This window comes from Colossoma macropomum, unplaced genomic scaffold (genome assembly GCF_904425465.1).
Source record: "Colossoma macropomum unplaced genomic scaffold, Colossoma_macropomum, whole genome shotgun sequence".
Taxonomy (NCBI): domain Eukaryota; kingdom Metazoa; phylum Chordata; class Actinopteri; order Characiformes; family Serrasalmidae; genus Colossoma; species Colossoma macropomum.
In genome coordinates, this window is record NW_023494784.1 from 40,136,832 (window position 1) to 40,195,014 (window position 58,183).

The window sequence follows — 58,183 nt, forward strand, 5'->3', positions numbered from 1 at the left end:
AGTATTGTGCAGCAGCATTGTTGACCGATGGTATATTCTTCTTCTTCTTCTTCTTGTTTTCTTTCTGTCAGATATGTGTCCAGTAACCTGTCTCACAGTTTTCAAGATATTGACACTGTTCTAACTCTGGAATATTCCGTCTGATTGGGAATGGTGTGCTCGTATAAATCTTTTTTAATTGCATGTATGTTTTTCATACAATCATCGTTAAATAACATTTTTTTTTTTTTCCCATAGGAATGAATGGGGTGCAAAAGTTTGTGCGCCCAACTTGTCATGTCAATACAATCCATTAGCAACACCCTAGCAACCACCTGGGATACCATAGCAACCATCTGGCAACACCTTGACAACCACCGGGGATACCACAGCAACCACTTATTAACACCTTTGCAGTCACTCTGCATTTTTTCAGGAAATGTCCTGTTTCTAGTTTTTGCATTGAGTTTAGCAGTTACTAAATATTTACTGTGAGGGGAAAGAAGTTCAGACACTATTGTGTTGTTATTCAATCTACTTTTAGTGCACATATTCACATCAAGTTTATACACCTTGGGCTTTACAACTGGAAGGTGTCTCAATATTTGCATGTCACAATGAGCATATTTTACCATATGTAAGTCAAACAAATATATTGTTAATGTGCATTCACACAACAGAAGAATGGCAATGCAAATGAGAAAAAATGATCAAAAACATTCTCTTTACATCTATATATATATATATATATATATATATATATATATATATATATATCACATAAGCAAACAGTATCTCTTTGTCTTTTGGAAATTAGGTTTTTAACCTATAGTTCTAAAAGTTGTCACTGCAAACAAATGTGTCTGTTAGATCCTGCTGGTGTTTGTTAATGGCTGTTTTTTTCTCTAAATGATGCACACTGAAGTGACTTGCGCAGTCAGAAATTTTCATTTTGGTACAGCATTAAGGAAAGCTCTTCTCATTGTTTCCAAAAGACTTGAACATATGTATTTATTATTTTGTTCAGCTTATATAAATCAAGTGAACAAACTCAACAAAGTAATTTGCATAATGCTTTATTAGTCTCTTATAAATTATTTGGTAAATATTGAAAATCTTTATAAAACTATAATTGAACGTTCCCTACATAAGGACTACATAACACATAAATAAGCACTGAATATTTTGCGCTCATGTTCCATTTATTACAATGTTATAAAGCATCAACTTATAAGGCAGTGGCTGAGTAAACAATTTGTTACTGATAGATAATGACTATATAATTATTACTTGTAGTCATCAGTGCTACCATTTAAATTATTGACCGTTTACTTGGTTGCATACAAAAACTGAAAGCACTATGGAAGTTTCTTTCAGAAATGTATTATTTTGAAAGTACCAAATAATACAATACATCCTTATAAATACATAATACAGTAGCACTTTTATAACAGGGTCTGAATTAATGATTATTAGCATTTATAAAAGTACACATTAACCATTCATTTGCCATTGAAGAAATGTTTATGCATCACAAAGTAGCAACATAGTAAATAACAACAGGACATTCATGAAAGTTATTGTTATTGTTATGAGACTAAATAAAAGCTCATTTGATGCTGTTTGTTGATCTATGATTTTAAAGTTATAATTTTGTAGTTACAATTAGTGAATATAAACAGCTAATTTATTATTACAAATCGTAATTCATACGCTATGATTTCTACAATTCAAAATAATTACTGATTATTTGTATGCCAGAAAATTGTTAATAATCCAAATAGTACAATTCTTTAATGGTATACATAAACAATATAATATGATATCATTTATATAATTCTATCTTTACTTATTGTATAATTATTTATCATCAATTAACAAAATATTAGCTAAGGGTTGTTTTGGTTTATTAAGGTCTGTTATTATTCACTGTTACCAATTGTTCTTTTGTAATTTAAATCAAATAGAAATATACAGAACTGATGTATGGTATGGAAACTAGGCTTCTGCCTTTATAAGTTCCATTACTTGAGAATGATGCTTTATAACCATGATATAAATGAAACAAATGTTTGTTACTAATACTAATGTGTGTTAATATTATATCAATTCAAATGCCTTTTATTTTATAAAACATCTTATATCATCTTGCCATTACTGGAATAATCTGTTCATAAATACTCAAGTATTTATAAGCATGTTATTCAATGCTTATGCATGCATTTTGAAAACCATGTGCAGGTATCTTCCATTAGGTAGCTTTTATGTTTACTAAACTCTTCATACAGTTGATTCAATAGGATAAAATGCATGGAACTCATTCACAATGAAGAGATGTGGAAATACATGCAGTTTCAGCTTGTGCTGTCATTGAATGTTGAAAATCAGTAAAATATTTTAAAAATGCAAAAAACTGTATGTGATAAAAGTGCATATTGTACAATGTTTTGCATGCAGTAAGAACACACTTTACCTCAGCTCATGTAAAGAAGAATTCAAGACTTTCAATAAAATTAAACTATTTTTGTTTTATTTTCCTGAACTACAGTTAATCTTAATACAACCAATATTAAACATAGGTTAAAGCTAAAGCATGCAGAATTTTTAGACCCCTCATTCAAAATCAGAACCAGGACCAGGAGACCAGCCTTGCAACTATAGTATTGATCTTTATTTATTTATTTTGCACAGTTCACAGACATCATGCTGACCCACTGAACATAGAAAAAGGGCGTTTATATAGGCTGGTTCAGGCACATTGTTGCCTGGACCATTGCCAAATAAGGTACAGAAACAATAGCTGTTCTTAACCTACACATAATAGGTTCACATAACTGAATAACTGTTCACAATATCCTCGCATTGTCCTCCTAGATACAGCTCACATTAAACATACGCAGATCACACAGATGACATACATATTATAATATTGTTGTATAACGTATAATTCTGAACAGTGTTACACATAAATACATACACATATAATACAGCAGATCGTTCAAGCAATAAACAGTTTATAACATCCCAGACAGGGCATCAAAACAAAATTTTATTGTAAACTACTAAAAAACCCTCCTTGTAGCTCTGCCCTGCTATTGTACAGAAAAGACACTAAAGATGGAGCCCACAGTTTGGGTTAGCCACCATCTAGACCTTCATGAATGGTCAGTTTGTTACCACAGAGCTGCTCTTGGCTGCATATTTTTGGGTTTTGGACCACTCTCAACTTAGCACTTACACCAACGCTGCACACAGTACCATGGCACTGCTGAGAATGGTCCACCACCCAAATAACATCTAGTCAACAGCGGTTTTGTGGTCAGAAAGTGACCAATAATGAATGGGGTAATGGAGCCTGACAATATGTCCATGCATATAGATGCTACAGCCTTAAATTGCACACCAGTTACTGGAAGTTGCTAGAGGGGAAGGGCAACATGCCTCAGAGGTACACCCCCTATGCTAAAATATAATCATTAAAATGAGATCAATATATTAGTAATTGTGTTAGAGATATGTGGGTGATTCCTGACTCACCATCTATATCCACGCTGAACTTCTTCATATAGCTTTTATATGAAGATGAAGCATTCTAGACATTTCTCTTTGCGTGAGAACTTTTTCACATAGTCATTAGCTGAATACACAGCCTGTGTGAAGGCCTCCAGCACCAGGCAGTTCAGCTTCTCATTCATCTTGATCTCCTCATGATAGTTCTTCAGAGGGAAGATGCAGTTCATAGGGACTCCCAGTCTAGTGCTGCACTCTTCCATCTGGAAACACACAGTAACAGTACTTAATCAGTTAAAACATTCTATGGAAGTCCATGTTTTTTTTTCTAGGAAAAGCAAAAAGAAATATCAGCACCGACAAGCAAAGTAAACTCACTTTCTCTTTGATCTTCTTGCTTTGGTAGATCTTGGTCAAATCCTTCTCTGTCACTGTGCACACCTTGTCCACTCTTGTCATGAAAACCAACTGAGGGATTCCTGCACAGACAGCAGAGATACATGGAGATCTAACAGGTCATGCATATGTGAGAAAGAACTTTCATATTTTTGTTATGAGTTTTACGCAAAAACTCATAAAACCATCATTCCACAATGTAGCCCATTGGGCTGTGGACTTGGGCAAAGCAACTTAAAAGCCACAAAAGACTTACAAAACCAATTCTGCCTGAGGGGCCAATTACTGGCCAGTAATCTGTGGTGATGTGAAAACTGATGTCATAACAGCAAACTAGAGCAGACATAGTAAAAATTAATGTGACATAAGCTGTCATGACACAACATGATTATGACATCAGCCATGACAATTTATGACAGCATATGACCTTCTCCAGTACATGTTTATGCCATGAATATGTCAATGTTATATAGCAGAATTCAAATTGTGTTACCATGACTTTTTATATATCTGCTAAATTTGACTGAAATACTGAAAGCTTCATCTATCATGATATATTAAGTGATTTTAAACTTGAAACGCTGAATAATAATATCAATGAATTATGTATAACTTTCTAAATACAATATGAACTATATTTTAGAAAAGCTCAGATTTTAGTCATTTTGTCAGTGGTGTTGTGGCCGGCGGTGTGAAAACTTTACTGATGTTCAACATATTCCCCCTGTGTTCCCCACTGCAATGATAGAATGACTCAGTTTTTAAATGTAAATAAGCAATTAAAAACCCTAAACAACAATTTTGGTGTACATTTCATTTTTTATATTTCACATCTTCTTCACTTGCTCTAACTACCTGAATCAAATAACAGATATAAAAGTTAACTCACCTAATTTACTGGCTTCTGCTCTGATGGTCTTCATTTTCTGGATGACTTTATCATCCATTAGGGTAACTTTGTCTGCTGCAATAACACTCACTAGACAATGAATCTTATCTTTCAGAGTGGGATCACTGATGTAATATTTACTGTCTTCACATATTGAGCATTCTTGTTTGAACTAAACACAAAAGAAAAAAAACAAGTTTTTACATAAGTAACATGACAAATATAGGATTTTGTGTGTGTGTGTGTGTGTGTGTGTGTGTGTGTGTGTGTGTGTGTGTGAAATACAAGGGGTCCTAAGGGGTCCAGGACTACCTAATTAACCTCTTTGTCCCTCTGAATTTCTCAAAATAAAACTTCTGGGGGGGTCCCTGAAACTAAACTTATTATGCTATTATTCTGTCCATTAGGGGAAAAATAGACACTCAATACAAATTCAGAGAAAGATTTTGGGTGTGTCTCAAAACCTAGTGAGCTCTCTTAGGAGCCACTGTCTACATGGCAGTTGTCTAAGCGTTCCAACCATCATCTGTCCTTATAAGACAGACAAATGAGATGCTCTAGTTAGACAGCAATGACATCACTGTTTGTTCCCGCCCACTACACGAGACTGGCGTTTACATACCTCAGCCTTCAGAATCACCTCAGAGTATTACCACCATGGATCCTGCTTTGGCGGTTTATATAGCGATTTTAATTGCATTTGCTCTAAATTAAATAAATTAGACAACAGTTGTGGTCAAAGTTAAGAATTTGAGCGCTATTTGCTGCTCTTGAACAGTTAAATGTAAACTTTCCTCTAAGCACTCTGAGGGGTCAACAGTAAACCCTTTCTCCACATCATACAAGGTTCATTAATCTCCTAGCTGCCAGTTTATTTTGGATATTTAAATAAGACATACACATCAATACGCACATCAAATTAAAGCCATACAACACACACAACAGCAGATAACTTGCATTAACAAACAGAACGATGATATACACAACTACACAATTTAATAAACAAACATACAGTTAAATACAGTCATTCATTAGCAATCATCATCATCATCATCATCATCATCATCATCATGATCATCATTAACTGCTTAATCCAGATAGGGTCACGGTAGCAGTTGGGAGAGCAGAGAATCCCAGATGACCCTGTCCCCCGCAACTTCCTCCGGCTCATTCCAGGGGAGATATAATCTCTGCAGCGGGTTCTAGGGCAAATCTGGTCTCTCATCCCAGTAGGCCGTGCCTGGTACACCCCCACCAGGAGGTGTCCAGGGGACATCCGGATCTGATGCCCGAACTACCTCAACTGACTCCTCTCAATGCGAAGGAGTAGCGGCTCTACTCCGAGCTCCTCCCGGATGACCGAGCTCCTCACCCTATCAAGTAGAGTGTAGCCCGCCACCCTGCATAGACTTACCCACAGCTCATGACCATAGGTGAGGGTTTGGATGTAGACTGACTGGTAAACAAAGAGCTTTGCCTTATGGCTCAGCTCCCTCTTCACCACTACAATCCGGTACAGTGACCTGCGGCCGATCTCACGATCCCTCTTCCCATCACTCGTGTACAAGAGCCCGAGATACTTAAACGCCTCCACCTGGGACAGGTCGTTTCCCCCTACCTGGAGTGGGCACGCTATCCTTTTCCAGGCTAGGACCATGGACTCAGACTTGGAGGTTCTGATCCACATACCAACCACTTCACATTATCTGCAAACAGCAGAGACGCCACCCTCCAGCCTCCACAAATAACATACACTCATATCACAAATAGGAATGGAGATAAGTGTTGGTGGAGTCTACTAACACTGAAAAAGCCTAACTTAATGCCGAGCATACGAACACAACTCTCACTCCGGGAGTACAGAGATTGAATGGCCCGGAGTAGTAGCCTCGGCACCCCATACTCCTGGAGGGCCTCCCTCACGATATCTCAGGGAACACGGTTGTAAGCCTTCTCCAAATCCACAAAACACATGTAGACTGGGTTGGCAAACTCCAAAGCCCCCTCAACAATCTGTGAGAGGGTAAAAAGCTGTTGTTCCACGGCCGGGAGGCTGAGCAGTGTGATACCCCGGTGGTTGGCACGCACCCTCCGGTCCCCTTTCTTAAAAATAGGGACCATCACCCCGGTCTGCCAGTCCAAGGGTACTGTTTCTGAGGTCCATGCAATATTGTAGAGGCATGTCAGCCATGACAGCCCCACAACATCCAGAGCCTTAGGCATGTCCATATTTATACAGCTATGTACATTATTACAGTAGTTATTTTGAAAATTAATTTACAATGGACTTTCATAAATATTCATATACATACACATGGACCAGCCACTTCATTAAACTCACTTCCTTATACCTTAGACTTATTGTCCATTTTATCAGCTCCACTTACTATATAGGTGCACTTTGTAGTTCTACAGTTACAGACTGTAGTCCATCTGTTTCTCTGCATACTTTGTTAGCCCCCTTTTACCCTGTTCTTCAATGGTCAGGACCCCTACAAGACCACCACAGAGCAGGTATTATTTAGGTTGTGGGTCATTCTCAGCACTGCAGTGACACTGATGTGGTGGTGATATGTTAGTGCATGTTGTGCTGGTAGAAGTGGATCAGATAGCAATGTTAACACATCACCTCCATGTGTTAAGAACCTGATGCACAATGTTACAGAAACTGGAAGCTCTACCCATCTGTGCAGCTGCAGGCTGTATGTGATCATCAGGCAAAGCTTTTGGACATTTTTATAGGCTTTCCTGGATCAGTGCATGAGGAAGGGTCCTTCACACAGAACTTTCTACCAGCAGGCAGCATGATCCTTGGTGATGGTTGTCAGTCCCACTCCTGGACAGTGGAGACTTCAGTTACTAAAACAAATGCAAACCTGTAATCTAAAATTCAAAATAGATAAATTCTTGATATTTCAATTACAGTACTAATCTAATATTAATCTTAAACTCTGCCTTGGAACTTACCTTGTATTTCTTTATGTTGCGCCACCTTTTCCTGTAGCCCCAATTCCAAAGGAATTTCCAGTGAAACCTACAGCTACAGCCTTTGTGGATAAAATTTGAAAAAGAGTTTTTCTCCCCAGTACACAGCTTCTCTATACATACAAGCCTATATGAATGCTTTGAGTGCTGATCTGGTCCCTGAAAAAGGGGAAACAACTCATGTATGTAAACACGGACAACTAAACAGCTAGCCATCGAACCATTAGCAGCTTACAGAAAAGCACCATTTGACCCTCGTTATTCTGCCAAATCATTCAAGACACACACAACTGGATCAACAATTAGATCGCGCTACCTCGTCATTAGTCAACGTTTGACAAAACCTAGTTAAGCTGGTTGGTCATTAGCCAGCAAGTTTGTTAACCAACTGGCTATTTAAAACAATAAGCCTAAGGCTTCAAAATGCATGCTAATGGATTGGTGTTCCAAAAACTGTAAAATGGTCACTGATGGACCTAAATTGCAAACTGTGGGCTATTTGTACACCTTTATGACAAGAAAACAGATAAAATACCACAGGAAATCAGAATAACTTACATTTGAAGATGACTTTGCTGCTTGCCGAACTGCTTTTGCCCCCCATCTTCAAACAAAAGTTCCGCCGTGTTGCATCGCAGGATTGCCTTAGCGGCTAAGGAAACATCCAATGCTCTATTGTTATTGGGCCAAAATGAGATTCCTTAGTAGACAGCATATTTGAGGTTTCTAAGAATTGGGACAGCCTTGTTGTCAGGAGCGTTCATATTATGCTGTAAAACGCTGTCAGTGTGGAGAGCTAACTAAGTTTTGAGACACACCCATTGTTTATCCTGCTTCACCCACAATCTGCGAGCTTCTGTCTTTGGTATTCTGAACTAACAAAACATTCTACACTGGTCTGCCTCAGGGTGGCGCTGTGGCAAATTGGTGCACCAACAGGTCCTTCATAGCCTAGCAATTGTAACTATGCCTGGGATAATAATGCATATTTGTCAATCTGAAAACTTGCCTACTTTCCCAAGAGTTTGGTAGAAAGAGTTCATTGTTGCTCATTTTTCAAACTGAAGACAGAAGAAGAGATGTAAGATTAATGTATGGAAGACGTAGATGTAAGATGTGTAAGATGTAGAATAATGTGTGGGAAAGTGATTAACAAACTAGAAAAGAGCATTTCCAGATGAAGAATTGTTGAAACAAACATTTTGTTGCAATGGAAGTGAGCATCAGCACTGCTATTTTGAGTTAGCAGTCAGCCAATGCTGGAGTCGCCAGCCAACACAGCACCCCTCAAACACTAGTGGATGTGCATTTGTATGTGTGTGTGTGTGTGTGTTTGTGTGTGTGTGTGTGGGTGCATGTGCATTTGGGTGTGTGTGTGTTTTGTTCTCACTTCATAGTCATTTGCTATGTGACCCATCAATGCCTTGATGATGTCATCAGAGCGCACCCCTTTTGATTGTCCATCTTCTTTGTCTTCTTCCAGGCCCATCACATCATAGAAGGCAAATGGTAAAGTTCCAATAGAGAACTTCTGGTACTGGAAATTCATGATAATAATAATAATAATAATAATAAGAAGAAGAAGAAGAAGAAGAAGAAGAAGAAGAAAAAGAAAAGAACATTTTAAAGTTAAATACCTAGAGCAATCACTTCCAACATCAAAAGATGGCATCTGGAAACATATTATTATTATTATTATTATTATTATTATTATTATTATTATTAACTTATACAGTTAATTGCTCAGAGAGCTCAATGTGAACACTATACTACTGGTGCTGGTAAGATATAGAAAGAAAAAAATAAAATAAAAATAAATAAATAAATAAAAATGCACTTGTGCAAACTTTATCAACACAGATTTGCTGACTGTCTGATTGGCAGCCTGTTTGATTTTGGCTCCATAATTACCTCACATGTATCAGAATATCTAATACCTTATACATTTATTCTAAAGAGATCACTGTATTGAGGATTATCCACACTTTCTACTCAAGAGGCCAATAAATTCACAAACATCAAATTCAATCATCACCAGACAAGCAAAACCAGTAAAAAAGCAGTGAAAAAAGCAACAGATTTACCAACCAAGCCCCTGTAGGGGGTAACTTTACTCACTTTTCTATCTGTTTCTCTACTTACTTTGTCAGCTTTTACTCTGTTCTTCAATAGTCAGGACCCTCACAGGACCACCACAAAGCAGGCATTATTTGGGTGGTGTTTTTAACACTGTGTCCACTCACTGTCCACTCTATTAGACACTCCTACCTTGTCAGTCCACATTGTAGATGGAAAGTCAGAGACGATAGCTCATCTGTCGCTGCACAGTTAGTGTTGGTCATCCTCATCAGTGGTCACAGGATGCTGCCCACAGGACGCTGTTGGCTGGATATTTTTGGTTGGTGGACTATTCTCAGTCCAGCAGTGACACTGAGGTGTTTAAAAACTCCAGCAGCACTGCTGTGTCTGATCCACTCAGACCATCACAACACACACTAACACACCAGCACCACGTCAGTGTTACTGCAGTGCTGAGAATGATCCACCACCCAAATAACACCTGCTCTGTGGTGGTCCTGTGGGGGTTCTGACCACTGAAGAACAGGGTAAAAGGGGGCTAACAAAGTATGCAGAGAAACAGATGGACTACAGTCTGTAATTGTAGAACTACAAAGTGCTCCTATATAGTAAGTGGAGCTGATAAAATGGACAATGAGTGTAGAAACAAGGAGATGGCCATAATGTTATGCCTGATTGGTGTATTTCTCCTGAGTGGACTCACCTTAGTTGTAAAACTCATGCCACTGTTTAAATCTGAAGCAGCCAGGCAGTTGATGAACTGATGTCCTTCAAAAATGCTTTTGATGGTGCTGATGGTGCTGGATTTTCCTGCTCCAACTGGTCCGTTCAGAAGAAAGCGAAGCTCTCTGAGTTTTGCATTACCAATTTTGAAGTTCTTTAGGGTTGTGATCGTTGGATCTTGTCTGGGAGGAAAAAGAAAATAATCAGTTTATAGTTCCAGAGATGGAAACAATTGATTGTGTTTCAAGTAACAAGTGAGTCCTCAGTCCCAGGTCAATACAGACAAGTCTCAAATCTTAAACCTGAAGTCCTAATCAAGTCAGAATGCATTGTTTGCCAGAGCTGGGCAGAATATTTTGGTAATGTTGTGATGGCTGAATACCTGGCATAGTGTCTAGGTGTATAATAGATGTGCTTGTGTACGTAGTGCAACTGGATGTGATTTTCGTTGGTTGCTTGGTGAAATAATAAACATGGCAGGCTAGCAGCTTAGCCTGCTAGTATTACAGTTTAGAGAGACTTTACTGCAGCATAGGCTCAAAAGCCAAACTTTTTTTTAAATCCAGTGACTATACTCTACTAGTGACTAGGTGGCATTTAGCATGGTAAGTCAAAGGTGAAACATCCCAAACCCAATTCCAAATGCAGTATTTGAAATGCTGGTAAAAACGTTACCAAACAAACATGTCATTCTAATGTAAAAAGATTCTACAAGTGAGGGGCTTTTGATGTGCGACCAAATTTTTCACATTACTGTATAAAAAAGATATTTTACAAGTTTGATATGCAGTAGCTACGCTAAAAGTGATTATGTAGACTCAATACACATCACTCCGGCTGAAGCTGAGAACATTAGTTCTAATATTACCTTAGCCTTTATTGTGGTTGTGTTAGCTAGCATTAATGGTTGAAATCAAAGTAGCTTTAGATCTACTAGTGTCAATGTACCCTACTATATCAGCTAGTGCAAACAGTAAAACTATAGCATATTTATCGTGCTGGCTTGAACAGTATTTTACAGACTTCAAATATTTGTTGGTATTTCCAAAGTTCTTAAATGTCCTATAAAAATCAAAATAATATTCAAAAATAATGATTTTTACGATGTCATGATTAATCATAATTGTAAGTATGTCTGTTATTACAGTTCAAAATTTACCCAGTAGGTGTATAATAAAAATATATTAATTGTCAGGCCTTTTTGGTTTTGTGTTTATGAGTTTTGATTTTTTATTCCTTTGTTGTTTTTATTAATTGCATTATTATATTTGTCTAGTTCACCTTTTTTATCATGGGAAGCAGCACTGAGAGCGACAAGCAGGCCATGTTGAGCTCAGTCATAGCTGGGTTGTGTTTAGTTATGCGGCCCTTGTTCCAAGTCATTGGCTAAAGTTAACATCACCCTGACACCCGAAACATCTGCATGAAAGCACTGGTGTTCCCCTCCTTCAGCACTGCCAGAACTCACCTTCCTTTCAACCCTTTTTCTCATTGCTCGCTAGCAGCTTAACATAGAGTAACAGCATATCATATGTGGAGAGCCCACAGTGTCCTAGTTAATCTGATAACAAGTATGTGAAGTATGTGAATGCATCAGGTATCTGTATGTGTGAACAATCAGAAGATTATTTTTATAATTTCTTGTTTTTGTTTTTGGTTTCTTTCAAGTGAAGTGAATGTGAACTGCAGACTGTGTAAATTAGCACTGTGCCCACTGAAATTGCATGTGCTGGTCTCTCCAGCATGTTGCTATTGCTTGTCTTTGATTCACATCATATCATTTTAAATAATGACTTTGGACTTACTCCCACTGGACAGTCCTCCATTCGTTGAGTTCTGAAAGAAATGCATGAGTTATTGTGAAGCAAGTAAAAAAAAACAAAAAAAAACTATGTACCCAAGAAAAACTTTAAGCAAAGAAACACATTCCCATGGTTAAATGTAAACAGGTAATGTTATGGGATTTTTTTTCTGTGGCTACATTTAGCAATATTTCAAAATCTATTCAGAAATATTTTGAATTCAGCATTAGTTTTAGGCAGTTAGCTTCTGTACTAAAGCCAAAAGTTTCATAATATTTTCTCATTAATATTAATGTTTTAATATTATTTTCCAAAAAAAAAAATATTTTCCAAAACCTTCATGATGAATCTCTGATGGTACAACCAATAATTAACAATGTTATTAAAAATCATTTTATGACTCATTGAGCTCAGCTCCATGTTGCCAAGAACTGGCAATAAAAGGTAAATTGTCATTAACAAATAATATTATTTGGGGTTATTCCCCATTACTATACAGATTCCTCTATTATGCAGTACTGATAATTCCATTTTATACACAAACACAATTTCAAGTTGTGACTTTAGATAAAATTCAAGTAAAACTAGAAAGTGCAAGATTTACACTGAACACATTTTGAAGCAACATAGGCTGCCTCCTAAATTATGTCTTTTTCAGGGATGTCCATGCCTATTTCAACGTGACAATACCAAACCACATTCTGCACACATTACAAAAGTATGGCTATTCAGCCATCAGAAAGTGCAGATGCTAGATTGGAATTTCTGCAAAATGTATGCAAAACAATGAAGGATTTGTATGATTGCATTGCTGAAGAATTGATTAACAGAAGACTAGCAAGAAAATTCAATTTCAAACCTTTTTGTACTGTTTTCAATTTAAAACAGGCAATATATATATAAATATATATATATATATAAATTTAAGCAGTCTTCTACTTTGAGCAGTCGGTTAGGGTGTGAATAAAGGCCTTAGTCTCTCAAGTGCAGAATTCATACATACCAACAATGACCATGGCAGAGCATGAGACGCTACCAGCCTTATACTCCAGGGTTAATGTGTAGTTCCCTTCATCTGCCTTTTCTGCATTTTTGATTATCAAGCTACATGTTGTTTCACTTTTTTCTGTTGTATGTTTGCCCTCCACACATTCCAAGCTATGTCCATTCTTCTTCCACTTTGCTGTTACTTCTCCTGGGTTTTTCGTACAGCAAAGAGTAACATCTTCTCCTTCTTTTACTTGTTTATCAGCCAAAACAGAGACAAATTCTGTTTGAAATTCCGAAACAGGAAGATGAGATTCTTAGAAAAAGATACTCTTCCAGCAGGAAATGTTTATCTACAGACAATGTATGGACAAAAGTATTGGGACACCTACACCTTACACTTACAGGAGCTTTTATGACGTCCCTTTCTAAATCCATAGGCATTAATATGAAGAGAGAAGTGTGATTCGTCACTCCACAGAATATGTTTCCACTATTCCAGAGTGCAGTGGTGGTGTGCTTTACACCATTCTATCTGATGCTTTGCACTGTGCATTTTGGTCTTAGGCTTGTGTGTAACTGCTCGGCCATGGAAACTCATTTCGTGAAGCTCCTGATGCACAGTTCTTTTGCTGTTGTGGCTTTCAGAGGCAATTCATAACTCTTTAGTGAGTGATTCAGCAGAGACTAGGCACTGTGTGCTTCAGCAGTCAGCAGCCCCACTCTGTGAGTTAGCGTGATATATCGCTTCGTGGCTGAGCTGTTGTTGCTCGTAGATGCTTCTGTTTCACAATAATAGTACTTACAGTTGACAGGTGCAGATCTAGCAGGACAGAAATTTTACAAACTGACTTGTGGCAAAGGTGGCATCCCATGACAGCGGCATGTTTAAAGCTACTGAGCTCATCAGTACGACCCATTTTACTGTCAGTATTTGTCTATGGAGACTCCAAGGCCATGTGCTTAATTTTATCCACTTGTTAGTGATGGGTGTGGCCAAAAAACCTGAACTCAATAATTAGGAGCGGTGTCTCAATACTTTTGTCCATATAGTGTATATCTATATTCAGCGTATCTGAACGTGCATTTGGAGTTATATTATATATGTAATTATATATTATTACATATTATTACATAAACCTCAATACACATTGTAAAAAGTGACACATTGTTGAGATAAGCACTTATAAATGTCTATACAGCTTTAAGTCAGTTGTCATGAAAGGTGTAGGTAGGTGTCATGTAGTCTAATGAATGCTGTCCTATTTGGATTAAATCATGTAAACTGACCAGATTTTGTTGAAGATCCTCCCATGTTTGAATCTCTGGAAGACAAAAATAATTGTATTATGAATAATATATTAAAACTCAGTGTTGCAAAAACACCCAGGAAGTACAGATGGTGACTATGAACAAGCTGAAGTTAAAAACCCTGCAAACAAAATGTACTGCTGGTGATTATCTATTGGAAGGCTAACGTCTGAAATGAGAAGGAGGGAAATACTGTTGGCAGTGTTTTTCAACTGTTTGAAGCCATCAATGCTAAGAGGAAAATATTGTCTTTTTTGTGTTAGAGATTTTCTGCAAATTTACACACAAAACTTCAACATTTAAAGAAATCAAAGAGAGAAATATCTCACATTAAGGATATTTATCTACTTACATAATAATATTTGTTAAGATCATTAAAAGCTTAATGTTTGGTCTTGCCCAGGAGTGTATATCACCCATGTGAAAAAGTAAACCTCAAACAAATCAAGCCTCACCTCTTACTCAAAGCCCTGATACCCTATTCTTATTTTAGATGTTTTTCAGAAGAACTGTTTCTTTGGAAAAGACCATTATGCTTAGAAGAGTTAAAAGTAAAAGACAAAGAGGATGGCCAACAACAAGTTGAATGTATACAATCAGAGGAATCATGAACCAGCCAATCAGAAGCATGAAGAGCCAAACAGAAGACAGTAGTTTTGGATAAACACTTTCTGTGTGGTTGGCAGGAGTTGGAAATGACTTGACACTTGGTACTTAATAAGCCTGTTTCCAAAAAAGTTGGGATGCTGTGCAAAACGTGAATAAAAACAAAATGCAATGATGTGTAAATCATTTAAACCCTACATTTAACACATGAAATATTAACACTGAGAAATCTTTTTTGATTGGAAACAGGTCAATGGCATGACTGGGTATAAAAATAACATCCTAGAGAGATGGAGTCTTTCAGAAGTAAAGATGGGGAGGGGTTCACCATTCTGTGAAAGACTGTGCGGGTAAATAGTGCAACAATTCAACAATAATGTTTCTTAATTTTGAAAAAGCAAAGAACTTGGGAATTTCATCATTTATGGTACAACATATCAGTAAAAGATATAGAGAAATCTCTGTATGCAAGGGATAAGTCTGAAAAACAGTATTGGGTGGCCAAGATTTTCGTGCCCTCAGGTGGCACTGCTTAAACAACAGCCATGATTCTGTAGTGGAAATCACTGCATCGGTTTAACAACATTCCCAAAAACCAATGACTGTGAACAAAGTTCATCGCTGCATCCACAAATGCAAGTTAAAACTCTACCATGCAAAGAAGAAGCCATAATGGTAAAACAAGAATGATAAAACATTTAATTTTCAAAACCACAGCAACTGGTCTCCTCAGTTCCCAAAAGTAAAGTGTTGCAAAAAGAAGAGGTGATGCAATACAGTGGTAAACATGCCCTTGTTCTAAATTTTTTTAAACATGTTGCTGACATCAAATTCAAAATTGGCATATATTCTGAAAAAACAATAAAAATGAAACATTTGATCTGTTGATTTTTCTACTATTTTCAAATAAATGCAGGTTTGATTGATTTGCAAATCATCACACTGTTTTTATTTACATAATAATAATAATAATAATAATAATAATAATTACTATAAGGATGGTAATAGAGAAATGGAATTACAATGGAAGGTATTGTTTTAACACACTGTTTGAAACAACATTCATCTTTAAGCCCTGTAAAAATTACTTCATAATTTTGCCTATGACTCAAATAAGTGCTAAAGGTTAACGTATGTAATAACGTTACATTTATATAACTTCGCTAGATTTTGTTCACAAAACAATCTGTTAATTTACTCAACTGTTTTTTTCATGTATTGTGGGTTTAAAGAATTTAGTTTGGACAACTGTAAACATAAGTGGTAAAGCTTATTTTTTCAGTTTTGATAACCATGCAGTAAGTTCTTTGATGGCATGATATGGCTCATTTTCTCAATTTACTAAGTTGTGTTTGATTGAGGTAAGTTCATGAAATATTTGCCTGAAAATTTTAAATACAAACTGTGGATTGGAACACAAACGTACAGCAGTCCAAAAATTCAGTTTCAGAGACAGAAAACTTAAAACTTGCCAGGTTGGAAAAATAAAAAATAAATAAAGACATGTTGCTCTTAAACACTTCAGGTTTCCTTTAACATACATTTCTCAATGCCTCGAAAAAAGCAAAAAAGTGAAGAGCATGGTTACCATTAGATGTGGGAGAGCATAGTTACCACTAGATACAGGAGAGTATAGTTACTGTTGGTTGCAGGAAAGCATGGTTACCATTAGATGTGGGAGAGCATGATTACCATAGGATGCAGAAGAGCATGGTTACTGTCGTATGTGGGACAGTATGGTTACCATCAGATGTAGAAGAGCATTGTTACTGTCAGATGTGGGAGAGCATGGTTACTGTCAGATGTGGGAGAGCATGGTTACTGCCAGATGTGGGAGAGCATGGTTACTGCCAGATGTGGGAGAGCATGGTTACCATTAGATGCAGTAGAGCATAGTTACCATTAGATGCAGGAGAGCATGGTTACTGTCAGATGTGGGAGAGCATGGTTACCATTAGATGCAGTAGAGCATAGTTACCATTAGATGCAGGAGAGCATGGTTACTGTCAGATGTGGGAGAGCATGGTTACTGTCAGATGTGGGAGAGCATGGTTGCTGTCAGATGCAGGAGAGCAAGGTTACCATTAGATGTGGGAGAGCATAGTTACCATTAGTTGCGGGACAGAATGGCTACTGTGGGATGTCGGAGAGAACGGTTACTGTTGGATGCGAGATAGCATGGTTTCCATCAGATTTAGTAGAGCATGGGTACTGCATGTGAACTGCAGAGGGTCCAGTGAAGGAAGTAGCTGGGTCTTGATGTGCCTCATTACAAGCCTCTTGAAGCACTTCATGGTGATGGGTGTGAGTGCAATGGGATGATGGTCATTGGGGCAAAACACTGGAGATTTCTTATGCAGAGGACTGCCGGGTGCGAGCAGGCCCCCACAAGCTTTGTTCTCTTAGCAAACTGAGCTCACGAAGGTTCTGCAACAGGTCATCTTTAAGGGTGGTTTTTGTCTGTTTCCTTATCTGTAGCAGGGTCTGGTGGTGGAAAACAAAAGTTGGAGTGGATTCCATGTACTTGGATTGGAAAGAACATGAAACATAAATAAATAAAACAGAAATAGCACCATCAGGTGGACCCAGAGAGGCCACTGCATGTGTTACTGCACCACCTTCTTGGTCTGTGCACCATCAGATGTGGTAGAGCATGGTTACTGTAGGATGTGGCAGAGCATGGTTACTGTCGGATGCGGGAGAGGATGGTTACCATTACATACAAGAGAGCATGGTTACTATCAGATGTAGTAGAGCATGATTACTGTCAAATGCGGTAAAGCATGGTCACTGTCAGATGTGTGAGAGCATGGTCACTGTCAGATGTGTGAGAGCATGGTCACTGTCAGATGCGTGAGAGCATGGTTACCATTAGATGCAGGAGAGCATGGTTACTGTCGGACGCGTGAGAGCATGGTTATCATCAGATGTCAGAGAGCATGGTTATTGTCGAATGCAGGAGAGCTTTGGTTATGCTTGAACAGAAGAGATCAGTAACTGTATGATGGGAGTAGATGATTACTGTAGGATGGGAGTGGACGAGCATTAAGTTACATGCACAGATCATGTTAAACCAATTTCAGTGTTTAAGAATTTAATTCTTCAGCTCATGATTGCCATCTGGTATTTAACACTTAGTACAAAAAGCACAAAAAGTTAGAGCTAGATAAAGCTAACATTTAAGTTATTTACTTCAGCACCATAGATAATCTTCAAACTAGTGCAAGGGGTGGCCTTTAAAAGATTCTACGGTGTTCAGCAGTTGATTACCGGGCAGCCTGGTTTTATAAAATCTCTGTCTTTCATCTTCAGTTCCAAAGACCCAGTGCTGACAGCAGAGGCTTGGCACATGGATCTTATTCAAAAAGTTGATTGGAAACCCTTTTTTCATTGATCAAACAAGTGATTTTAAGTTTTAATGTTCATATTCAAGTTTTGTATTTTGTTGCAATGGCCGGTCAGTTAACACAGCAACACCAGTTCAACTGGCTAAAATGCAGAATCACTTTTTACAGTGATTTATTATTTTTTTACATAATATACTGTTATATAATTTATCAGGTCCATAACACTATGCCTTGAAGTAATACAAATAATAAAAATAATGTACATGAGTAAAATAATGTTAATAGACAGAGAAAACAGACAGAGTTTTTTTACTATTATTCAAAGAAAAGTCAGGTAATTAACTGTAGTAAAACTGATGCTGGAAGGTCTAAGCCTGAAAACAAGCAGCGTAGCAGGCAGTTTAGCCCTATGGCACTCCCCTCTGTAAAAATGTCAGTGCGATTAGGTTGTAGTTCCCCTAGGTAGTTGGCACTAAAATATTAAAATGTTTGTGGAGATGGGAAAATCTGTGGAGATTGAAACTGTGAATTCTTACCATCACAACATGTCAAATTAGCACAACCATTTGCCACCAAGCTTGCAGAATGAATCTTTGGAGTGATGCCATAGAAGAATTACTTTTGGTCCCCTAAAGAACATTTTTTAAAAGAATCATTTTATTTTATTTTATCTATTTTTTCATTTTATATATAATTTATTTTATGTTTTTTTCCACTATGTGAAACTCAGTATATAAGTAGAAATTGTGCACTTGAATTTGCAGAAAAAAGTCAATGATTAAATTGTAAAGTTAAATTGCTAAATTGTTAAATAGTTTCATGCAAGTACATGCAAGCAAGCCATCAAACATAATACAGTGAACATTTACATTTCTTACACAAATATAGCAATAAATAAATGACTGCAAAGAATAAATAGAGAAAAAAAGAAAACTGACAATAAGTGCAGAAAACTACAGTGTGAGGTTTGGAAGGTGTCATAATAATTCACATTTAGGCTCTTTAATCTTAATAATTCCAATAGCAGATTACAGTATTTTAACTTACCTTTGTAAGAAGTGATGCTGAGGTCTGTGTCTCCTCCTCTGTCTGATGCTCTGTGTCTGTAGCTTCTCTTGTCTACATAAACTGCTCATTTTACTTTCACTTTTGAAGAAAGCTGGACAGGGTGGGGTGCTTATCAGATCATATCTTGTAAAGAGGCAGCTTCTGGGAAATTGAAACTATTAGGCCTATGTTTTTTTAGTTTTTGTTTCACCTAATTCCTAGACTTACAATGTGCAACTTTAAATCTTCATCTGAACAATGCTTTGAGGCTCATTATAAAGAAATCACTGCCACTATGTAGAAATGCATGGACATCATCCACTCTGTTAAAAATAAAAGTCAGCTCAACTTAAAATTATAACATAAACGTAATTTGAGGACAATAGAGTTTACCCAACTCAAACAGCTTAGTTAAGTCAAAAATTCTCTTAATGTTTTTCATTGTTAATTAGGTAAATAATATAGATATTGTTTTTTTTAACTCAATTTCCCCACTAGCTGGGATTCTTTCCATCACACAATCCAAACAGACATTTTCTTCTTTTGGGTACTCGCTTACAGATGTCTTTGGCATTACTGGGTTTAAACACACATCTGTTGGGGTGATAACTGAATGTGTTGGAACACTTGAGGATGCTCACATTTCACGCCCATAATAGATGAACACATTATGGACAATATTTGTTGTTTAAAAAGTAGCATAGCCGCATGTGGTGTAGTTGTCTAATAATTTACCCGAATATCAGGAGATTGTGAGTTAATTGATGCCACAGCTGTCCATAAGAGAAGCCAAAGAGAGTCTAGTTAAAAGCTAGTTCAACAAAGGGGAAGAAATACAATTGTAGGTTTTTATTTATTTTTTTTATTTATTTTAATTTTTTTATTATTATTCATAAAAACCAAAGAAAAAGAGGAAAAAAAGAAAGTTTTGGGGGGGGGGTGTTATTATGCCAAAAAAACAAAAATAGTTTTGCTGAAATGTTGTGCTCTAAATGTTATAAAATACTAATTAACTACTTATTTCTACTTTATATCTTTCCCATTATGACTTTAAATGATCAGGCACAGCATGATGACATTGTTACAGGCTATAATTACAGGGAAACTAAGTGGTGTTAAAACTAGATTTCCAAAGAAAATAAAAGTGAGCCAAGTACAGAACCTTGTGGTACAACAAAGTGAATATCTTGTTTATTCAAAATGTGCCTTTGTGCAGTTGCATTTTGTGTTCGTAAAAGGTCTACACCTACTATTCAGTTTACTATGACTAGATCTAAGCATGCAAACTGAGCATAACACCACCTACCAACTGCCCAAAGTTTAAAAGGCACAGTGAAACAGTGGACTTGTCTACAAGCTCGAGACAAAAGAGAAACTGAAACTTCAGCTATGACGTTTTCTCCCGCCAAAACATTCTACAGGGGTGTAATACTACTCCAGTCCATAATACAGTCTGGGAAGCAATAATGGATTTCAAGTACATTTTGTGGTCACATCAAGGCGGATTTGGCATCTTTTCATGTACCACATCTCGGTCTGAGAGCTGAAAAAGCATCTGTTTCAGCACTGTTCCTCCATCTAGCCATTGTGTCTGCTGCTGTTGTTAAAGCAAGCCCTTCAGTAACAAAACTTTTGAGTTATTAGTGTCAAGTTGTGCGTAGTTTCAAGAGGGAACTAGACACAAGAAAATTCAACGCAAAGGAACATGTAGTCAGTTGTGCTTCCAATATGCACAAATATTATTTTGTGTGATTCTCCCAGGACTGTATAATGTGACAGTATTTTTTCACTTGCTAGTACAAATGAATCTTGAGCGAAAACAAGAGAAAGTTTTGAATAATATTTCCCATCTGATAAGTCATCTCCTCAAGATAGTTAGTTTATGGTTTTCAGTAGTTGTAGTCCATCAGGTAATTTAAATGAATCACAATGTCTGTATACAAAGGACCTTGTGGACTAAAATATGTGCAAAGGCTATTGCCTTGTTGCCATAATGCCTTGGAAAGCCAGCCAATGAGTTTTTACCTGTGTTTGCCTGCTGAAAAAAATAGTCAGCCCAAAGGGACTGAGGCACCCTCTGTTGTGCCTACTGCCTTTGCTTATACATTAGCCTTTATCCTTTTCTGAGCTAAACTAGTCAAGTTGAAACCCACATATTAAATAAAGTCTAAATTTGAACATTTAGTTACTAAATTATTTTTTGTCCCTTTTTGAAATCTGTGACAGCAACCATAAGCAAAATCTTGCTGCTGTGGGTTCATGCTTGAATGTCTCTCTGTTAATCATGAAATGTTAATAGTGCCCCCTTGTTGGAATTCTGAATTATTATGGAGAAAATTAATTCTGTACATTTCACAAAAAGGACATGTTGTTGAATGTGTTGAACAGTACCATGAAGTTGTGTTAGGGGCAGTAATGGTAAAAAAGATATGGTGGAGTTTCATGTGCCTAGATCTCCTGGCTCCCAGGTGGTAGTATCATGTATTGGGAGACATGTATGTATTTGTTTATAACCCCCTGTGGATGCGTATCTTGCATTTAACTTATGTTCAACTAATTATCTATTCAACTTACCTAGATTTTCTCTCACCCTATACCCGGCCCTAAGCCAAACATTATCTTGAATCTCAACCCAAAGCCTAGATCACATGTGGCTCTTTTACTGCCTTGTTGCGGGTCCACAGCAGAATTTGTGTGTAAAAATGAAATAGTTCTTCTTTGCAGTAAAATAAAGCTTTGCTGATCATGCTAACAAACACGTTACTTCATTTAAATGTACTTAAAATGTTTTAGGCTCCCGACAGGTTTGATTTTTATTGAAAGGAAAAAATAGTTCTTCTTAACATTTGGTTTGCTGACCTAGACTTTACCCTCACCCTGGTCCTAATGCTATCCCTAATCCTAATACTGTTAAGAATTAACTGACTTTCGTCAAACATATATCTGGTTAATAATGTAGATATAATATATAGATCTACTGGGTGGTTATACAAATAGAGTGGGAACAAAAAAATATAAATACAACCCCATTTCCAAAAAAGTTGGGACGCTGTGAAAAATGTAAATAAAAACAAAATGTAATGATATGCAAATCATTTAAACCTTATATCTCATTGAAAATGCTTCAAAGACAACATATCAAATGTCAAAACAGTGAAATTTCTATTCATTTATTTATTTTTTTAAATTTTGAATTTGACTCCAACAACACTTTCCAAAAAAGTTGGGACTGGGGAAACAAAAGGCTGATACAGTTGCGAAATGCTTAAAAAACACTTGGTGGTTAATTGGCAACAGGTCAGTAACATGATTGGGTATAAAAGAGCATCCCAGAGAGGCTGAGTCTTTCAGAAGTAAAGATGTGGAGGGGTTCACCACTCTGTGAAAGACTGCACGATCAAATAGTGCAACAATTCAAGAATAACATTTCTCAATATGAAATAGCAAAGAACTTTAATCCACAGTACAAAATAACATTAAAAGATTCAGAGAATCTGGAGAAATCGCTGTATGCAAGGGACAAGGTCAAAAATCAGTATTTGCTGGCCATGATTTTTGGGCCCTCAGGTGGCACTGCATTAAAAACAGACATGATTCTGTAGTGGAAATCACTGCATGGGCTCAGGAACACTTCTGAAAACCACTGTCTGTGAAAACACAGTCGCTGCATCCACAAATGCTAATTAAAACTCTAAAATGCAAATAATAAACCATATATAAACAGGATCCAGGAATCCTGCCACCTTCTCTGGGCCTGAGCTCATCTAAAATGGACTAAGGGAAGGAGAAAAGTGTTCTGTGGTCCAACGAATTAACATTTGAATTTCTTTTTGGAAATCATGGACACTGAATCCTCCAGGCTAAAGACCATCAGAACACAGTTCAAAAGCCAGCATTCGTGATAGTATGGGAGTGCATAAGTGCACAAGGCATGGGTGACTGGCACATCTGTGAAGGCTCCATTAATGCTGAATGATATATACATGTTTTGGCAACATATTCTCCCATCCAGACAACATCTTTTTCAGGGAAGGCCTTGTTTATTTCAGCAAGACAATGTCAAACCACATGTCTGTTGTAAAACTGCATGTTTTATAGCAGCATTGCTCTATATTAAAAGAGTTCGGGTGCTAAACTGGCATGTCTGCAGTCCCGACCTGTCACCATTAAAAACGTTTGGCACAATATCAAATGAAAAATGTGACAAAGGAGACCCCGAACTGTTGAGCAGCTAAAATCCTATATTAAACAAAAATGGGAAAACATTTCACTTTTAAAACTACAGCAGTTAGTCACCTCAGTTCCAAAACGCTTACATAGTGTTGTTAAAAGAGGAGGTGATGAAACACAGTGGTGTTAATACCCCCGTCCCAACTTTTTTGGAACATGTTGTTAGCATCAAATTCAAAATGGGCATATATTTTCCAAAAAATTTGCACATCATTGAATTTTGTTTTTATTTGCATTTTCTACAGCGTCCCAACTTTTTTGGAAATGAGGTTGTATATATGTAATACATGTTCAGCATGGTTGTTTCGGTTTCTGTTGTTTGGTGTTGTAACATCCTGTCTGGATTTAAAGCTACGGGGTTTTGCTGGAGATGATCCCATGTTTCAATCAAAAGGAACTGAAGACAAAACCTGTCATTTATCCATGCAGCAGCGTTAAAAATAAGGAAGATAAAAGCAGGTAGATTCTAGGTAGATTCTTGGTCTTTCTTTAGTAGGTCCTTAACAATAATCTTAACAACATACAGCACATTAACATAACAATGGAATAGTTGGCAAACAAAATATATCCTGAATTCAAAAGTAGTTTGAGGTCTTTAATTAATGACTATACAAAACATTACACAGCACAAGTGTTTGTGGCTATGGTGGAAGGGATTGTGAAGAACAGTGTTTTCGAAGAATTCATTTCTTCAGAATTGAAGCTGAAGCTTTTTCTTGTTTCTGCTTACCTAACGCTAGAGTTGCAGGTGTTGAAGTGTAACTGGTTTAGCTTCAGTAGGCTAACACATTAGACTAACACACTGCAGATCATTTAATGTGGTGGCAATGCCACAGCTGTACGGTCAAACATGATATCAAAATTATTGTGTATAGTGCTTATAGTGTAAGTGTTTACTTTGTTCAGGTTGACACATTACTAAATCAAACTACTTTTAACATTGAGCTTATTATTAAATAAATATGGGCACCTAAACGTACAACTATTTTGTCATTGTGGGCTCGTTTCCCAGAGTTTTATTAAGAGAAAATGTAAACTAAACATCATTTTCACTTTCTAAATAACACTGTACAATGAGATTAGTGTTTTACTATCATATGTTTACTATCAAAAAACAATGTCTCATCAAAGGCATCTCTCTGCCTATATATATATATATATATATATATATATATATATATATATATATATATATATATATATATATACATATGTGTGTGTGTGTGTCTGTATATATATATATATATATATATATATATATATATATATATATATATATATATATATATGTATGTATGTATGTGTGTGTATGTGTACTCTAATTCTGCTTTCACCTTCTGTTGTATGCAGTGTGTATAGGCAGGACTTGAGGGTACATAAAAATTAGGGATGCATCAAAATTTCAGCCACTGACATTTCTGACTGAAATGGACCAAAAGAGAAAAAAAAGCTGAAAAATGCAAAAGGTTAAACTGATCTCCATTGAACTGTCAAAACGTAACAATTAACAAACGATTAATATGGCAATAATAATGAAATATAATTATCAAAATTTTCATTTTGCTCTCCTGTGCAGCACGCATGTCCAAAAAGTTTGAGTAGCAGTAGATCAACAGTAAAATGCTCAGCATGGTCCTCTGCAGCTGCATTCTTGACAATAAATGATTTAATAAAATGAAACAACTAAAATGACATAAAAAAACTCAATATCACATAAACAAACAACCAAGTAACTCAATGCCTTTTAGAAATGAAATTTTTAAACTATACTTCTGAAAGTTGTCACTGCAAACAAATGTGCTGGTGTTGGATCATGTCTTTTTCTTCTCTAAATGATGAACACTAAAGTCACTTGTGCAGCCTGAATGTGTCCAGAATTCAGACGGGCGCAGACCACACTTCAGTAAAATAGGTTTATTAACAAAGGCAGTGTGGAGGTTGGGAGGCAGAGACACCGGGAACAAAGGGAAGCATTGAATGTTGAAAATCAGGAAAATATTTGAATAATGCAAAAAGTGTTTCCACTTAAAAGTACTAGAGGTTCTCCCAAGATAAAAGTTCCTATGTGATAAAAGTGCATATTTTACAATGTTTTGCTCGCTGTTGGAACACACTTGATCTCATTTCATGTAAAGAAGCATTCAAGACTTTCAATGAAATGAAATTATTTGTATTTTATTTTCTAGACAAACAGTTAAACTACAGTTACTCTACAGTTAATCTGCAGTTAATCTTAAACACTCAAATATTAAACACACATTAAAGCTAAAGCATGTAAAAATGTTTAGACCCTTCTTCCTTATTCAGACACTGAAGATGTAGCCCACATTTTGGGATAGCCACCTTGTAAACCTTCATGAATGGTCAGTTTGTTACTGCAAAGCTGCTCTTGGCTGGATATTTTTGGGTTTTGGACCATTCCCAACCTAGCACTTATACCAGCCCTGCACTCATTACCATGCCACTGCTGAGAAAGGTCCACCACCCAAATAACATCTAGTCAACAGCAGTTTTGTGGTCAGAAAGTGACCAACAATAAATGGGATGATGGAGCCTGACAAAATGTCCATGTGTGCAAATAGATGCTACAGTCTTTAATTGTACACCAGTTACTGGAAGTTGCTAGAGGGGAAGGGCAACATGCATCAGAGGTATACCTTGCATTCTAACACATAGGAATAATAAGGAATTTAGGTAACACTTTCTATGAATGTCACCTTTGTAAACATCTATAAACGCATTCATAACATGTTATAATGCATTCATAAGACATTATAAACATAGCTATAAATATTTATAAAAATGCATTATACATTATAGCCATGTTTATTATGCATTATGAATTGTTAACATAATACATTATAAGTACTGATCATAACAAATTATAAGAGCTCATAAGTTGTATTTGTCTGCTCTAAGTAAAGTGAAGCGTACTGTACTAAAGCCTCCTCCAGTGTTAAGAGTGAGGCTTCAAGTTGAAGTATTTACTGAAGGATTTACTGAAACACTAAAACATACATAATAAAGCTCATTACAGGCTTCAAATGTCAGAGTTTAAACTAGTGCTGCCATCAGTGTTTTACCCAATGTGGGAAAGTTAATGTACACCACCGTTAGCTTGGTATTTGTCTTTACTTTATGCTCTCCAAGCTGGGACTGACTTCTTTGGCACTGACATTATAACATGTTATTAACACTATTTATAATGCATTCTATTAACAATTCATAATGTATAATAAACATGGCTATAAAGTGTAATTCAGTGTAATTCATTTTTATAAATATTTATAACCATATTTATAATGTCTTATGAATACATTATAACAAGTTATAAATGTGTTTGTAGATGTTTACAAAGGTGACATTTATAGAAAGTGTTACCGGAGTTTAATATATTATAACTGTCAGAGATGTTTGGGCGGTTCCTGATTCACCCTGTATATTCATGCTGATCTTCTTTATTCTTCTAAGGTTTACATAAAGATGAGTCATTCTGCATGTTTCTCTTTGCATGAAAACCTTTTCACGTATACATTAGCTGAGTACACAGCCTGTGTGAAGGCCTCCAGCACCAGGCAGTTCAGCTTCTCATTCATCTTGTTCTCCTCATGATAGTTCTTCAGAGGGAAGATGCAGTTCATAGGGACTCCCAGTTTAGTGCTGCACTCTTCCATCTGGAAACACACAGTGGCATTACTTTATCAGCTAAAACATTCCATGGAAGTCCATGTCCAGGATAAGGAAGAAGACATTCACTTTCTCCTTGATCTTCTTGCTTTGGTAGGTCTTGGTCAAATCCTCCTGTGTTAGTGTGCATGCCGTGTCCACTCTTGTCATGAAAACCAGCTGAGTGGGCTGACTGTGGGCATTGTTGTCTTGGGCAAACACACACAAATCTAACATTGACCCTGCATAGGCCATCCTGTATCTGACCCACATTACCATTCCAGATTGTGGCCCACTGATCTGTGGACATGGACAGTGGCACATAAAACCCACACTTAGTTAATGCTGTTTGCACAGGGCCAACATTGATGGGCCAATTACTGGCCAATGACTGGCAACATCTCATGGGCACTGGGCAGGTAACCTGTTACTGGGCTGCTACTAATGCCCTAAGTGGGCTTCTATGGGGTCTGTGAAAGCTTGCTTGCTGCATAAATGTGATTTAAATATTTAAAAATATTTTTGAATGGTTAACTTCAGTTGGTTGGATCACTTTGATTATATAGACATTTGTGTCAAGTGAGTTAGAATATCCTGTGTTACCATATGTTTGCTTTGGTAACACTTCTCTTTAGCCCTGCTAAATTTTGCCATAAATACGTAATGGCAGATGTTATATGCTGTCATGAATTGTCATGATAGATTGTGATGAATAATATAAGTGTAATTTTACCATTACAGGTAATTGTCATGATAGATGTCTTAACATTTGGCATCATGACAGCAAACTAGAGCAGATTTAGCAAAAATGCACATGTGACATAAGCATAATGACATCTGTTATGACAGTTTATGTAGCAGAATTCATGTTGTGTTACTGTAAAGTGGCAGTGAACTTTATTTCAGAAAAGCTCAGATTTTAATAATTTTGTCAGTGCTGTTGTGGTCAGTGGTGTGACAACTTTATTTGAGTTTAGTATGATGGACTATGTTTTACACTTGATGTTAACACTCATACCCATCTGCCACAGCAATGATAGAATGACTCATTTGTTAAAAGTAAATAAGCAATAAAAACTCTAAATAAAACTATTCTTGTTGAATTAAATTACCAATGTAAGAGTGAACTCACCTAATTTACTGGCCTCTGCTCTGATGGTCTTAATTTTCTGGATGACTTTATCATCCATTAGGGTAACTCTGTCTGCTGCAATAACACTCACTAGGCAGTGAATTTTATCATTCAGAGTGGGATCCCTGATGTAATATTTACTGTCTTCATACATTGGTACTTTAGGTTTGAACTAAGCAAAGAAACAAAAACAACACAAGCCTTTACCTAAACAACATTTAGGATTAATTATTTAATTTTGTTGTGTTTTTTGTTTGTATGTGTGTGTAAGTGTGTGTGTTGTTCTCACTTCATAGTTGTCTGATATGTGGCCCTTTAAAGCACTGATGATGTGATCAGAGTGCACACCTTCTGGCTCTCCATTTTTCTGGTCTTTTTCCAGGCCCATCATATCATAGAGGGCGAAAGGTAAAGTTCCAATAGAGAACTTCTGGTACTGGAAAATCACAATAATCAAATGAATAATAATAACAATAATAATAATAATAATAATAATAATAATAATAACCACTATTATCATCTTAAACTGCTTAATCCAGAGAGGATCACAGCCAACATGGAGGTATAATTCTTCCATCTGGTCCTCGGACGACCTCGGGGCATCGTCCCAGTGCCTAGTAAACCTCCACCAGGAAGAGGCCAGGAGGCAGACATCTGAACCACCTCAACTGGCTCCTCTCAATGTGGAGGAGTAGCGGCTCTACTTTGAGCCTGCATCCCTGTAAATAAAGCTCATTTCTGCTGCTTGTATTCACAGTCTCATTCTTTCGTTAATTACCCAAAGCCCATGACCATAGGTAAGGGTTTGAATGTAGACCAAGTGATAAACTGAGAGCTTTGCCTTATGGCTCAGCACCTTCTTCACCACTACAGCCTGGTACTGCTGCCACCTGTCCCAATCTCAAGTTTCCTCTTCCGATCATTTGTAATTCCAAGATACTTAAATTCCTCCACCTGGGGCAGGTCGTTTCCCCTTACCTGGAGTGGGAATGCTAACCTTTTCCAGGCTAGGACCATGGACTCAGACTTGGAGGTGCAGAGCTGCATATCAACCGCTTCACACTCAGCTGCAAATCACTCCAGTGAGCACCGGAGGCATCCATGCAATGGAGCCAAAAGGACATCATCCACAAACAGCAGAGACGCCACCCTCTGGCCTCCACACATAATGTCCTCCTGACCTCAGCTGTGCCTTGACACCCTGTCGATGAATATCATGAACAGGAGTGGAGACAAGGCACAACCTTAGCGGAGTCCAACACTAACACTGAATGAGCATGACTTAATGCCAAGTATATGGATACAACTCTCATTCCAGGAGTACCGAATGGCCCCAATACTCCCCAAGGGCCTCCCACAGGACATCTCGGGAAACACGGTCGTAAGCCTTCTCCAAGTCCTCAAAACACATGTAGACTGAGTTGGCAAACTCCAATGCCCCCTCAACAATCTGCATGATGGAGAAAAGCTGCTCCATTGTTCCACAGCCAGGATGAAATCCATATTGTTCCACCTCAATCCAAGGTTCATCTATCATTATTATTTTTATTATTATTATTATTATTATTATTATTAAATGAAAAGTAACTCCCTTTCACAAAAATTCATATAAACAGAAGACATTCTAAAAACTCTGTCCTTCATTTGTGTTCTATCTCCAAGAAGTCCCATACTGGATACAAAAGGCTTGAACCTCAATGGTTGCCACATGCAATGTAATTTGTAGATGGTTGCTTAGCTTTCAAAGCAGTTATAGTCCACAGAAATCAATGTGTTCCACATTAATTTCAGACAAAAAAGAAGTGTAACCTGACTTTCTTGGATTCAAATAACATTTATAGATGTTAATGTATTTGCACCCACCGTTCAAAAGCTATTGAGGACAGAAGTCTTATACACCAACCAACCACTCTATTAAGTACACCTCCTTATCGCTACACTCATTGCCCATTTTATCAGCTCCACTTACCACATAGGTGCACTACATAGTTCAACAATATTAGACTGTTAGTCCATTTACTTCTCAGCACACATTTTGTATAAGGTTAGCCCCCTTTCGTCCTGTTTTACAATCGTACAAAGACCTGATTAAATGGTCAGTATGTACTTAATGAAGTGGCCAGTCAGTTTGTGACAATGAAACCAAAATGAAACCAACTTCACTGCTTACAAAAATGTTTCATGTTTAGGTACCTTCCTGTTCCACATCAAATTCAAGTAAGTTTAGCTAAGTTAATGTTATCCAGCTCTAGCAGCACAAACCTTCCAGCTTCTAAGAACGTATAACATAAATTTGTAACAGTAAGACACTGTGGGCCAGGTGTGTGTACAAGTGTCGGAGCAGCGCAAAGATATGAGTTGACCTGTATTGACCTTATTAAGCAGGTACAACCAATTTATTAATTCAAATTAGTAAAATTTGGAATATATATTTTTGACCAAATAAGACATTTCTCATGAGTGTACTCACCTTAGTTGTAAAACTCTTGCCAGTTGAATCTGATGCAGCCAGACAGTCGATGAACTGATGCCCTTCAAAAATGCCTTTGATGGTATTGATGATGCTGGATTTTCCTGCTCCAATTGGTCCAAGCAGAAGGAAGAGAAGCTCTCTGACTTCCTCATTACTAACTTTGAAGTTCTTTAGGGTTGTGATCATTGGAACTTGTCTGGGAGGAAAAAAGAACCTAATCAGTTTTTAGTTCCAGAGATGGGAAAAATTCATTGGGTTGCAAGTAACAAGTGAGTCCTCAGTCCCAGGTCAATACAGGCAAGTGTCAAATCTTAAAAGTAATCAAGTCAGAATGCATTTTTCACCAGAGCTGGGCAGAATACTTTGGAAATGTAGTGATGGTTGAAACTCTAATTTAAAAAATCAGAGAGACTGGTAGGTTTTGTTTCTAAACATGGCCAAGAACTACCTACTTTGACAAGAAGGGGCCATTTCACTTACATATAAACTGACCAGTCACAGACTGTTGTTTTTGTGCACATATCAAAATTGTGCTACAGAAGAAACAGACACAAAAAAAGTCTGATAATATTTTAAATCAAATGTTTGTTTTTTTTTGTTTTTTTCCCATCAGGCTGATGAGGAACACTTAATGGAGTTTCACTTATTTGTGATTACACTTTGCTGTGGTAACACCTGCTGAATGTGACTTGGCATTGTCTTGTTGAAATAAGCATGGACACGCCTGAAATGTACAGTAGGCAGTGTATATTTTTTTCAAAATGTGTTCAGCAGTAATGGTGTCTTCACAGATGTTTAAGTTATCCACTAATCCACCCCCATCCATGACAGATGCTGTCTTTTGAGTTTTACCCTGGTATCAATCTGGATGGTCATTTTCTCTTTTGGCCTGGAGAACACAACATGCATTTTTACCAAAAATAATCTAAAGGTTTGACTCATCAAAGCTCTTCACATGTTTCCACTGAGGCTTTCGGTCCATTTAGATGAGCTCAAGTCCAGGGAAGTCTGTAGCATTTCTGGACAGTTTTGACATATGACCTGCTCTGTGCATAGTAAAGCCTTAACTTGCATTTGTGGATGCAGTGACAGGTGGTGTTATTGACAACAGTTTGTCAAAGTATTCCTGAGCCCTTGTGGTTCATATCAATCACAGAAACATGTCAATTTTTAATGCAGTGCTGACTGAGATCAAAGATCAATGTTCATGGGAATTCAATTATGGTTTTCAGCCTTTTTCTTTATGCACAGAGATTTTTCAGGATTCTCTGAAAAAAATCCTGAAAAAAAAAATCTTTTGATTTTACATTTCCCTGTAAAGGGTGAAATCCTTAAAATCTTTGCAATCATTTACTGAGAAACATTATTTTTAAACTGTTGGATTTTTGCTGATGAACTTTTGGCAAAGTGGTGAGCTTCGACCCCTCCTCACTCATAAAGGCCTTTTCTGGATGCTCCTATTATACCCTAGCATGACCGCATCGCCTGTTTGCATCACCTGATGATTTTTGAACATTTCTCAACCTTCCTAGAATGAATATTTGATTTAAAATAGTACAAAGACAACATATCAAATGTTGAAACTGGGAAATTTTATTGTTTTTTGAAAAATATATGCCCATTTTGAATTTGATACCAACAACATGTTCCAAAAAAGTTGGGATGACTGCATGTGTACTACTGTGTTTCATCACCTCTTCTTTTAACAACACCCTGTAAGCATTTGGGAAGTGAGCAGACCGACTGCTGTAGTTTTGAAAGTGAAATATTTTTCCATTCTTGTTTGATACAGGATTTCAGCTGCTCAACAGTTCAGGGTCTCCTTTGTCATATTTTTTATTTCATAATGCACCAAATGTTGTCAGTGGGTGACAGGTCTGGACTGCAGGTAGGTCAGTTTAGCACCCAGACTCTTTTAATACAGAGCAATGCTGTTGTAATACAGAATGCGGTTTGTCATTGTTTTGCTGAAATAAGCAAGTCCTTCCCTGAAAAAGACGTCATCTGGATGGCAGCATATGTTGCCAAACATGGATATATCATTCAGCATTAATGGTGCCTTCACAGATGTGCATGTCACCCATACCATGTGCACTACTGAACCCCTATATCATCATGAATACTGGCTTTTGAACTGTGCACTGATAACAAGCTGGGTGGTCTTTATCCTGGAGAACACAGTGTTCATGATTTCCATGAATTTCAAATGTTGATTTGTCAGACTACAGGACACTTTTTCACTTCCCCTCATTCGATTTTAAATGAGCCCAGGTCCCAGAGAAGGTGGCAGCATTTCTGGATCCTGTTTATGAACAGTTTCTTCTTTGTGTTTTGAATTGTTCCACTATTTGATCATGTAGTCTTTCACAGAGTGGTGAACCCCTCCTCATCTTTACTTCTGAAAGACTCAGCCTCTCTGATACTTGTTCACACCCAATCATGTTACTGACCTGTTGTCAAACAACCACCAGGCGTTTTTTTTAGCATTTCACAACTTTACCAGCCTTTTGTTGCCCCTGTCCCAACTTTTTTGGAATGTTGCTGGAATCAAATTCAAAATGGGCATATATTTTTCAAAAAACAATACAATTTCTCAGCTTTAACATTTGATATGTTGTGTTGGTACTATTTGCAATTAAATATAGGGTTTAAATGATTCGCACATCATTGCATTTTGATTTTTTTTATTTTGCACAGTGTCCCAACTTTTTTGGAAATGTGGTTCCTTTTCAATAGCTTACTTCATTGGCATATATGGTTGGATGCATAAGAGTAATATTCAGAGTGGATGAGAAAATTACAACACCATTAATAATTATAATTTGGCCATATAACGTGGTATTTTTTAATAACTATAATTCAATAATGCATAAGAACAACGATTTTTATGTTTTTAATTGTAATTAACCATAATTTTAGGCATGTTCAATATGCAGTTTAAAATATATTGGTTGTTTTTGAGTTTGGCATTTTTATTTATTTTATTTATTGTTTTTAATTTGGTTATTTAGCCCATTTTTCATGGAAAGCAGCACTGAGGGGGACACACAGGCCAAGTTGCTCAGTCATAGCTGGGTTGAGTTCAGTCATGCAGCACTGGGTCCAGGGTTTAAAAAAATGGCTAGACTGGCTAAAGTTAACTTCACTGAAGTGCCAGACATGTTTGCATGAAAGCACCCACAATGGCAGCAGCACTGGCATTCTCCTCCTTCAGCACTGTGAGAAATCACCTCTGTATTCACCCCTTTTCCTCATTGCTTGCTAGCAGCTCAACACACATTTCAGACACAGAGAGCCAACAGTGTCTTAGATAATCTGAGAACAAGTAAATAAAATGTGCAAATTCATGGCTTTTTAGGGCTTCCGAATGTGTTGACCATCATATGATTATTACTATTCTCTCTTGTTGAGGTTTGGATTTGTTCTTTTAAGCAAAGTGAATGTGAACTGCAAGATATAGAAATGTGCACTGTGTCAACCCATTGCCTGTGCTGGACTTTTCAACAAGTTGCTGTAGCTTATCTTTGATCACATGATATGATGTTAAAGAATGACTGTGGATTTACTTCCACTGGACAGTCCTCCATTCCATTCTTGCAGAACTCCATTGAGTTCTGCAAGAAATGCATGTATTATTGTATGAACAAATAAAACACTGTGTACCTCAAGAAGAACATTTGATTAAACAATACTTGATTTCATAGGCATCTTGTGGGATGTGCTTCTATGGCTACACTTGACAATATATATATAAGATCATTTCAGAAATGTCTTGAATTTAGCATCAGATTTTGGCAGGTAGCTTCTGTACTTATGCCAAAAGTTTAATAATATTTTCTTTAAAACCCTCATAACAGCTGTAATCAAATTCATCTTATGACTCCCTGGAATTGACCTCAGCTCCATGTTGCCAAAAATTAGCAATAAAATGTAAATGCAGCCTCCTAAGATACAACAACAGTGGCCTAGCAACACCTTAGCAACCACCTGGGATTTAAGCAACAGTTTTGTCAAGCCAACTTAAAGTTTGTTCACAAACTTTTCCCCTTCTTATTATTATTACCTTTTACAGATTTGTGTTCAATTTTCTCCCCAGTTAATCAGTTACTAAATTCACCTACTATACAAATAGAGCTAAACTCAAGAAAGTAAGACCCACAAGTCGCAGCACATTGCAGTGCACAGTATGTAAAATTGGAGACGGTGTTTCACAGCAACATGACAGCAATGTGCAAATAAAACATCTTTCTTTAGGGTCAAATCTGAGCATTTTTCCCCTTCTTTGGACTTTTTTACACTGAATGTGAAATTTGAGCAGTCTGTTACAGTAAGCAGTCTGATAGGGTGTGAATAAAGGCCTTAGCTACTCGAGTGCAGAAATAATACATACCAACAATGACCATGGCAGAGCATGAGGCACTACCAGACTTATTCCTCAGGTTTATTGTGAATTTCGCTTCATCTTCCTTTGCAGCGTTCCTGATTGTCAAGCTAAACGTTGTACCATTTTGTGTTATTGTGTGCTTTTTTGTCACATATGAAAGGGTTAATTATTGCAGTGAATAGTTGACAAGGCAATTTATATCATGTGACTTCAAAAATGAGACAAAAGCAGAGTATATCTTGCAAAACATGTTGCTTTATTGTAAATAAAGTCTTGATGATTCCATTTGCAAAACATTTACAAATTTGTCACATCAGAAAATGTAATTTCAACAAAACTTGTTCTATTTGGATGTCACGTCAGCATAAACATGAACTTTGACACTAATCTTTGTACAACAGTCTACAGCTACAAAATCCTGTCTTGTCCTGCTTTGTCTTTCCTTGTTTCTGTCTTCGTTTGCCATTACCTTCCCCTCTGCGTCTTGTTCCATGTGGTTTTGTTTACATCTGCCATGCGCTTTTGTTGTTTTGGTCTGTCTTCTCCCCAGTCATCTGTCCCACCTGTGTCTAGTCTGCAGCCCCACCCTCTCATGTTTCCCACGTGTTATTTTGTCTATTTATTCCCCTTGGTTTGATCTGTTCCTTGCTTTGTAGTGCTTTTTACTGATTCTTAGTTTGAGTAGTTATTCCTATGTATTGTGTTCTCTGTTCTTTGCTTTTGGTGGTTCTTTTCATTTCTTTAGTGCTTGCCTCATGTTGCTTTTCTTTTGTTTCTGGTTCTTTCTTTGCTACTTTCTCCATGGACAACAATAAAACTGGTAGCTCACACACGCATCCTGCCTTCTCATCTCCCAACACGTTCCAACAGCTATGACTGCTTTTACTTTTTAAGCATCTCTAGCTGGCTTTGTCAAGTCAACTCAAAATTTGACCACAATTTTCCCTCTTCTAGCTTTACATATTATTAAAAGTAGACTAGATCATATTATTAGTAAACTGCCTTTGGAGTGCACTTTGGGAAAGTGATGTCACATGGTTGCATTGGCCTCCTTCATTGATTGAGGAATGGCAAGCTAAACACCTGGACACAACTGAGAAGGCTGATTGGAAGAGATGTTTGCTGTTTCTCATTCAGTAAACAGGAACTGAGTGCAAGGTCCAGTGCAAGCACATAGAAATCACACTGCAACAATGGTGACTCACTATTAGAGTCATTTTGAATAAATGTTCTAGTTAATTTGAGTAATACAATATATTTTAATATTACTGGACTGGACTAAACTATATTAAAGCTTACAAGTTTCATCAGTCAGGGTTCCATGTGAAATGGGTGAGAATACCTAACCTTTGAATGAATTTCAGTGTGCAGCCGTATCACTTTGATACTGAGGATTGAAGCTGTATGTAGAAAATTTCTTTTAGCTTAAATCTTCATCTTAGCAGAACATTTTTTTAAGATGTTTTTACTGTGGGATTGCAGATTAAGTAGGATGGTCCATTTTGGCTTACATCAGTTGCCATGAAATCTACATAAACATTTGTAAAGGCTTATTCTAAAAAGCATCAGTTGTCATAAAGACAACGTTTGTCAATCGTCTTATCATTTTACCTCAGCAAGTGTTGTGAAAAATGATGCTTCTTGGAATAACTGTCTATATGTAGGTGTCGTGTTGCCTTATAAATGCTGATGATCCCATGTTTGAATTTCTGAAAGACAAAAATATATGTATTATTATTTGAATATTGAAACTATACCTGTTCCAAGTATTACACAAAACCCCGGAAGTAAAGATACTGACAGAAATGGAATTGGAATCAGACTGGAAGGTCTTCTTTGTACATGCTCTTTGAAACAATACATTCAGAGGAGGGTGCACTTATTTACATTTTTGGGGGGCAAAAGCACTATATAATTGAAATTGTGATTTCTTGACATAAAAAACTAATTAGCATTAGCAAACTAGCATACAATAAGGACTGCTGCCCCCCTAAATAACCTTTCAATTGAGTCCTTTGAAGAACCATGCACTGAAGGGTTCTATAGGAAACCAAAAATGGTTCTGGTATAGCTTCACTCTAGAGAATGTTTTTGGCACCCTTTTTATTTTAAGAACACTGTTGGCGACAATGACAGATAATGTTGGTCAAAAACCAAAACCTTTGGCCAAAAATAAAAAAATTAAATGTAAAGCATGGTGGTGGCAGCATTATGCTTTAAGTCTGTGCTTTTGTCAGCTTATTATTGTAGCCAAACATGAATTCTACATTGTACCAGACAGAACTTTAAAGAGAATATGAGTTAATTTGTCAACATTTATCAACAGTCTCCTTAAGTTCTTTCTGGTACACTGTAGAATTCATGGTTGGCAACAAGGACAAGCCAACAGAAACACAAAGCAAATCCACAAAAGAACGATATGAATGAAAGAAAAGATATTAAAGAAGAATGGCCAAGTCAAAGCACTGATCTTATAGAACCCTGTAGAAATGCTGTAGGGGGAATGTGAAGCAGTATTTACAGCCGTATGCAAATTTCAAATTATAATTTGTTGATTTAAGTTGCAATATCCTGCTCTGCACATTTTAATGCACATTTACTGCTTACTTGCTAGATTTAACATATTTAGTATAACATTAATGTAGCCTGTGCAAAAGTTATGGTGCATTTTATATTTTATGTTTCATATTTTTCCAATATGTAAAACTCAGCAAATAAATAGAAATTATGCACTAGAATTTGCAGAAAATTTGCATATTTAAGCTTTAGAGAATAGGTTAACTTCCTTTCTGGCTGTACATGCAAGCAAGTCATCACACATCATACAGTGAACATTTGCATTTCTTGCTTTTTGTTGAAAACATGATTGCAAAAAATAACTACACAAAAATTAGAAAATTGGTAATGAATGCAAAATTACACAAAACCTCATTATGAGGTTTGGAAGTGTGTCAGGTTTAGCCATGACTAACACAGTACATGTGCTGTTAAATTAATTCACGTTTAAACTCTTCAATCTTAAGATCTCACACAGCAGCTTAACTTACCTTTACAAGAAGTGATGCTGAGGTCTGTGTCTCCTTCTCTGTCTGATGCTCTGTGTCTGCAGCTCTTTTTCTATATATACTGCCAATTTCACGTTCACTTTCAAGTCTCTGAGCATGATGGAGGTGATGGGAACAGGGTGCCTATAACAGTATATCTGGTAAAGCACCAATTTCTGAGAAATTGAAACTGAAAGCATCTTTGAGGTCACTGGTCAGCAAATCATCCTTGCTTACTCTTCTACAGATTTTGTTTGTCTTCACAGACATACACCCAGACATGCAATTTTAATGTGAATAATGCTTTGAGGCTGACTATGAAGAATTTTCTCTCATTATGTATTAATGCATGGACACCTTTCACTTGTAGACACTGCTAAAAATAAAATTTGGCTTAATCTAAGATTATAAAGTCACTGATTACACAGCTTTTCATGAGTTTACTCAACTTGAGGATGCGAGAGTGTATCCAACTCAAACATCTTAGTTGAGTCTAAATTCTTAAAATTTTTTCAGTTCTGCATCTTAGTGGGTACATAATATAGAATTTGTTGTTGTAACTCAATTTCTCTACTAGTTGGGACACTTTCCATCACACAATCCAACGCTTTATATTCTCCTCTTGCTCACTTATGGATGCCTATGGCATTACAGGGGTTCAAATCTCCTGTTGGGGTGAGAGCCTAGTCTGTTGCACCACACGAGAACACCTGAAGTTGCACATATTTTGTGAACATTTATGATTAATACCCTGTAGACAGTTTTTGTTTTAACTTTGAAAAGTAGCCTGGTTAAATGCAGTGCAACTGTCTAACAATTTACCCCAACATCAGGAGGTTGTAAGTTTGAAGCCCATTGATGCCACAGCTGTCCATATCTGGAAGCCTGAGAGGAAAAATGCTTGTTGGGATTATATGTTGGAAAGAGTCCCAGCTAGTGAGGAAACTGAGATGCAGAACTAGGAAAAGGGACTTGAGAGAACTCAAGAAAAGCTGTGTAATCAGTTACTTTGTTACTTTGTGTGCTCCCAACACATCTGAAATTGAAATTTGATTTGCTAAGGCTCTGCAAAGGATCCATAACTACTGTAGAAAAGCAGGAGAGAATATGTAAATACATATATATATATATATATATATATATATATATATATATATATATATATATATATATATATGATCCTGAGGGTTGCAATAATGCTATTCTGTTGGTAAATCAGAATTATTAAAGGAAGCCTCCTTGGCTTACAGGTGGCTCAGCGGTCTAAGCATTGGCCCCTTTGTCAGGCAATCACAAGTTTGACCCCCAGTGATGCCACATACTGGTTCTGCTGTTCTTATACTGAGGAGTCCAAGTGAGCATGGGGCGGTCCTCCCTCTTCCCAACATGCTTTAAAAAGATGGTTCGTTTTAAGGGTTGTTTAGTAAAGGGAATGGTTTTATTTGAGTCTTATATATGTTCATGCTTAAATGGTTCTTTGCATGGTGAAATGGTTATTTAGATTGATGGAAAATGTACTGTAAGTGGTTCTACAAGAACTGTTCTAAAATTTCTTTTTCTAGTTATGCTTCTCTTTTGTTTCTGTTTTTTTTATTGCCATTTACATCATGGACACCAATAAAAAACCCAGCTCACATTTACATCCTGCCTTCTCATCTCCTTTGTCTCCAAATATGTTTCCGTCATCTAAATTCAATTCAAACTAGTGGTTGTTTTTAGTTTGCTGAGCTAGTTTTAGTGCTAAGCTAGGTTTTATTTTAATCCCCCCAATGCTAGTCATCAAAAAATAATCTTCAACTGTAAAGTTTTTCTTATGTAGTTCAACAGGACTTTGAACACTCTTTTCATGTGTAGTTGCACTACCCTTTGTATATATCCTTATATCTGTGTCTCAGGTAAGTCCAAGTCGAGTTGGATTTAGTCAACGTGCAACTTGAGTGCAATTTGAATCTGAATCTGACCAGACTGAGCTCTAACCCAAGTGGTTGGGTTTATTTGCCATACCTTAATGCCCCTAAAACTGGTTTTACATGGTAAAACTCTCATGCAACATCTCCTAGGTACTTGAAACCTACATGAAACTGAATAGCACTTGTGTTCATGATCTAAAATTTTAATCACTGCAAACACATTTTCAGATCTTGCCAAGATATAAATGATATTCTCTAAATGACTAACACTAAAGCAACTTGCATGCTCATAACAAGGTGTTCGATGATCTTTTTAGTTGAGACACTTTGCAAGTTGGCTTTAGATGCCTTCGGGAAACCATGACATATTATATTACCATAATACTTCACAGTATTTAACAAGCTGTTTAACATGAAATCAGTCTTATTACTTTAATAATTAATACTATGTGTGACTTGAGGAAAACCATGAACATGTTTTATTTTTATAATAATGTTTATTTATTTGAAAACAAAAAATTGAAGCGTAAAAGTTTATAGGGGTGTCCAAGTGCAAAGACTAGTTTACACATGTTTGCAGTTGATAAAAAAATGAATTTGTACCATTAGAACAGCTATGAAACAAACATCAATTCACTCAATAGATTCTGGCAGATAAAAGAAATGCACATCATATCCTTTATAATCAGATTTTTTTTATTTGTCATTGCCTAATTTACAAAAAGAAAAGTGGAGGTGTCAAATTGCTTGCGTTAGTTAATTTAATGCATATTTTTGATCAAGGCTATTAATAATGGACATTTAGAAGAAAACTATTTGAAGACTGCCTATACATGAGCTGGCCACTTTATCAGAAACACCTCCCTTTTAGCTGTACCTTGCTGGTGTACAGTTTGACAAGTTTTATATGAGGAAGAATCATTCCACATTTTTCTTTTTGTGTGAAACATTTTTCACATATTCATGAGCTGAGTGCACAGCCTGTGTGAAGGCCTCCAGCATCAGGCAGTTCAGCTTCTCATTCATGTTGGTCTCTTCATGATAGTTCTTCAGAGGGAAGATGCAGTTCATAGGGACACCCAGTCTAATGCTGCACTCTTCCATCTGGAAAAAACAGAGTAGCATTACTTTATCAGCTAAAACATTCCATGGAATTTTTTCTAGCACAATATCACTATGAACTAGCAATAACTCACTTTCTCCTTGATCTTCTTGCTTTGGTAGATCTTGGTCAAATCATTCTGTGTCATCTTGCACACCTTGTCCACTCTTGTCATGAAAACCAACTGAGGGATTCCTGCAGCACAGACAGCAGATGTACATGGAGATTCAACAGATTATGCATATATGAAAAAAGAATCATATTGTTAGATGGTCTTCAGTGGAAGACCATCTAGCAAATATGCCCCTATTAGCCCACTGTGGGCTGACTGTGGGCAGTGTTGGCTTGGGCAAACACACACACATCTAATATTGGCCCTGCATAGGTTATCCTGTAGCTGACCCACACCATTATTCCAGACTGAGGCCCACTGAGCTAGTAGGGGCAAGCTTTCACAGACCCCATAGGAGCCCACTTTGAGCATTAGTAGTAACCCACAACATATTACCTGCCCAGGACCCATGAGATGTTGCCAGTCATTGACCAATAATTGGCCCCTCAATTTTGGCCCTGTGCAGGCAGCCTTAACTATGTTGGGTGCCACACAGTGGGCTCCTATTGTGTCTGTGAAAGCTTGCTTGTCAGACAAAGTACACAGAAATGCAATTTTAATTAATAAAAATGGTTTTGAGTGGTTAACTTTTGTAGGATGGGTTACTATGATCATACAGATTGGCATTTGTGTCAAGTGAGTCACAATATCCTGTGTGTTCATGTCTTTGCTTGTAACACTTCTCATTAACCATGCTAAATATTGGCATAAATATGTCATGGCAGATGTCACAATATTTGACATCATGGCAGTGAACTACAGCAGATTTAGCAAAAATGAACATGAGACATAAGTATAATGACATCTGTTATGACAGTTTATGATAGCATACGACATTCTCCCAGACATGTTTATAAAATGGTTATGTCCATGTTATGTAGCAGAATTTGTGTTACTGAGACTTTTTATATTATATTATAAATTATATATACATTTTATATTTTATTATAAATACAGTGTTTACACTTTGTTTACTCAAGTACTGTGTATATCCTACCTCAGGAAAAACGATATTTTAGAAAAGCTCAGATTTTAGTAATTTGGTCAGTGGTCTGACAAATTTACTGATATTCAGTATAATAGAGTACATTTTACATTGCAATTACATATCAATATTCATACCCCATCTGCCTAAATCAATTGTTAAATGTATAAATAACACTTTTTATTTATATTTCCTATTTTTGTTTCTCATACGTTTTTATTAATTTTACTTGTTGAATCAAATGACAGATGTAAGAGTGAACTCACCTAATTTACTGGCTCCTGCTCTGATGGTCTTCATTTTCTGGATGACGTCATCCTCCATAAGGGTAACTTTGTCTGCAGCGATAACGCTCACTAGGCAGTGAATCTTATCATTCAGGGTGGGATCACTGATGTAATTTACATTGTCTTCAGACATTGGTTGTTCAGGTATGAACTAAACGCGAGAGAAAAAAAACAACAGGTTTTTACTGACAACAACACGACCAATTTAGGATTGTTTTTTGTGCCTTTGTGTGTGTGTGTGTGTGTGTGTGTGTGTGTGTGTGTGTGTGTGTGTGTGTGTGGTTCTCACTTCATAGTCGTTTGGTATGTGGCCCTTTAAAGCATTGATGATGTCATCAGAGTGCACCCCTTTTGGTTGTTTTCTTTTGTCTTGTTTCTGGTCTTTTTCTAGACCCATCACATCATAGAAGGCGAATGGTGAAGATCCAACAGACAACCTCTGGTACTGGAAATGCATAATAATAATAATAATAATAAAAAGAAGAAGAAAAAGAAGAAGAAGTAGAAGAAGAAGAAGGAAGAAAGAAAGAGAGAAAGAAAGAAACGAAGAAGAAGAAGAGAGAGAAGGAAAAGCAGAACAAAAGGAAGAAGAAGAAGAAGATTATTTTATGTTTAAAAAACTACTCCCAAAACAATTCATATAAGCAGAAGACATTCTAAAACTCATCATTTGTGTTCTATCTGCTAGAAGGCTGATATTGGAAACAAAAGGCACATAGTGCTTGGACCCCAATGGTTGCCTATGGTTGCTTAGCTTTCATAGCAGTTACAGTCCACAGAAAAATTCATGTGCTCAACTCATTTCAGACAAAAAAGAAGTGGAATCTGCCTGTCCTGGATGTAAACAACAATTATTTACAGATACTAACTTTTTGCACCCATCCTTTTAAAGCTATTTAGAAAAGATGTCATATACACTGACCAGCCACTCTATTGAGTACATCTGCTTGTTTCTACACTCACTGTCCATTTTATCAGCTTGACTATATAGGTGCACTTTGTAGTTCTACAGTTACAGACTGTAGTCCATCTGTTTCTCTGCATACTTTGTTAGCCCCCTTTTACCGTGTTCTTCAGTGGTCAAGACCCACATGGTACCACCGCAGGGCAGGTATTATTTGGATGGTGGATCATTCTCTGCACTCCAGTCACACTGACGTGGTAACAGTATGTTAATGTGTTTCGCTGGTATAAGTGGATCAGACACAGCAGTCCTCTTGGGGTCCTGACCACAGAAGAACAGGGTAAAAAGGGGCTAACAAAGTATGCAGAGAAACAGATGGACTACAGTCTGTAATTGTAGAACTACAAATATTACCACCACATTAAGCAGGTATGACCAATTTCTTAAGTCAAAAATTAGTAAAATTTGGATTTTTTGACCAAATCACATATTTCTCATGACTGGACTCACCTTAGTTGTAAAACTCTCTCCACTTAAATCTGAAGCAGCCAGACAGTTGATGAACTGATGTCCATCAAAAATGGTTTTGATGGTGTTGATGGTGCTGGATTTTCCTGCTCCAACTGGTCCATGCAGAAGGAAGCGAAGCTCTCTGACTTCACTATTACTGATGTCGAAGTTCTTTAGGGTTTTGATCATTGGATCTTGTCTGGGGGCGGAATGAAAATGAATGATCAGTGTATAGTATCAGATATGGGAACACTTTATTGTTATATTAACAATTTATCCTCAGACTTCATATTGAAGTCCCAAGTCAATACAGGAAACCCTCAAATCCTAAACTTAGTCCTAATCAAGTCCGAATGCGTTCAGAGATTCACATACTTTTTCTACTTTTTTGAAATTGAGTTTGTATAATGTCAAATTATTTATTCAGAATTTTAGATTTTAATAGCTTACTTTATCTGCATGTATGGTTGGATGCATACATGTAATGTTCAGAGTGGACGAGGGAGGACCAACACCTTAATAATTGCAGCCAATGTAACTTGTTGGTAGTTCTGAACAAGTACTCGAATATTCATTCCAAAAATAATGCTTAAATTAATAAAACTTATATTAACTTTTCATAATTAACCACAATTTTAAGTGTGTTCTTTACTGCAGTTCAAAATATATCCAGTAGGAGTCAGTATATTGATTGTTTGGCCAAAGCCCATGTTTCATGATTCATGATTGATGCCTTTACAGCTGTAATAAGTCACTTATATCACTTGTATATTGTTTATGCGTTGTTTGTTTTTGAGTTTGAGCCCTTGTTTTTATTAATTTTATTGAGTTATTTTATTTGGCTAGTTTATTTTTTACAATGGAAAGGGGCACTGAGGGTGAGCCAAGTTGAGCTCAGTCATAGCTGGGTGATGTGTTCAGTCATGCAGCTCTTTGTCCAGGGCCTAAAAAGTGGCTACAGTGGCTGAAGGTAACATCATCCCAGCATCAGACGCATATGCATGCAAGTGCCCCCCCCAGCAGCAGTAGCACTGGTGTTTCCCTCCTTCAGCACTGCCAGAACCCACCACATTGCTCCCTAGCAACTCAACACAGTCACAAAATTTCAGACACAGAGAGCCAACAGTGTCTTAGTTAATCTGATAACAAGTAAATAAAATATGTAAACTCATGGCTTTTTAGGGCTTCTGAATGTGTCGACCATCATATGGTTATTATTATTCTCTCTTGTTGTGGTTTGTTTTTTAAGCAAAGTGAATGTGAATTGCAAGCTATAGAAATGAGCACTGTGTCAACTCTTATTGTCTGTGCTGGCCAGGGTTGGTACTGAAAAATTAGTGGTTAGCTACTTTGTAGCTACTTTGCCACAGTTTGTAGCTAGCTACAATTTAGCTACTTTTCCAGAAAAAGTAATGGCTACTTTTTAGCTACTTTTTGAAAAGTAATGTGCTACTTTTTAATTTTTAGCTACTTTCAAAGCGTGATTGTCAGAATGTTTGTGAATCTCCACCTGACACACCAAACAAGCCCAACTGGTAGTGTGAACAAGACACTGCATTTAATCATGAGCCAGAAAGAAACATACAATTGAAAATTTGCAAATATACAAAAAGTTCACCAAAAAGTAAGGTTAAGTGTAACCAACAACCAAACCTACACAACTAAAGGCGTGATATCCAACACAAATCTAGACTAAGTAGCAAAGTCAATCATTTCAGGCATTTCCTAACAAAAATCAACAAAAATAACAATTTTGTGGAAAGCATTGTTAGCTGTGTTATGGAAATTGTATTAATTCAATGTATTTGTACTGCTGTACTATTTGTAGGCGCTACAGCTATTAGCTACATTTCATAAAACTGTAGCGGCTACAGCTATTAGCTACAAAAAAATTGTAGTTAACTACAAAAAGTAGCGTGCTACTTAGCTACTCCCCCTTTGATCGCATGATCTGATGTTAAAAGAATGACTTACGTCCTTTGGGCAGTCCTCCATTCATTGAGTTCTGCAAGAAATGCAAGAATTATTGTAGGAACAAGTGAAATGCTCTGCACCTCAAGAAGAACATTTGATTAAACAGCATTTGATTTTACAGAAAATCTTATGGGATGTGCTTCTGTGGCTACATATGGTAATATTTCACAGTAATTTCAGAAACTCCAAAATTTAGCATTACATTTAGGCAGGTAGCTTCCGTGCTTATGCCAAAAGTTTATTAATATTTTCTTCAAAACCTTCATAACAGCTGTAATCGAATTCATCTTATGACTCCCTGGAATTGACCTCAGCTCCATGTTGCCAAGAACTGGCAATAACATGTAAATGCAACCACCTAAGATACAACAGCAGTGGCCTAGCAATACCTTAGCAACCACCTGGGATTTTAGCAACAGCTTTTCAAGCTAACGGATTTGTGTCCAGTTTTCTCCCCAGTTAATCAGTTGCTAATTCCACCTACTAGCCAGGTATCGCAATACTGCCAACCGAAGTTAACAGGAACCCACATTAGCATCACGCTGAGTGATGGCACCCTACCCATCCAGAGAGAGCGAGGTAAATAGGAGAACGATGGATAATGAACAACAAACTAACAAAAGCAGAGACAAAAAAGCTCTAGTTCCCCTCAAGAGGTAAACTCAAGAAAGTAAGCCCCACAAAAGTCACAGCACAAGACAGTTTACAGTATGTAAAATTAGAGATGGTGTTTCACAGCAACACGACAACAATGAGAAGATGGAAGATCTTTCTATAGGGTCAAGGTTTGAGCAATTGTTTTCCTTCTTTTGACTTTTTACTGTAAAAAATGAAATTTGAGGAGCCTGTTACAGTAAGTAGTCTGTTAGGGAGTGACTAAAGGGCAGAATTCATACATACCCACAATGACCATGGCAGAGCATGAGGCACTACCAGAGTCATTCTGCAGGTTTATTGTGTAGTTCCCTTCATCTTCCTTTGCAGTGTTCTTGATTGTCAAGCTGAACGCTGTACCACTTTGACTTCTTGTGTGCTTGCCTTCCACACATTCCAATCTGTGTCCATTCTTCTCCCACTTTGCTGTTACTTCTCCTGTGTTTGCCTCACATTGAAGAGTAACACCTTGTCCTTCTTTCACTTGTTTATCAGCCAAAACAGAGACACATTCTGTTGGAAACAGAAAGATGAAAGTATTAAGTATTAGGTATTAAGAAAGTATTAAGATTAACATCCAACACAGAGTGTTCATGTCAGTATTCAGTATATATATATATATATATATATATATATATATATATATATATATATATATATATATATATGTGTGTGTGTGTGTGTGTGTAAACATATCTATAAGGATTTTGTTAACCCATCAATCAAACCAAACCATAATAACTGAAGTTTTCACTCAATTTTGCTTCTCATTGCATTCTGTAAAATTTGCTCATTTTCAGTTTTTGTTTTCAGTCTCTGTAAATTTCCTAAATTTCGAGTTTAGAACCATCATGCATGGTATCCGTGGACGTCAGTCATAATCAGTAAACCAGGAAGCACTCGTCCCAGTGACCCTAATTTTTATGTTTATTTTATTAAAATAAATGATCAAACATTCCATTTTGTCACTAACAAAACAATCATAACTACTGAACGTTTAACAAATGTTTCTGAAGTGACTGTTTTCATACTGAAATGTTTAGCTGCTTATGAATGCTTAAACTCACCTGGTTTTGGTGGAGTTGATGGAGTTGGTGAAGTTGATGGAGTTGATGGAGTTGATCCCATGTTTATATTTCTGAAAGACAAAAGTAATAGTATTGCATTTATATATATATATATATATATATATATATATATATATATATATATATATATATATATTCTTTGGAAAAGAAATCAGGCTATTCTGTTTAGACACTCATTGAAACAACATGTTCAGAGGTGGAGTGCACTCAATTATATTTTTGATGGATTTATATCTGTATAAACACAAAAAGTATAAATAATCAAGTGATTAATTATTAAAAATTTATGTTAGAAGGTGTAATATAGACTTGATAACGGATGGCATGGCGGCAAGTTTAACCTGAAATATTTCAGGTGTTTTCCCCTCTGTCAAAACATTGTGAGGGGCTTATAATTCCCATTGTAATTATATATATATATATATATATATATATATATATATATATATATATATATATATATATATATATATATATATATATTTGAAGTTGTAATTTCTTGATATTAAAAAAACAAATTAGCATGTGAATTTGCCACCAGTTTCATGATCATGTAGGAGTGATACCATACAATAACCACTATTGCCCCCCTTAAGAACCTGTCAAATGAGTTTTTTTTTTTTAAAGAACTATTCACAGAAACATTCTTTAGGAAAGTGGTTCTGCTGTAGCATCACTCCAGAGAATGCATTTTGGCACCTTTTTGAATTTTACGAACATGGTAGGCCATAGTGACAGACAATGCTAGACAACAAAACAAACTAAAATAAAAAAAAAACATATCAAATCCATGAGTCAGAGCACTGAGCTTATAGAACCCTGTAGAAATGTTGATATATGTTGACATATCCTGCTCTGCACATGTTAATGCACATTTATTGTTTACTTGCTGAATTTAACATACTAGGAAACTTTAAAGATGGCCTGTGTAAAAGTTATAGCACATTTTATATATTAGGTTTTATTTGTATGTTTTCCAATATGTTAAACTCAGCAAATAAATAGAAATTGTGCGCTTGGATTTGCAGGAAAATGTCATTTATAAGTTTTAGAGGATATTTTTTACTGACTGGATATGCAAGCAAGCCATCATACAGTGATGCATTTCTTACTTTTTGTTGAATTCATGATTGCAAAGAATAACTAGACAAAAAACAGAAAATTAAAGATGAATGCAAAATTACACAAAACTACATTATAAGGTTGGGAAGTGTGGTAGGTTTAGCCATGACTAACACAGTACATGTGCTGCTACAGTCATTCACATTTGAACTCTTTTTGAAATCTTAAGAACTCCCTGCTTTCAAATGTAGCTTAACTTACCTTTATAAGAAGTGATGCTGAGGTCTGTGTCTCCTTCTCCTTCTCTGTGTGATGCTCTGTGTCTGCAGCTCTTCTTGTCTATATATACACATCCATTTCACTTTCACTTTCAACTCCATCAGGAGATTGTGGGGGAGGGTGAAGGGTGCTTGTAACGGTTTATCATGTGAAGCATCAGTTTCTGAGAAATTGAAACTAAAAGCACCTTTGAGGTTACTGGTCAGCATGTTATGCTGTCTTATGCCTTTTATTTTACAGATTGTGTTTGTTTTCACACAATTCTTATAGACTTACAGCAAACGTAAGATGTGCAACTTAAAATTGTAAGGTGAGCATTGCTTTAAGGCTTACTAGAAAGAAATCTTTCTCACTTTATAGAAATGCATGGATCTTTCACTTTTAGACACTGTTAAAAATGAAAGTCAGCTCCAACTAAAGTTCTAAATTAGTAGATTACACAGCTATATCTATCCCATAATATATTTAATTTAATGTACTATAGATAATGTACTATAGATAGATAGATAGATAGATAGATTGATAGATAGATAGATTCTCTTTAGCCCAGAGAGGTGGCTTAACAGTAAAAACCATAAATAACACTTTTTTTTGGCGTACATTTAAATTTTAGATGTTATACTTTCTTTACTTATTCTACTTGTTGAATGAAATAAAAGATAAATAGGTCAATAGGTCTTTTTACATTACTTTGTTGTCTATTAGGGTAATGTTGGATGCTGCGATCATGCTTTGCTAGCCAGTGAATCTTATCATTCAGATTAGGATTGCTGCTGATGTAATGCTTATTGTCCTCAAACACTGGGACTTCATGTTGGAACTGGAGTGATTTTTACTACAACAATATAAGGACGTTTTTGTTCTTTTATAATGTGATTTCTTTGTTTATAATGTGATTTCTTTGTTTGTGTGTTTGCTTTTGTGTTTTTTGTTTGTGTGCTATTTTTGAAGCTGACAATAATACTTGACAATTGATATCTGATACCTGATAACTGATATCTGATACCTGATACCTGACAACTGACCACTGATACTTGATACCGACAACTGAAGACTGATATCCGATACCTGACTGCTGATGGCTGATACCTGACAACTAATATCTGACACCTGACAACAGATGACTGATATCTGATACCTAATACCTTGCAACTGACAACTGATACTTGAAAAACTGATGACTGATACCTGATGACTGATATTTGATACCTGACAAATGATATCTGATACCTTATACCTGGTAACTGACAACTGATACCTGAAAAGTTTATAACTAATACCTGACAACTGATGACTAGTACCTGTTGACTGATACCTGATACCTGACAACTGACCACTGATGCTTGATACTGCCAACTGAAGACCGATATCTGATACCTGACTACTGATGACTGATACCTGACAACTGATATCTGGTACCTGACTACTGACAACTGATATCTAATACCTGATACCTGACAACTGATGACTGATACCCAAAACTGATGAATAATATCTGATACCTGATAACTGACAACTGACACCTGATACCTGACTACTGACACCTGATACCTGACTGCTGATACCTGATATCTGACAACTAAGAACTGATATCTGACACCTGACAACTGATGGCTGATATCTGATACCTTATTCCTGGTAACTGACAATTGAGACCTGAAAAGTTGGACTGATGCTTGACACCTGACAACTAATACCTGACAACTGATGACTAGTACCTGATGACTGATGACTGATGTCTGATACCTGATACCTGACAACTGACCACTGATACTTGATACTGGCAACTGATACCTGACAACTGAAGACTGATACCTAGCTAATGATGAATGATGATCTGATTCCTGGCTACTTATATCTGACAATTGATGACTGACATCTGACAACTGACAACTGTTACCTGATACCTGATACCTGATTCCTGACAACTGATATTTGGTACCTGACAACTGAAGATGGATATATGATACCTGACAACTGATGACTGATATCTGATACCTGATAACTGACAACTGATGACTGATACCTGACAGATGATATCTGATACCTGAAAAGGATACCAGAATTCCTCAAAAGTGATACCTGTCATACCTCATACCTTATAAGTGATGACTGATACCTGACAACTGAGGACTGGTACCTGACAGCTGATAGATGGCAATAACTGAAGCAGTGTTTTATAATACTAGGAGGAGGCATGACTCAATTCAGTTTGAAACACGATTCTTTTTATTCTGATACAAGATGGCTTAATAGAGGCTTGAAGACTTAAAGTGGATGACTATCCATGTCAGTTATAGTGAGCAGCCTGTTAATGTTTAAATAAAGTCCTTAGCCCTGGGAAGCAGACTTCCTAAGTACCTACAGTGACCATAGCAGAGCATGAGGTAGAGCCAGAGACATTCCTCAGGTGTACTGTGTATCTCCCTCCATCCTCTTGTTGAGCATTCTTGATTGTCAAGGTAAATGATGTACCACTTTGTCTTATCAAGTGTTTGCCCTCCACACATTCCAAGCTGCGTCCGTTCTTCTCCCACGTTGCTGTTACTTCTCGTGTGTTCACCTCATAGTGAAGAGTAACATCCTGTCCAACTTTCACTTGTTTATCAGCCATAACACAGAGAAATTCTGTTCAAAACAGGAGGATGGAATTATTAGGAAAGTACACTAATATGCGAGGAAATGTTTATCTGCATTTGAACAGGCTGAGAGAGGTTTTAGGGGTGTATTTTTGGAAAATATTTGGGTGCCTGTTTACTCAACGTGTTTGTTGGCAATGTTAGCCTCATAGCTCCAGTGCTACACTAAATGTGCAAAATTTGGATACCAAGCATGGCTTGGCTGGGATGAGTGGATAGTTGTATACAATTCACATTTATTATTAACCAGATAATAAGATTATTATTTTGTTCTAGTTAAACTTTCATTAAATAAATGCAACAGTGATTGATGATGTTATCGTTATTTGAAAAGGCCTAATACTCACATAGTGTGCCATGTAAGAATGGAATTAACCATTCTTTTATTTTATTCTAATCAGTTACCAGCTGGAGAGGAGATGTGGAATGCTGGGACAGGAATGACAACATAAATAACAAATCAAAATGAAAAATATTGTATTTCTAATCCCTTATTCTGTGAAAAGATCTTTTTGATTTGATGAAGTTGAAGTTAATTTAGAAATATCAAGATTTTAATTTCTACATGAAAAAAACTTTATTCAAAAATTGCTGTGTGGATTATCATGTCACTACCAAAACATAAAAGTTTTAATTCATAGACAGAGCCTTATTTTAGCCACACCTCTGCATTTTAGAGCAGGAAGGGAGACTGCATCCCTGTCCCTCATGGCCAAATGGTGAGCAGTTATATCCCATTATTTTCAAGTAAATGTGTCCCAAATCTGAAAATCAGTGTGAAACATTAAGAACAGTCAGTACTGAAACACATTTTCTACAGTTACATAAACTATTTTGTGTTTTAATGAAAAATATTCCACTTATTCTTATTAAAGAATTCAGATGTAGGGGTTCTGTAGCCTTATGAATGCTGTCTTATTTGGATTGGTTCATTCAAACTTACCGGGTCTGCCTTGAAATGCTCCCATGTTTGAATCTCTGGAACTGAAGAAAAAATGATGTTATTATTTATTATATATTGAATCTCTTTCCAATTTTAAATAATTGATGGAAGCATAGATGGTAACAGAACTGGAAATGGAATTAGATTGGAAGGTCTTGCTTCTACACACACTTTGAACTTTAGTACATTTTTAAGTACATTTTTTTTATTTTTCTAGGTGTTTTATTTTTTACTTCTTTTCAATGATATTAATGTCATTATCATCTAGTTGCTTTTGTTTTGCTGTTGGTAACAGTATCTGGACTGGATTCCAATTGATTACACTTTTGAGTTTTGAGCTTTAGCATTTTGTTTTAGACCAAAGGATCCCAAAAAGAAGAATAGCACCACAAACAAAATTCAGTTTGAATGCTGACAGATGCTGGATGTGCTATGTAGGTCCACTGCAAGTTATTCAGTTCTAAAGTAGCTTTTTGAGGTTCTAGTAGTTTTGGATGTCTACTCATGTTGTTTTCTGGAAAGGTACTTTTTCTTTTACCGCAGCCAATAATTCTCTAATGTAGCAAAACTTTTTACTGGAGTATGGGTTTGTTCTAATTTGGTTGTCCATGGTTCAATTATATGTTTTGTTGATTTTCTCAGTGAAAATAAGTCAACATATCTTCTACAGAGAACACAATTAAATGTGACAATTTTCTGCCAATTTTAATGCATGATTTCTATTTATTTGGAGGGTTTAACATATTGGAAAAAAAGAAATAAATCTTTTCTTGGTTCTTAATCTTCAAGATTAAGTTTAGTAGGTGACATTACATCACATCCCATTACATCCTCTAAGAAATAGCACCCTGGTTATAGCCAGAGGTGCAGACTCAAATCATATGATATACATCAAAGTGATGTTGTCAAATGTTGTTATTATGCTTATGCTTGATTTTTTCTAGTTTAAAGAGTTTAAAGAGGTTTAAAGAGGTAAACTTCTTACACTCCACTTATCTTCTAAATAAAATTAATAGCATCAATTAGTCATCACTGAGCACTTACATTCTAGTCTTTTTGGAGAAACTTGCCAGGTGAATGTACCATTTTCCTGTACAATTTTCATGTACAGCTTTTAGGCACCTTTATTTTATCATATTAGAACCCAAAAAAATTAAAAGTATGGTGGTGGCAGCATTATTCTTTATGGTTATGTTTCTGGCAGTTTCCCATTGTAGCCAACTTTAGCCAACTTTTAATAGTACTTTTGGAGAATGTGACACCCTTTGTCCATTTGTACATAAGTGGATACAAAACAATTTTTTGTTGACAAATTCAGTAAATAAATAAAAATTGTGCACCATTTTTTTTTAATGTTATTTAAGTTTACTTGTAGAGGATGCCTTAACTAATACAACATGACCATGGGTGTTTAAACTTTTGTATGTGACTCTTATATAGTGGAAATTTGCAATTCTTACTTTATGACTGCAGACTGCAGAAAATAACTAGACAAAAATTAGAAAATTGGTAAATGCAGAATTACACAAAACTACATTATGAGGTTTGGAAAATGTGTCAGGTTTAGCCATGGCTAACACAGTACATGTGCTGTTATAGTAATTCAAATTTCTTCGATCTTAAAAATTCTAATATAGGGTTACAGAAGCTCTTACCTTTACAAGAAATGATGCTGAGGTCTCTTTCTGTCTGATGCTCTGTGTCTGCAGTTCCTCTCTGCATATATACAGACTCATTTCACTTTCACTTTCAACTCAATGAGGATAACGGAGGGGAGGGGGGCAGAGTGGGGTCCTCATGACATCTTGCAAAGAGCTGATTTCTGAGAAATTGCAACTGCAAACCTCTTCACTGTTAAGCACATCATCCTTGTTTATGTTTTATTACTCTTTCAATTAAATTCTTTCAATTACTGTTTATTTAATGTATTGAATTTAACTATTTAAAATGTGGCCTGTGCAAAATGTGTTGCACATTTAATATTTTATGTTTATTTTTACCAACATGTTAAACTCAGCAAATAAATTAGATGTCTTCTCTAGTTCTGCATCACTTGGGTAAAAAATAAAAAAGTGAATGTTTCTCTACTCAGTTTCTCCAGTAGCTGAGATTCTTTCCATTCACCTTAGACATTTTCTTCTCTTGAGCTTCCATGGATAACTGAGCTTTTGCTGTGCTTTAAACTCACAATCTCCCAAAGTCGGGATGAATTATTAGGTACTTAGACCACAGCACTACATACAATCATCAAGCAGCTTTTCAAAGTTAAGCAATAAATCTTTTCTATAGTTTATTAAACATTTGTGATCATGGAATCTGAGTAGCTTCAGGTGTTTCAATGTGGTGCAATGGACTAAGAAATCACCCCAACAGGTGAGTGAGTTTGAACCCCAGCAATGCCACAGCCATCCAAAAATTAGTACCCAAGAACAGAAAATGTCTGATGGGATTGTGTGATAGAAAGAGTCCCAGCTTGTGAGGAAACTGAATTATACTTGTTATTTGCCTGAGACGAAAAACAAAAGACCAAGAGGTTTGACTTGGGTGAACACTAGTGTTCTTAAGTTGAGTAATGTCAAGAAATGTAATGTTACTTCATAATTTTAAGTTGAGCTGATTTTCATTTTTAACAGTGCTGTCTCTATGTTCTAAGTTTTCATAAAGTTTGAGGCTTTAATAAGATTTAGTTTTTATCAAGCCAATTTTGTTGGACAGAAAAGTTAACTACTTATCTAGAGTAGTGACATCATCTAGCACTAGAGATGTGTATAATTACCTATTTCCAAACTGTCCAAGCCATCTCCTCAGTGTAGTTGTTATATGGTTTATGGTAGTTGTAGTTTATCAGGTAATATTACAAATTCAAATGGCTGTGAAAATGGGTCTTACGAACTATGAAACATGCAAAAGTTGTTTACTTTGTAGCTGTAATCACCATCTAGCTCTAGAGATGTGTATTTAAGCAATAAAACACAAGAGGGAGTGTGTTATCACAAACTAACATCACGGCTGTGATTTGTTCGCAGGCACAAGCCGAAGGCAAGCCATGATGTCATTCGTGAAAACAAACAACATTAACACATTTTAGTTTTATACAACAGTTAAATAAATGAAGTAAGAAATAAATAAATTGGTCCTTGAATGTGGCGGTTAATATGTTGTAATGTTAGCAGTTCCTTCCGCCAAATTATAGTTCCTTAACAAGCAGCTTGTTGCTACGTCAGAGTAACGAGCTCTGCTTACTCGCTGCACAGCAGGCAGTTTGTTCTCCTTACACTAAATTCTGAAACTGTCATCACCACTGAGCAAGTGTTTCAGTCGGCAGCTGAGACAGAACAAACAAAACAACCTCAAAACAACGTCATCACCTAAACAACCTGAAATTAACTAGAATTTAAGCGAATACCATTCGCCAAACATGTAGTCTCGTCTTCAGAGTCTGACCAAATCGCACTGAGCCATAAAACTGCCACAATATCAAGTTTAGCTCAGTTTTGTCAATTTTTGCCAGCTCATTATTAATGTTGTTTTGTTCCAGCCAGTCTGTAAAGCATCTTACAGCCCATTTAGTTTGGAAAATGATATTAGGTACATTTCTGGCTGATTCCAGGTTGTTTAGCTGTTCTTCTGTCACAGCTGCCGACTGAAAAGCTGCTCAGTGGTGATGACAGTTTGGGAATTTAGTGTGATCTTAAAACTATCCATTTTCTGTTTGTGGCAAAGTACGAAGTAAAAACATTCTAATGCCTTGAGCGTCTCCTACAGCCGTCAAAGTCGTTGCTTAGTAACATTCTCTCAGAGGACTGATACAGTGTTTGTTAAAACGCTTCTCAACCAATCAGCTTGCGTGGCCAGAACTAACTGTTGTATAAAACTGCATATCATCTGCATAACTGGAAGGATTCAGTTGGAAATGGTGTGCATGTAACAGGTTATCTGAACATCCTGTACTGGCAGAATGGAATAAGCACACACATTTCAAAGATAGGAAATGCAGAAGTAAACCACATGAATTCAGGAAGGTTAACTAAAGAGAATAGAGAATGTGTGAGTTCAACTTGAGACCAGCACCTGTAACGTCCTGAGCCATTTAACATATCTAATATATATATATATATATATCCACACAGCAACAGGGACGTCTCAAACTTTTAACTTAGAGTTTAGCTTTGGACAGCAAGTTGGGCATACTGGTTTGTATTGCTCACTTCAGGTGCTATGTTGTTTAATGACAACTTCAAATTGCTGTAAAATGAAAAAAAAAACTTCTATTATCATATGTGTTGCTAATTATCATTACTAATAAGATCCTGCTTATTTTAGGTTGGAGAGTAACATTTTCTCTATTATCAATGACGGTAAAAATTGACTGCATGCATCTTAATTAAAAGTGAGCCGAGTACAGAGCCTTGCGGTACACCACAGCAAATACCATGCTAATTCACATTGTGCCTTTGTGTGATTGTATTATGTGTTTGTAAGTCATCTAAAATCACCAATCTGTTTACTAAGACTGTATCTAAGCATGAAAACTGAGCACAGAACCACTTTTTAAATGCACTGCGCCTGTGAGGCACCACACAATGAAACAATAGAGCTGTCTCCACACTGTAAAAAGTGGCTCGTCAGATCTACCTTAAAAATTTACTTCATGAGGTAACAAGTAATTTAACTAGTTTTATTCAACCTAAATGAATACTTTGAATGAATGATTCTTTCAACCAAGGTAGTTTTTTTAAGTTGAATAAAACTAGTTCAATTGCTTGCTACCATTTGTAAATGTTAGGTAGATTAGATGAGCCACTTTTTACAGTGCAAGCCTGAGACAAAATAGAAACTGGAAGTTCAGTGATGAGGATATTATTTCCCACTAAAATGTTCTGTAAAGGGTGTAATTCTACTCCAGCCAGAGAAATCCAATAACATAAAATGTAAGTGCATATTGTGGTCTTATCAAGGCAGATTTTACATCTCTTCATGTATGTACATCTGGCTCTGTGAGCTATAATTGTGTTACTTGGTTGCTAAATATTCATATTCATCACTGTGTTTAAGGCCTTTTTCTCTGTCTAGCTGCTGTGTCTCCTCTTGTCATTAAAAGAAGTTTCCCGACAACAAATCTTTGAGATATTAGCATTAATTTG

General features: G+C 36.5%; 3 protein-coding genes and 1 long non-coding RNA gene across 4 annotated transcripts; all 4 read right to left on the reverse strand.

Annotated features, from left to right (window-relative positions):
- Nucleotides 1-3,130: 3,130 nt before the first annotated feature.
- On the reverse strand, nt 3,131-19,684 carry LOC118810522 (interferon-induced protein 44-like). Its single transcript, XM_036574345.1, has 9 exons — nt 19,662-19,684; nt 14,641-14,675; nt 13,367-13,633; nt 12,367-12,397; nt 10,542-10,743; nt 9,150-9,296; nt 4,775-4,946; nt 3,868-3,968; nt 3,131-3,752 (listed from the first exon to the last, which is right to left on the reverse strand). Exons 2-9 carry the CDS (start codon nt 14,663-14,665, stop codon nt 3,552-3,554), a joined length of 1,146 nt encoding a protein of 381 aa, XP_036430238.1. The 5' UTR covers nt 14,666-14,675; nt 19,662-19,684; the 3' UTR covers nt 3,131-3,551.
- Nucleotides 19,685-27,379: 7,695 nt separating this feature from the next.
- Nucleotides 27,380-36,039, reverse strand: LOC118810888 (interferon-induced protein 44-like). The gene is made up of 8 exons (XM_036575026.1): nt 36,016-36,039; nt 35,549-35,685; nt 34,729-34,755; nt 31,160-31,358; nt 28,979-29,125; nt 28,686-28,861; nt 27,648-27,750; nt 27,380-27,565 (listed from the first exon to the last, which is right to left on the reverse strand). Exons 1-8 carry the CDS (start codon nt 36,037-36,039, stop codon nt 27,380-27,382), a joined length of 999 nt encoding a protein of 332 aa, XP_036430919.1.
- A 4,989-nt stretch (nt 36,040-41,028) lies between these two features.
- LOC118810534 (interferon-induced protein 44-like) lies at nt 41,029-49,483 on the reverse strand. The gene is made up of 9 exons (XM_036574371.1): nt 49,440-49,483; nt 48,096-48,166; nt 47,275-47,541; nt 46,375-46,405; nt 44,401-44,599; nt 43,276-43,431; nt 42,966-43,137; nt 41,697-41,797; nt 41,029-41,604 (listed from the first exon to the last, which is right to left on the reverse strand). Exons 2-9 carry the CDS (start codon nt 48,154-48,156, stop codon nt 41,419-41,421), a joined length of 1,173 nt encoding a protein of 390 aa, XP_036430264.1. The 5' UTR covers nt 48,157-48,166; nt 49,440-49,483; the 3' UTR covers nt 41,029-41,418.
- Nucleotides 49,484-51,758: 2,275 nt separating this feature from the next.
- LOC118810542 lies at nt 51,759-54,751 on the reverse strand. The gene is made up of 3 exons (XR_005007429.1): nt 54,695-54,751; nt 53,040-53,080; nt 51,759-52,085 (listed from the first exon to the last, which is right to left on the reverse strand). It is a non-coding gene; the product is annotated as an uncharacterized LOC118810542 (long non-coding RNA).
- Between the last annotated feature and the right edge of the window lie 3,432 nt (nt 54,752-58,183).

Excerpts from the sequence above, each read along its gene's own strand:
- LOC118810522 (XM_036574345.1), bottom strand. The coding sequence starts at position 14,665 with ATGGGAGGATCTTCAACAAAATCTG. Across the intron at positions 12,398-13,366 it reads CTCTGCCATGGTCATTGTTG|AACTCAACGAATGGAGGACT; the intron begins GTATGTATGAAT and ends CATTTCTTTCAG. Across the intron at positions 3,969-4,774 it reads AGCAGAAGCCAGTAAATTAG|GAATCCCTCAGTTGGTTTTC; the intron begins GTGAGTTAACTT and ends CTGTCTGTGCAG.
- LOC118810888 (XM_036575026.1), bottom strand. The coding sequence starts at position 36,039 with ATGGAACAAGACGCAGAGGGGAAG. Across the intron at positions 28,862-28,978 it reads ACATATCAGACAACTATGAA|TTCAAACCTAAAGTACCAAT; the intron begins GTGAGAACAACA and ends TTCTTTGCTTAG. Across the intron at positions 27,566-27,647 it reads GCAAGAAGATCAAGGAGAAA|ATGGAAGAGTGCAGCACTAA; the intron begins GTGAATGTCTTC and ends GTGTGTTTCCAG.
- LOC118810534 (XM_036574371.1), bottom strand. The coding sequence starts at position 48,156 with ATGGGATCAACTCCATCAACTCCATCAACTTCACCAACTCCATCAACT. Across the intron at positions 43,432-44,400 it reads GAGAGAGTTTTACAACTAAG|TACCAGAGGTTGTCTGTTGG; the intron begins GTGAGTCCAGTC and ends ATGCATTTCCAG. Across the intron at positions 41,798-42,965 it reads AGCAGGAGCCAGTAAATTAG|GAATCCCTCAGTTGGTTTTC; the intron begins GTGAGTTCACTC and ends TCTGTGCTGCAG.